This window comes from Mytilus edulis, chromosome 11 (genome assembly GCF_963676685.1).
Source record: "Mytilus edulis chromosome 11, xbMytEdul2.2, whole genome shotgun sequence".
In the NCBI taxonomy this organism is placed as follows: domain Eukaryota; kingdom Metazoa; phylum Mollusca; class Bivalvia; order Mytilida; family Mytilidae; genus Mytilus; species Mytilus edulis.
This window is the reverse complement of record NC_092354.1, coordinates 29,768,731-29,840,819: the sequence shown is the minus strand read 5'-3', so window position 1 is coordinate 29,840,819 and position 72,089 is coordinate 29,768,731. Positions and strand designations below refer to the sequence as shown.

The 72,089-nt window shown below is 35.6% G+C and overlaps 2 protein-coding genes across 2 annotated transcripts; both read left to right on the top strand.

Annotated features, from left to right (window-relative positions):
• The first annotated feature begins 36,527 nt into the window (after nt 1-36,527).
• On the top strand, nt 36,528-38,977 carry LOC139494159 (uncharacterized). The gene has a single exon (XM_071282333.1). The coding sequence runs from the start codon at nt 37,241-37,243 to the stop codon at nt 38,975-38,977; it is 1,737 nt and encodes a 578-aa protein (XP_071138434.1). The 5' UTR covers nt 36,528-37,240.
• Nucleotides 38,978-44,090: 5,113 nt separating this feature from the next.
• LOC139494158 (uncharacterized) lies at nt 44,091-50,033 on the top strand. Its single transcript, XM_071282332.1, has 3 exons — nt 44,091-45,095; nt 47,655-47,745; nt 49,888-50,033. Exons 1-3 carry the CDS (start codon nt 44,091-44,093, stop codon nt 50,031-50,033), a joined length of 1,242 nt encoding a protein of 413 aa, XP_071138433.1.
• Nucleotides 50,034-72,089: the final 22,056 nt, after the last annotated feature.

Here is a 72,089-nt window from a genome sequence, read left to right as displayed (position 1 = left end):
TTATTTGATCAACCTGTTGGTGACCTTCTGCTGTTGTTTTTTTATTTTGGTCGGGTTGTTGTCTCTTTGACACATTCCCCATTTCCATTCTCAATTTTATTATAATATGTTATGACAAATGTATCTGAAGTAAACTTGAACCAACTTAATTTCTTTTAACTATATTATATTTATTAGTAAATTCTACCCCTTTTTCATAATTCATTCTGATATAACATTATATCGACCATATTCTAAAGATAGTTGTATAGAATATATTTTAATCACTTTTTTTAAAATGGTCAGTTGACCCCATTAGGAGTTATTGCCCTTTATATTCAACTTTAAACAATTTTTCGTAAATCTCCATGATCTTTTACAAAAATCTTCTCCGAAACTACTAGGCCAAATTAATCCAAACTTGGCCACAATCATCATTGATGTATCTAGTTTAAAAATTGTGTTTTTTGACCTGGCAAACCAACCAAGATGGCTGCCACGTCTAAAAATAGAACATGGAGGTTAAATGCAGTTTTTTGTTATTACTCAAAAACCAAATCATTTAGAGCAAATCTGACATGGGGTAAACTTGCTTATCTGGTTAAAATCTATCTGCCCAGAAATTTTAAGATGAATGGGGCAACCTGTTGTTGGGTTGCTGCCCCTGAATTGGTAATTTTAAGGAAATTTTGCTGTTTTTGGATATTATCTTGAATATTGTTATGGACAGAGATGAACTGTAAACAGCAAAAATGTTCAGCAAAGTAAGATTTGCAGTCAACAGGACCAAAAATGATCAGTTGACCCCTTTAGGAGTTATTGCCCTTAATAGTCAATTTTTAACCATTTTTCGTAAATCTTAGTTAACTTTCACAAAAATCTTCTACTCTGAAACCATAGGGTCAAATTTTACCAAACATAGCCAGAATCATTATTAGGCTTTCTAGTTTAAAAATTGTCTTTTGTGACCGGGCAAACTAACCAAGATACCCGCTACGCCTAAAAATAGAAAATTGGGGTTAAATGCAGTTTTTTGTTATTACTCAAAAACCAAAGCATTTAGAGCAAATCTGACAGGGTAAAATTGTTTGTCTGGTCAAGATCTATCTGCCCTGAAATTTTTAGATGAATCGGACAACTCGTTATTAGGTTGCTGCCCCTAAATTGGTAATTTTAAGGAAATTTTGCTGTTTTGGGTTATTATCTTGAATATTATTATAGATAGAGATAAACTGTAAACAGCAATAATGTACAGCAATTTAAGACTAAAAAATAAGTCAAAATGACCAAAATGGTCAATTGACCCCCTAAGAAATTATTGCCCTTTAAAATCAATTTTTGACAATTTTCATAAAATTTGTAAATTTTTACTACACGGATAAGTTCATTATAGATAGGGATAATTGTAAGCAGCAAGAATGTTCAGTAAAGTAAGATGTGCAAACACATCACAATCACCTAAACACAATTTTGTCATGAACTGTCTGCTTCCTTTGTTTAATTTAAAGATACCAAGGTGAGCGACACAGGCTCTTTAGAGACTCTAGTTTTGTAAAACAGCTGCTGATAACCTGCTGTTGAAAGATGATGATCCACCATAAGATATAATATGAGGAAGGCGCTAACTTAAATGCCAGCTTTATACTAAGACAATGTCCTGTATATTGATTGGTTGCTGGTTGCTTAATGTCAAGTGGCAAATATTTCATGCATGTTCAGAATAAATGTCTTAGGCTACATTAACGTATTGTTTATGTCTAAAATAAAATTATAAGTTCAGATGGATAATGTTTAGGGAACGAACATTGAACTTGAAAAGGCATGAAGGGTTATGGTATTTTTCCTGAAAAAAATATTCTGATTCCCAAATTGACAATTGATGAATAAAAACATTTGTTCAAGCATCGGACAAAAAAATATTTTGAATCCAAATCTTCACCAAAAATGATTTTATTTTTCAGATATGCAAACTATTAACTTTTATATATCTAAAAACATAAAAACTTCCCAAACTGCTCATTTCAGTCTGTACACAGTATGTATTAAGGTGATGAAAAGGCTGTATTTGCCAAACTGTTATGATAAACCTTAAAACTAGTGTTAAATGTTGACTTAATATTTTTAATTGGTAGAATTGAAGGGCTTCTTTAAAAAAAATCTGACTCGAATATTTCTGAACATCTTCAGTTTCTGAGTTCTACATTAATTTCATGTACTAATTCAGAGTTGGTTTTATGTCATTTATTGTATATATTTTTTTTTGTTACATGTACATGATGTGGCTTAATTTTCAGGTTTTTATATGAAAGCAAAATAAAACTGAGAATGGAAATGGGAAATACAAGCATGTCAAAAATTTGCTTTCGAGTAATGCTTAAACAGGTCAGAGTTGTTTTCAAGAAGACACATTAGGTTTCCAGACAATAACTTGAGTATAAGTGAATTGATCTCTATGAGATTTACTAGGAGGTTCAATACACGAAAGGAAGAATATAATTAATTTTGGGGTTATGGCACAACATTATTGGGGGGGGTTTCCAAATTTTGTTCTTCTCGAAAAATTACCTTATTTGCATTGATTATACTCTTCTAGTATATATAGATGCAACAAATACTGATTTGGCAGGAAATGCACTCAAAATAAAGAGTTTTAAATATTGTATCTGTAATTTGTGTATTTTTCCTATGATATGTACTTGATAATGTGGATGTGATCATGAGTGAGTATCATGATAAAGAAAATATATTTGGTAAGTATATATTCACAATTGACATGCGCCAGTGTGCTGAAAAAGGATCTTCTATCCCTTTAATTCCTCTCACAGAAACACATTTTATTTGTGTCATTTGTACTATTGTTTGTCTTTTTCATTTATAGCCATGGCGTTGTCGGTTTATTTTCGATTGGGAAATAAGTAGAAAATCTAAAGAGAACACCAGAAGAGCTAATTGCCATCTCCTATCAGTTACAGGGCTGCATAGCCAAAATACCTAAAATTCCATATGAACATGGGATTTTTTTCAGTTACACAACGGATCATTTAAGAGATCTTGGGAAGTTGATCACATCTGAAACACAGCAAATACAGCACACAATTGAGCTTCATGAAAATAAAGAAAAACATGAAAGGCTCGAAATATGCCATCTTAAGCATGACAAATTTTCAATTAAAACAAAAAAATGAAGAACTTCAAAATTCAAATGATGAAATAAAAGAGGATAAGGAGTTGTCCAGTATGGATTTTAGTGTCACCGAATTAAAGGAAAATGAAGAAGAATAGCAACCAGATTAGTGTTTGAAAACATTTATAAATTGTTTAATTCAGCTGTTTTAAATCATATTTTATATTATAGACTGGCATGTATATCTGTTATATATATTTACATATATACAATCTTTGAGACGACATCATGAAACTAATGAAGTGCAAGTTTTGATTAATTGACATTGATTCTATACATATTCTCATTGGTTAATAAATTTTTCCCAATTTAAGTTACATATAACTTTGGCAAGGGGTGGGGTTATGGGGGTCAGTGAGAAAACTATATGAATTGAGTTTTTATATGGATTTCTATAGACTTGGCCCATCTCCCTATCACCTCACACCCTACTGTCTACTTTACACAAGTGTATGTATTTTTTAAAATCAGATGTGATTTAATAAAAACCTGTGTAAAGAAAACTAGTATGGTGTAGGCTTTGCTCACTATTGAAAGCTGCACAGTACCAGTCTCATGAATTTCTCTATATAAGGACAGGCGCAAAATTGCAGCGGGGTTAAACATGCTTATTAGATTACCCCCCCCCCCCCCCCCAAATACCTCTATCCAATGTAGAAAAGTAAACGCATAACAATACGCTCATTAAAATTCAGTTCAAGAGAAGTCAGAGTCCGATGTTAAAAGATGTATCAAAAGTAAATAAATAAAATGACAATAATACATAAATAACAACAGACTACTAACAGATGCCAGCTCCAGACCTCAATTAAACTAAATTAAAGATTGTATTTCCATCATATGAATATCAGGCACAATCCCTCCCGTAAGGGGTTTAGTATTAAACTATCATAAAAATATGAGAAGAACTTAACCCGTGTCATGTCAACATCTGTTTTTTTTTTAAATAAATGTGTTTAGTTCCGATGCAAACTCCCTACAAGTGAATCAATATTAAAGCTAAAATATGCAATCTCTAATTACCTGACAACAATATCGTAATTATATTTCTTTTTATGTTTACCTATTCACGGTTTCTTGTTAATGATATCAGTCTTCTCTACATATAAAATATGTATCTAGGACAGCAAATATTATCTCCCTTTTATGTTTACTTATTTATGGTTTCTTGTTAAGGTAACCAGTTTACGGTTTGTTTAAAATTATGAATCATTGAGTTTTTTTTTAATTATCTCGAGTTTTTGGTAGCCTTATTGTTTTCTACACTCAATGTAGATATACGAAAAAGCAAGCAATAGTTTGAGATCCATTTTCTCTTTCAGATAAAAGAATCGTCCCCTCTTAGCAGAAATGTACTGTGCATCTGTTGCTTATCTGGTAAAGGTTAACAATAGCTATTTTGATTGTTTAACATGTCGTTCTACTTCCTGTGTGCATGTGACAGAAGTCCATTTGATTGTTGACTCAGAAAGTAATGACCTAGATGAAGAATTAATAGACTGGAGGAGCAATCACACAGACGAAGAGAGGAATTGAAAGTAAACTCAAATGTTTTTCCTTTAAGAAAATACCTTTTGATTTCACTGAAGACAATTATTCAATTCTCAAACAAACGTTCGATGTTCGGTTTGGAAACTGGAGATGCAATCTGGCTATTCCAGAACAGTGTAAGATGTGCTGCACTTCTGGGTTTGATCCAATCTGCAAATCAGTTGATGTAATAACAGAGAATCGTATGACAAGTGAGGAGATCCGGAAACAATCTCCAGATGTTCCAAAAGGGTTAGATGATACAGACTGCAGAAAAGAACCTGTATTAATTATACAAAATTTCTCTATTTAGTACTAAATATACCATAAACATTTTTATAACGTCATAAGATATCTGATTTCATATATTTTGTAACACTTAATGTACCTTATCCATGCACTTAAGAAAGAAAAAGAAGTGTTTTCTTATTCTAAAGGGCATTTATAATGCATACCACTTATGATTTGTGGGGACTTAAACCAACTTAGATCTATAAAGAGAATGTGGTTTTATAACATTTATAGCAATAACCTGTTATCACAGAGATATGTCTCGCCTTTTTGTTATTTTGATTATGAAAATGTTGAAATCAAAATAGCAATACCTTAACATCTTACACAAGTTAATAGACCATGACTGAGGGGCAGAGCCAAATAATCTCCATGGCAATGAGATGTGGCAATGGTAATACATCTGCATACCAATTATCATTGACGTTCCAAAAGTGGATCTCCATAAACTGACCTAATCACAAACTAATACATGTAAAGTAAGAAAACCATTCAAAGTCAATAAGACCATGACTGAGGGGGCGGAGCCAAATAATCTCCATGGCAATGAGATGTGGCAATGGTAATACATCTGCATACCAATTATTATTGACATACCACTAGTGGTTCCCCATAAAACTGAGCTAATCACAAACTAATACATTGTTGACGCCATCGCCGGAAACAGCATACCTATGTCTCGCTTTTTGACTCCGTCAAGGCGAGACAAAAATGAGAAATTTACCGTTTGAACGATTGTTAAATGGCATAACTCTAGAACAGTAACAGTCACCAAAATTCGAACTTGATCTGTAGTGATAAGTATTTTCTTGAAGTTAATACAATTTGATTGAGGTGTGATCAGAACTATATCGTATAACAATTATTCTTCAATTACGCTACCCTTAAGGGTGACTGCGGAAACGAAATATGGTCTTAAACTTAAACCCATGCAGTTTAATTCTAGTATTCATAGTATATGTTAATGAAATAGAAATAACCAAAATAACGCTTGAAATGGACACGTTTGGGGTTAGTAAAGAAATGGACACGTTTGGGCGTTAATACAAATGACAAGCTTTGGTGCTGTTTTCAACTAGACACGTTTTGGTAAATCGGACACGTTTGGGGGGGGGGGGGGGGGGGAAGGACACGTTTCTGAGTGATACAAATATACTTTCATTCCGCTAAATATGTCATAAAGTATGTAGATTGGTATCGGTTGTTTTATTGTGAATCGTTGTAGAAAACATAACGAGATCTTCTGTTTAATTAAACGTTTTCATACAACCGTCAAAATTTATATAATTTCCGTATATTGTATGACATTTCAACTGTCAATTTTACCTTCCCTGTATGACAGCAGCTCGTAAAGAGATATTTATTTGAAATACAGATTTTAAATAGCTGTTTCTGTAGGATATTTTAAAGATAAATGAAATAGAATGAAATATAAAATATAGTAAAATTCAATGTTCATGAATGATTTAGGTTTAAGTTATCACTATCATTGTCAATAATACACGGTTTCGTTAGTTCACTTTGCTACACTTTGTTTGTTTATTAGAGGGTTGCTGATCGGATGGTGTTCCATTGTTAAAAGTAAAGTTAAAATTTCCACCATAAAAGGTTGCATTGGTAAAAAGACCACTCATTGCAGGATGCACGTTAGGAAAATCAAAATTCCCATGATAGATCGACTGATTACTGTTACTAATAATTTCTGCTGACTAAGACTGTGTAATTGCTTCTACAGGTTTATTTATAGTATGTCCTGAACTCGTGCATCTTTTTGTTTTTGTATAGACCCTTTCCTTGCACTGTAACCTGTGAGCATCTTGTTGTTATTAGGCAGTGCTTCAGATGCCATACTTTTTATTATTTTTGAAATTGATTCTGTACCGATCCTTGGACCTTTATCACACAGTAATTTTGACGCGCGTTTCGTCTACATAAGACTCATCAATGACGCTCAAATTAAATAATTTATAAAACCAAACAAGCACAAAGTTGAAGAGAATTTAGGATCCAAAAAGTGGTATCATATACGGCTAAAGGTCATCTTTAACGGTGATAAGAAAACCCTTAGTTTTTCGTAAATTCAAAGTTTTGTAAACAGGAAATTTATAAAAATAACCACATTATTGATATTCATGTCAACACAAAAGTATTGACTACTGGGCTGGTGATACCCTTTGGGACGAAACGTCCACCAACAGTGGCATCGACCCAGTGGTATTAATAGTTATCAGGTACCTGGATTATAATTTAGTACGACAGTCGCGCATTTCGTCTACATAAGACTCATCAATGACGCTGAAATCAAAATATTTATAAAGCCAAACAAGTACAAATTTTAAAAAATATACAAGTATTGCATACTATTATTTCCAAAAACTAAGAATCTCATCATTAAAATAGCTTCATCATTACATCTGTCACAGCTCATGTCATGGTCAAATTTCTGTTTGTTTAGTACAAAGTGCAAAGTTGATACAATGGTCTGGACATCTGATCTCTCTTTCAAGATGCAGCTTGCATTCAGTCTGTAGGTTAAGTTTACTAGACTGTCAACATTTCTTATCACTCCTTCAATATAGCAGGACATGTCACACACAATTATAGTGCCAGTTTAAATTGCACATTATAAGCTCATTTTGTACTCTAATCTCTGGTATCTGATTAACATATGATTGAAAATGCAAAACCAATAATAGGATGGTTTGACGAAACTGATCCGAAAGTTAAAAATTCATACCTACCAAATTGAGAAAAAGCTGAATGTCACTTGTTTGTTTTAATGCCTTTTTTTCATTCAACAACAAAATATCACATGGTGTTAACAGATTTCTTCACTGGTACAGCTATTTCAGTAAAGATCCCTGTATGTTAGTACCTTAAGACCAGGGTATCGTCAGGTAGTAAATTTTATAAGTTTGTTAGTTTATATATTATTTGTCATTTAAGTATTGTTAATCATCAAAGACATTAATCTTCTATAATTTTACAATAATAAATTTGAATATGAACTTTACAAATATGTATTGTTACTATCTGATAGATGTTATGAATGAAAACAGAATCACGGGTTATCTATGCGTGTTCCGAATTTGATTTGTGGTTTAGTGTATTTCTATGTTGTCCCTTGCAACAACTCTTTAAGTGGTCCGTAAGTGGCCTGTTGCAAGGCAATATACCCTTTATTTTCCAGTAGCAGTCCAAATTCCCCCGACCATCATCCTCTATTATATCAACCTACCTATTGTATTTATTGTTAATTTGTTCTCGTCATGAATATGCATGAAATATTTGCCACTGGACGTTAAGCAACCAACAATCAATCAATAGTACTGTAACAGTTGTTAAAAAAATCCCTGTTACTGGACATTAATATTGTGAATTGAAAGATGAAAATGACAGCGATAGTTGGGGACATTTATATTTAATTTTTAGGGCTAATGTTTGCTTAATGTTCCAATTGAAAACTCTTAGCTGATCTCTTAGAATTTAGCAGGATTAGATAGGTTTATGAAAGCAGGCAGATAACAAGAAGTCTTGAGGGCACTGGACTTACAGAATCAATAAAAGCTGATATTAAAGACAGTAAACGGTAAAGATAAAACATTACAGCATTACATGTCAGCATACTCATACAGATAACTGTGACCGTTGCAGTAATTTAGACAAGATCTTTTGTAAGCTTGAGGAAAACACAAATTGTTTTAATTGACAGAGATTTGAAAACATGATCTGACTCAGTCAACAACTTATATTAACAATTGGAGAAGTCACATTTTTAGGAATTTTAACCAAAACAGAGCCAAACTAGATACCATTTCAAATTTACAGAATAACCAGGTTTTACTGTTTTTGGATTGGGCAATGAAATTCATTCCTGTAATTGACAGAGAAAGCCAATGCGAATTGTTTGGCAAAAGAGGTTTGAATTTGCATGTCACTGCTGTATGCAAAAAAGGAGCTGGCACTGACGATATATCAGTACAGTGCTATGTTCACTTGTTTGATAGCTGTACACAAAATTGGTTTGCTGTGGCTTCAATATTAGAGCATGTTCTGAAGATAATGAATGGGATAGTTCTATTAACGAAGCATTTGTTAGATAGGATAATGACGGTTGTTACAAATGTTCACCTTTGTTTATAAGTATTCCAGGAATTAGTCTTAGAACATGATGCTGAGAAAAACATGGTAGAAATGAGAAAAGACATTTTAGAATCTCTGAAAGGGTACAATATACTTTACGATTAAAATAAAAGTTGAATACCTGTAAATAAAGGAGTATATTACGGATTACAAATGTGTCGAGGTTTATGATTGGATAACAACACAGATATGTCAGTATATATTCAGGAAACTGCCGGGGTATATACGATGTTTTGATCCCCAATTGGAACCTCATAAACGTCATCATAACACCGGTTACTATGTGACGTAGTCATAAGCTATCAGACTGTCAGAGGTTCATAGAGGGAAATTAATGACGTGCTTCAGTCAATAATACATTTTTGATACAAAATCACGCAATTAACACTTTTAATACTTTAATTTGGTGTTAAAAGTGTTATTATAAATTATTACATACACGATAAAATTATGTTCACAGCAAATTAGAAAATCCTTCACGTATGCCGAACATATCAGGTTGGGTTTTTCAATATATATATGTGTTGTCAACAAATACCTGAACTGGAAAATAACATAAAGTCAGGGGTAATCCGTAATATATGTGTAATTCAGGTCTCAGAAAGGATATATACTGTGACATTCCCGGCTTAGGGGATATAAACTCTAAGCCGGGAATGTCACAGTATATACCCTGTCTGAGACCTGAATAACATATAACATGTATGTGAAAGCAAATAAGCAGTTTAAAATACATAAGATAACTACTAACTTCAATATAGTCAATAATATAATGCATATATTCATGTTCATAAATATTTATATATCATTGACTTTAATAGTATAGAAAAGAAATATTTTTTTTAATTAACTAGACAAGCATCCTTGCAAGTATAACTTTTATTTCGACGGGTGCCGCATGTGGAGCAGGATATGCTTACCCTTCCGGAGCACCTGAGATCACCCCTAGTTTTTGGTGGGGTTCGTGTTGTTTATTCTTTAGTTTTCTATGTTGTGTCATGTGTACTATTGTTTTTCTGTTTGTCTTTTTCATTTTTAGCCATGGCGTTGTCAGTTTATTTTGGATTTATGAGTTTGACTGTCCCTTTGGTATCTTTCGTCCCTCTTTTGTAGAATGAAATACAATGATAAATCACAATCAATATTGATACATCAGTATATATGTATACACCTCTTATATATGTATTTATAAAAGATACAAAATCACTTTGTCAGATATTCATTTCATTATTTTATTTTTCCAGATGTCTACAGAGAGACAAATACTGACCCTAGCAATGGCCATGTCGGAGTTTGATTTTACATGTGGGGCACCACTTTTGCCACCAGACCATACCATGTCACGGAAGCTTGTAGTGCGATCATTTATAACATGTGCTCTACCAGTAGAGATTCCCTATTATGGAGCCCAGTTCGGACCAATTGATATATGTGCCTTCTGTGGGGGAGATGGTGCTGACCCCAAAACTGAAATGAAAAATAAATTCAAAACTGTGTTGCCAATTTGTATAAAATGTGAGGACAGTGGTCTTAAGGCCATTGTTGCTCGTCCATATGGAAAGAAATAAAATTATATCTAAACAAAGTTGGAAGCCCTAACGCCTTCAGCAGTGTAATAGTCCAGACCGTCCAAGGACTTCCTCACTGCAGCACATTCAGAAAGAATCTTGAAGATGGACCTATCTACTATAGAAAATAATTTCACTAAAATCAATTTCTTTGAAATAGTGGTAAATGATGTGGTAAATGATGTGATAAATGCACTGTGTTCCACTGACCTCTGATATGAAACTTTTTGTATGCAATGCAGGTTAATTTTTATTAAAATACATTGAGTGATATAAGGAACAAACCCTATTAGGTTTTTATTAAAAATAAATATTTTGCAACATTGTATTATTTAACAGTATTATTTAACAGTTTTTTTTTTTATAAACATGATAAAAGACATGGTTCTCGTTTATTGATTGGACCGTTGGTTTTCCAGTTTGAATGGTTGTAAGTTAGTAATATTTGGAGTCCGTTATGGCTTTCTGTTCGCTGTGAGTCAAGGCGCAGTGTTGAAGGCCGTACCTTGACCTGTAATGGATTACTTTAATGAATTGTTTTTTTGATGGAGAGTTGTCTCACAGGCTCTCATACCTCATCGTCCTATAACTATAGTACTATTGTTTTAAGTTTTGACACAATTTAGTTTGGCTTCTTTTGTAATTTTTCCGACGTAATCGGTATAGTTTCGGTTTGTGCCCTTTGAACTTAAGGACTTTAACTATGGCAAAAAATTCGCATGCTCGAAAATCCTTTCTGTGATTAGACAAAATGTTGTCATGGTAGGTGATTTGGTTGTGTTTAAAAAAACGTTTCGTTAATTATATCGTGATGGAAAGCAAGTGAAAAACTATAAACTATTGAACTAGATCTTACAAAGATTTATATTTTTATTTAAATAATTGATTCTCCAATAGCTCTTTGCATCCTAGACAGCTGTTTATTCGGGATAATTATAAAATTAAGAACGCACCTACACATATGAGATTTTCGCGGTTTTTTTGTGAATGTAAACAGAAAGATACGAGGAACGAGAATACTGAACACAAACACAAAAAAATGTTTAAATGATAAATCGAAATAATAGTTTTAAACATATACTCAACTGAATTTAAATACGATAGTTCGTGTTACCTTATGTGGTTACTTCATTCTCACTACAGTACAGGTTATACATGTTGATAAGTGTTGCTGGTGCCATGCATCGGATTACATTTGGTGTATCAACTGATCTTCCATCAGCTGGCTTTATTTGTTTTCTATCACCAAAAGGAATATTCTTTACAATCCAAGAAGTTATCCAACTTAACTGGATCTATTCTCTGTCTGCTTTTGTTGCCTTGTTCTGGTTTCAATGCACAACCTTTTACACATGCATGTAATTCAGCTGTATAATATCGGTATTCTGTCAAACCATCTATAAATTCACATGTGTTTTTAAAACTTAAGTTTTTGACAAATAACAGACAGGATCTGTCTTCTCACTTGCCAAGTATCTGTTACCATGTAAGATTTAACCATAGCTTGACATAAAATACATAATCGCAAATTGTATTTAGATGATTTTGAAATCCCCATAATTTATCAGGCAAAATACGCGTTTCCATCAACTAATGATGACATACTTACAGTTTCCGGAATAGATGAAGCAACAATTCGGTGACGGCCATTTTGAATTTTATCATCGGTATAAGGACATCATTCGTAAATATAGCTCAACATGCAGACTTCTCACACGTTCAGGTATTTCAAATCCAATTTTTTATTCAAATATCCTTTATAAAGCACAAAGGTGTCAGTATTCACCTCAGAAACGAACAAAACCTTTAAATAGACATAAGAAGGGGAATAGTTACGATACTGTTGTCAGGTCATTAAAATTGCATATTTTGGCGTTAATATTGATTCACTTATATGGTCTTTGCATCGGAACTAAACACATTTATTAAAAAAAACAGTTTTAACACGGGTTATTTTCTTCTCATATAGGTTCTGATGGTATGATACTAAACCCCTAACGAGAAGGATTGTGCCTGATGTACATATGATGAAATCATAATCTTTCAGTCAGTTTAATTGAAGTCTGGAGCTGGCATGTCACTTAACTGCTAGTAGTCTGTTGTTAATTTATCATTTTGTTTATTTTCTTTGGTTACATCTTCTGATATTAGACTCGGACATCTCTTGAACAGAATTTTAATGTGCGTATTGTTATGCGTTGACTTTTCTACATTGGCTAGCGGTATAGGGGGGGGGGGGGTTGAGATCTCAATAACATGTACAACCCCGCCGCAAGTTTGCGCCTGTCCCAAGTCAGGAGCCTCTGGCCTCTATTAGTCTTGTATTATTTTAATTTTAGTTTCTTGTATACAATTTGGAAATTAGTATGGCGTTCATTGTCACTGAACTAGTATATAATTGTTTAGGGGCCAGCTGAAGGACGCCTCCGGATGCGGGAATTTCTCGCTACATTGAAGACCTGTTGGGGACCTTCTGCTGTTGTTTTTTCTATTGTCAGGTTGTCGTCTCTTTGACACATTTCCCATTCCCATTTTCAATTCACTACTTTAACTACTTTTATTAAACAGAACAGTCGCATTAAAGGTATTAAACAGTGATTTAACAACAGTAAAATTGTTTAGTAAAGAATAAGATGCAGCACAAGGGGAATTAACTGGCATATAGCAGTATGTGCTACTAAAAAAGATGGCAACTTCATACTTGACACATATGTGCACATTTTAAATGCACAAACCCTTCACGACTCTCAACTGACTGCTGAATTCTTTTACCCTTTTAGTACATATTTGAATTTTAAAATTACTTAAAATTTAGATATAATCATTTGAATGACAACATGAGTATTACTATATAATCAGCCATAGAAATATTCAACAGAAGTAAACCACAAACAGATAGTGACTTTATTAAAAGCAAATTTGCTGAAAGTTCTGATGTTGACTTAACCCAAATAAATAAAGCCGCCTTGATTTCAAAATTACATCGGTATAAAGAAAAACTTAAAGGAAAACAAACAGAAGAATTTAAAAATGAGCGTTTTTCAATACCGGTGGCTACAACTTCTTCAACTGTATCAAAAGGAAAACTTTTAAAGATGAACTTTATTCATATTAAGAAACATGCACTTCTCTAGCTACGGAAATGTCTGAAATTCAAAAGATTGATTGATTGTTGGTTGCTTTACGCCGCATTAGCACAAAAAGGCTATATCGCGGCGAGAGCTAATTCGAATATTTTTATAATTTAAAGCATATTTTTAAAATAAGACAAAAAGTCCTTCAATATACTAAAATTCTTGACTAAAGCAAATTGAGTATATACAAATAAAAATCAAAAGTAAAATAACGTGATAAAAATTAAAATCGATTTAAATATAATAACATTTTATATTCTATGATAAATTCCAATTTCTTTTAAAAAAGTTAATTTTTAGTTTAACGCAGATGATAATATTGGAAGTTCATTAATCATTCCATTAAAATATCCTGAAAGTGTAAACGTTTAGCCCTCCATTAGGGACTGGGGAATGATAATATGGTCACGTCCGGTTAGAATGGGGACGTTAAATCAAAGTTTAATCTATAGCCAGAGGAACAGCCTGTAATTATTGGTAACTCTGGGAACATGTAATCAACAGCGCACGGCTATGCTGCAGAAACTCTACCAATTTCTAATTTTCTATACGTTTTCTTTAATAACATTTTTTTAATAGTTCACTGAATTATTTCAAACTATATCAGCTGTAAGCAACACAATTCTCGAACTATGTAACGTTCTTTTAACCACTGGCACTTATTGTACGTTTCACATGTTTTTGTAATGAGGTAGATTTTGTATTTAAATGGTGTTACCTTATCTTATATGTTTAACTTGTCTTTGCCTTGTATTATGCGTGGTAAAGCCATCAAAGACAACTGACAAGATTATAAATTTTCACACTTGATATGAACAACAAAATTATGAATTTTTGAGAAAAAATATTGCCGTTCACTCACACATCTCCAAAGTATTTTATTAAACTGCGTAAGTCTCAAAGCTGTATTAGAATATCATTTTCTTCAAAACCTATACCTAAATATGAAAGACTTTTAAAACAACCATGAATAAATTATTTTTTATTACAGCCAACCTGAAATACTCACGGCCAGTATTCGGACTCAGATTTTAAAGTGTAGTTAATTTGCAGGTTGTCTTAGTAAAAGGAATAGAAGAAGTGTTCCAGACAGCTGTAGCAGGAACAATTCTGCCTAAGATTCGGGGATGCGGACTAACTAACTAAAAACAAAGCCTCTGGTCATTGTTAATCTTAATTATAGTTCCTTGTGTACAAATTAAAGTATGGCGTTTATTATCACTGAACTGGTATATATATTTGTTTAAGAGCCAGCCAAAGGACGCCTCCGGGTGTTTACAACGGTTTAGTCGTAAAGGCATGATCTTTTTATTAGTTGTTAGTGGCTTTGAACAGCTGTCAGATAACTGAGAGTACTCTCAGATCTATTCATTTTGTATTTTACTATCGGGATGTATAAGTACCCGGCCACGTCCACTTGTATTGTCTATCTGGTGAGTTAAGTCTTTTTCAACTGATTTTTATAATTCGTTCTTATGTTGTTCTGTTATACCACTGTCCTAGGGTAGGGGAGGGTTCGGATCCCGCTTACATTTTTAACCCCGCCACATTATATATGTATGTGCCTGTCCCAAGTCGGGAGCCTGTAATTCAGTGGTTGTCGTTTTTTTATTTGTTTTTCGTTTATTTTTTTACATAAATAAGGCAGTTAGTTTTCTCGTTTGAATTGTTTTACATTGTCTTATCGGGACCTTCAATAGCTGACTATGCGTTATGGGCTTTGCTCATTGTTGAAGGCCGTACGGTAACCTATAGTTGTTAATGGTTGTGTCATTCTGGTCTTTTGTGGATAATTATCTGATTGGCGATCATACCACATCTTTTTATACATATAGCCGCCGGGTGCGTGAATTTATCGCTGCATTGGAGACCTGTTGGTGACCTTCTGCGCATGTCTGTTCCATGCATGGTCGGGTTGTTGTCTCTCTGACAATTCTCCATTTCCATTTTCAATTTCGTTTGTGATAAAATTTCTCTTTTTAACAATTCTGCGGGGATTGTTATTACCGGCGTTGTCTCTGTTATTACACAGATTGTATTTTGATAATTGTTAAAAGTCCATATACATGAAAGATGATAAAAATGTTATCTGAATGTCTGGATTGTATAGATATTGCAAAATATCAGCCCGTTAGACATATATTGACTGTGCGGATTTTTTCTTGTTCTGGTCCTCCACTTGTTTGGCGGTGTTTAACGTATGTTACTTCCGGTTTGTTGAATTTGTTGAATTTTCCAACACTTTGTTTCGAGTTGTATTCTCGCGCTGTGTTTAAAACCTGTCTAAGACATATATCATGTTCTTTAAAGCTTGATTCCCTTATAAGAATGTCGTGGATAATCGCTTCTGCTCCTCCTTCAAAGTTTCACACAATATTCTCGAATACTTTCGATGCTGATTTATTCCAGTAAATGCTAAATCCACTGGTGGTGTCCAGTTTACTAAAGACCTTAGCGTTCGGCATTTGCGAGATAACGTCTTCTACGGTTTTTAACGGATAATGTTCACGTATTATTGCCTTGTTTAGATCACGTGGATTTTAATAATATAATGAAGGTCACTATGTTTGTCGATGTTTTGTCTTAACTACAATATATATCTCCAGTTTCCGAACCGAACATCTAACATTTGTTTGAGAATTGAAGAAATGTCTTCAGTAAAATCAAAAGGTATTTTCTTGGAGGATAAATATTTGATTTTCACTTTCAATTCCTTTTCCTTGTCTGTGATTGCTCCTCCAGTCCAGTAATTATTCACCTAGGTAATTACTTTCTGAGTCAAAAATCAAATGGACTTCTGTCACATGCACACAGGAAGTAGAACAACATGTTAAACAATCAAAATAAACTTTTACAATCCCTATACCAGATGAGCCACAGATGCATAGTACATTTCTGCTAAGAGGGAACGATTCTTCTTTTATCTGAAAGAGAAAATGGTTCTTAAACTATTGTTTGCTTTTTCGTACATCTACATTGAGTGTAGCAATCAATAAGGCTACAAAAAACTCAAGATAATTAATATAACTCAATGATTCATAATTTTAAACAAACCGTTAACTGGTAACCTTAACAAGAAACCATAAATAAGTAAACATAAGGGAAATAATATTTGCTGTTCTAGATACATATTTTATATGTAGAGAAGACTGATAACATTAACAAGAAACTGAAAAGGTAAACATAAATGAAATATAATTACGATATTGTTGTCAGGTAATTAAAGATTGCATATTTTAGCTTTAATATTGATCCACTTATAGGGGGTTTGCATCGGAACTGATAGTTATCAAAAGCACCAGGATTATAATTTTATACGCCAGACGCGCGTTTCGTCTACATAAGACTCATCAGTGACGCTCAGATCAAAATAGTTAAAAAGTCAAATAAATACAAAGTTGAAGAGCAGTTAGGATCAAAAATTCCTAAAAGTTGTGCCAAATATGGCTAAGGTAATCTACTCCTGGGGTAAGAAAATCCTTAGTTTTTTCGAAAAATTCAAAGTTTTGTAAACAGAAACTTTATAAATATGACCACATAATTGATATTCATTTCAACACCGAAGTGCTGACTACTGGGCTGGTGATACCCTCGGGTACGAAACGTCCACCAGCAGTGACATCGAATCGACCAAGTGGTGTAAATAGTTAACAAAAGCACCACGATTATAATTGTATACGCCGGACGCGCGTTTCGTCTACACAAGACTCATCAGTGACGCTCAGATCAAAATAGTTAAAAAGCCAAATATATACAAAGTTGAAGAGCATTGAGGATCAAAAATTCCTAAAAGTTGTGCCAAATATGTCTATGGTAATCTACTCCTGGGGTAAGTAAATCAATTAATTTAAAAAAAAAACAGTTGTTGGCATGACACGGGTTATGTTCTTTACATATTTTGATGATAGTATAATACTATACCCCTTACGGCAGGGATTGTGCCTGATATTCATATGATGAGAATCAAAATGCAAGACAATTTCAGGTTTTTTTTTTTTTATATTAACACAGGATGCATACCAAGTTCAGCAAATACTGTTTAATTGACAAGAGGTATAGTTTTAGTCTCTGCTAACAACTTTGAATGACTTCTTGAAATAAATTATTCACTCAAGTTATTTATTTAAATGCTTTATCAATAACAGTTTTAAGGGTTAAAAGATGATCACTAGTTTGACTAATGTGATTGTTTCTAAGATATTTTTCTCAATATAATTTTATTTTAAACTTTCTTACAGCATTTTTTAAGAGATATAAATGATTGATTAGGAGAATCATTGAAATACCCAACCTGAAAAATGGGATTAATAATTAATGTGATTAAAGAGGAAAACAAGCTAACAAATATATATGTCAGATTTCAGAAGAGGAGTTCAAACACAGCTGTTATTCAGTGGTTGTCATTTGCTGATGTGTTACATTTTTAGTTTCATTCATTATTCTTTAATATTCTATTCACATAATGCATAACTCTGCATGAAGGTATTTACTGTGCTCATTGTTGAAGGCTGTACAGTGACTTACACATGTTAATGTCCGTCTCACTTCTTCTCTTGTGAAGAGTTGTCCTTTTGACAGTCATACCACATCTTTTTTATTAGTAATTCTGATTTGGTACTGCATGTTCTAAAGAGCCAATTTAAAAAAAAAAATTATGTTAATCTATTTGTTGATTAAAAATACAGTATGCTGTTAAGAGTTTTTAAGGTAAACTTCTGTTTTCCTGTTCAATTTTTCTTAATTATAGTTCCTTCCTTCATATTGCGATCCCCTCCTCTACAGTCATGTACTGTGTGAATTAGTGATTGCAATTTAACTATCTTTACACAATATGTTATCTCGGTTGTAGTTACATATTGCAATCTTTGATTACTATGATGAACAGGAATAACCTTCTGGATAAAAACAACCTGGTGACAATTTCCTTTCCACACCAACCTAAGAAACTTTGTAATTTTTCCAATTTTGGCCTGTGAAATAAAATTAAACATTATTTATTAAAATAACATCAATATAATCTGTCTGAATGGCACTGGTGGTATAGTCTCAAGATACGGCCAGGGTTTCTTTTTGTTTTTTGCTCATACCTAATGATAATGATTTCCACCAAAGAGTTGCATATATTCATTGTGTCATCATTAACTTTACCATGGCTATGCATGATTTGGGTACATTTTGCTAATCTGACAGCATATAACCTTGCATCAGTGCCTTTTATTTGTTTTTTCTCCTAACTGTGGGAATACAGAAATGCTCGTATTGTTTTTGTACTTTTTCTCCTTTAGTATGGTAAAGAAGTTCATGTATGATGTTAGTTACAACATTTGTTATGTCATGCAATGGCTCGCAGGCCAACACTTCATATTTAGGGATTTGAAGTTCCTCTGCAGTTAGTTCTTTTTCTTCACACATCAAAGCAGGTGGTCTTTAGATCTCTTCTAATGTGTCTTGAAGAACCTGTTGCAGTTCATTTTGGGGAAAAGACGGCTCAAGTGATTTTACTTTTTTTTGTCAACTTTTTCATCTGATCGGACATTCGTCGCCTTCACTTCTGAAAATCTTCCTCTAGATACAATGATTTGGCTTGTCCAGGCAGTTCATCTTTATCAGTTAGAATAAGTTGCAGTCGGCCAATTGCAGCGGGGTTTTTTTCCTCATAATTCCAGACAATCATTGTTTTCTCCTTTAGAAAATATTCGACACTCATCTTTGCTTTTAAAGCGATTATGCAATATTGGAATACAAATGGGTATTTTTGTATGTCCTATCAGGTCTCAAATAAGTAAACAATTTCTTGACCCAAACAGGAGGTCCCTTAACTTTTTTCATATTGATTACATTTCAATACATGATTTCAAAAAAATTATAATATGACGTTCTTCTTTAGCTTTGTAAACAACACTGTGATAAAATTCTTGATAAAATATACTTAGCGCAGACTCAGAGATATACATAATAATGGCTATAAAAGAGGGACGAAAGATACCAATGGGACAGTCAAACTCTAACAATATACTTCCTACGTAAATATACATGTATTGGAAAATATTTGCAAACCCTTAGCCGATTTTATTGTTTTAAAAAGTGCAATTAAAAAAAAAGACAAAATAACTTTTATTCTTATTCGTATGCATAATGCACAAGAGCTCGGAGAAATCAACTTAACAAAAATAAATAAAATTCCGCGAAAGTCTATTAATCTTTTTGGCGCATTTAAGTCATTTCAAAACATGACGTCGTCATACAAATGAAACCGCTAAGGTTGGACGTTTTTATAACTTGAACCATCGGAATTCGTAGGATATTGTATTAAAACTGATTTTTGAGGTAGGTTTTATTTTATTTTCTATTATATTGCATACTTCGAATATTTAATCATTTCTGCAAATCATCATGGCGGCTCCTTGGTTACAAAATATCAATTTTGGATTTGACGGAAGCTTCCGAGAAAAACATATGTAAATCAAAAATGGCAAATGTTGGGTTTGAGAATTTAAAAAATTAAAAAAGATTTTTTCTAGCAGTTATTCACGAAAAAACCTACGCAAGCTACATATTTTAAAAGATATTTGAGGTAACGGTTATCTAGCCTGAGGGAGTAAAAAATAACAGCCACACACACACCATACCAACTCTCGCTTCAGTGTTTTAATGGCCGTATTTGCCCTATTAGAAACGGAATAATTCATGGAAGCCATATATTGTTTTTATTTAAATGATAACCACCGATATCCACAGATCTACAACCATTTAAACTGGATAGTAGTTTTTCCAGCAGTTCTATGTATATCGGTGGTAATCATTTCAAATAAAATCAAAGGACACTAATATTGTTGATATATTAGTGTGTCCCCTATCTTCGATATTCGAAGTGTTGCCTTTTTCCATTTTTAAAAAATGAGATGTTTTTTTTACCATAATGACGGATATTTGTAAGTAACTAATTCCTTAAACTGGTATCGAAGTGTTTGCAAAATTGAGATAACCAATAACATTGAGAGATGGCTCATTTATTTTCCTACTTCATATAGTCTTTGGTGGACTATTTTGTATAATCATAACCCTCATATAACTGGCATAAAAAGTTAAATTCTTATTTTGATGCGACAAGACGGTGGTCCAATTTCAATCGCCGACACCCTGCGTGATAAAGTAGATTCACCCCTTGGTCGTACCACACGTAAACCTTACAATCAAATATAACGTTTTGGTAATTGAAGGAATACCTCACACATGTAAAGCACCGGATGTCTTTTCCGTCCTGCATAATCGACCATTTTATCGTTCCATACTTTCTGAAGGAAACTCTTATTTAATGAGTTGAAATTAACAGAAAATATTTTTTTTTATTAAAGATGTTAATGGTTCAATTTGACTTCTAATACAAATGTCAATACATATTAGACAAATTATCTTAATAAAATGACCGATTTAAGGTAACATCATGTACTATTATCCGAAATCTGCAACATCCTCAAACACTTCTTGTCATGTAAGCGTAATTTGGTAGCTATAGTCTGTTAATAACTACCGGTTTGATCTTATTGTCCTTAAATCTAATTCTAACAGACGACGAAAGTGTAAATTTCCCGTCCATTTTTATGCAGACGAATCATGCTCCTTTTGACTTCGTTTTTCTCGCCTTTCCTTATTGTATAATTATCACAAAGAAAGAAAACAATAAAGAGGTTCCGAAGTACGACTTTTAAAAGTCTTAATCGAAAAGGCGTTTTATGAAATGAAAGATTCGTATTACGCATTTGAAAAGCTGATACAATATCGGTAGATCAAATCGGAAATGAATAAAATAATATTTGACTTAGTTTGAACAATAAAATTTTATGAGTCGCAACTTTTGTATAGTTTGTGAAATGAACATAATCTTCAGAACCGTGCACAACCAGTAGAACTCTTCACAAAAGGCTTCTTCTTAAAGGGTCTAAGGTCAGTCTGTCTACGACAAAGAGAGCCATAATCAACGCAGGCTTCACGTGTACCAAACCAAGGTATTGCCAGATGATACGACACATCAAATGCTAGTAGAGAACAATGACCAGTTTAACAAAATGATGTTCAGTGATGAGTGTACTGTTCAGCTCCATCAGTATAATGTTTACATCTACAGACGATATGACCAAGTCACCATCACTTCCGAAACCAAAACATCCTCTTAAGGTTCATGTGTGGGCTGTTATCAGCAAAAGAGGCGCTACACATATTCTATGGTATATGAATGGACAGTTCTTTACAGACCACATCATGAGGGACACTTTTCTGCTGTACGTCAGACGGAAGTTTCCGGACCAACATTGCTTCCAAATGGACAACGACACAAAACACAGGTCCAAGGTTTTCAAAGATAAAATGACAGCCAACGGCATTAACTGTTGGGATGTGTGGCCATCGGGTATGTATATTCAAAAATGTTCGAATTACTATATATCCAATCGTTTTATTTTAAATGCTTAGTTTTTTTCTTATAATATGACACTATAAATATTTGCTTTAGCATAATATGCAGATAACTATAGGTTAATGAATCCAAGTTTCTGTCATGATTTTTCCAGATTATTACAAGCATTGATTGTAACATACAAAATCATCTCGTCTTCATCACTGTATAGATGTGTGCAAATGTATATGTTATTTTTTTAACAAATGTTTCTTTGTATACCCAGAACACTATGCATAAATCGGCTTTTTTTACCATACTTTTTTTTTAAATTTTCACAAGTATAAATTTAGAACAGCATTAACAATTGTCTTGTCTGTCTTACTCTATGCTTCAATACAAGCACATAACAGTAAAAATAATACATTATCAATAATAATATGTACATAAAATAGACTGAAAACGGTGAATGTGTCAAACAGACAACTACCCGACACCAAAGAGTTAAAAAAAAACCCAGCTGAAGTCCACCAATCATTCATCAATTCAGAGGCTCCTTACTTGGAACATACAGAAAAATGTTGCTGGTTAAACATGTTTCATGAGATTTCAACCATTCCCATTTATAGCAAATAATATGAACAAACACACAGCTATACAAAAAGTAAAACTTAAAAAAAGATCTGAGTTTGATGTCAGAATAGATAACAAAAATAACCTTATTTTGTTTTTTGCAATGGCTTCAATTTTGTCCCATTTTGCAGCTATCATTGTTAACAAAATCCCAGTTCCAAAATTAACCTTTTTTCATACTTTTAATAAAGATACATGAAAAGTGAACCAATCTGAATGAATTTAACTTAAAAAAAACTATAGAAAGTTTTATCGTATTTTTATGCTTTTTCATGTTTCAATGTACTTGCTATCAATTTTGTCAATTTGTTATTTTTCTCTGATTTAAAAACAAAATGCATCTTATATCAACTTCTTTGTTATAAATGATTAAAAAAATGCATATGTGTATCAAAGAAAATTGAAAAGAAAAACAATATATGGGATGTACATGATTCATTTTTTGTACTCCTCACCCGTTTTCTCAAAAAAAGTCTGACTTGATAGGTAATAGAAATTGGAAAAATGTATTATACTCAAAGACTACTAATTTAGTTACACAATTTTTTCACAGAGTTAGTTGGATTACGATATTTATAAAATTCATTGCTATTTTCCACTTGTATCAAGACGTTTTTGAAATATTTCTAGAACAAGATTTTAAAAAGACAAAAATGTCAAAAGAAAAAATTCTTTGTAATCCATAATTCAAAGAGGTGTCAAGTAATAAAAATTCTATCAGAAATGACATTATATTAAGTAATATGTGCAAAATTTCCTATTTTAGTCATACAATAAAAGAATAGGCTTGAAAGTGTTTATAATTTAATTCTAAACAGATTTAAGAAAAAAAAACCCAAACAATTCACTTAAACAATATTGAATGTAAATGAACAATTATAAGTTTCTTACAATTGTTAAAAATTGATAGTCTAAAAATAATGTAAAAAGTAAAATCACAAAAATACTGAACTCAGAGGAAAATCTATTAGGAAAGTCCATAATACATTGCAAAATCAAATAACAAAACGCATCAAAAACGAATGGACAAGAACTGTCATATTCCTGACTTGGTACAGGCATTTTCAAATGTAGAAAATGGTGGATTAAACCTGGTTCTATAGCGCTAACCCTCTCAAATCACTGTCATCTTCATTGAAGTCTACAACATTTATATCATCTTCATCATAATCATCAACAAAATCAACATTTATAAGAACATTTTCATCAAAGTCTGGTAAATCAAAATCATTTATCTCAACTACATCTTTATCCAATCAAACAATAGAAAAAAATGTTGTTTGCACACTTTCTTCTACAATAATATGTTCATCAAACGATTTGATAAATTGCAACAATTTTGCTTCAATGAATAATCCTTCCTTCACTAGGCACGCTTTTCGTCCTTCTGTAGAATTATTCATTGAAGTAATGAGCAATGAATGTTGATGTCTGTACCATTTTATTGTGGAAACCATTTCTTCTTAAACGAGGCACTTCTCCTCCTTTGCTCTGTCAATCATTGACTTCAACTGAAAAGCCTGTCTTTTCACAGCTGATAAATTATCACCTCGGTCTGTCACTTCAACTCCCCCAAGGGTGACTGGGGAATAGAAATATGGTCACTTGGTCTTTTCCCGACCGGCAGTAAAACGCTTGCCGAAGTGGGGCGTCCGTTTGGCTGTTTCTTCTAGTTGATCTGAAGGTTTGCAATTAAAGTTAGAGTCTGTGAGAAGGACTTCAAGCAGTGAAATTAGTTTTAGTATATGCATCATTTGTAGGTGGCTTCTTTTGAAGTTCGCGAATTTCCTCATCAGTTTTGACGCATTTTGTTGATTTCCCTATTCTGTGATCATTTAATCTCTGATTCAATATGTTCTTTTGGTCAGTTGTGAGGTCTCTAACGAAAACAGGAGTCCGTTAAGGATCACCCTCATACAGAACTGTGATTTTACGACCATTAAGCCCCTGAAAAAATGAATATAAGTTTTATAGAACATCTAGAGGGTTGAGAAATCTTTAGACAATCTTCATATCATTTGATTTTGTGAAGCATGCAAATTAACTTCATTGAAGGCCATGAAAGTGACATAATTTCTTGAAATCAACAAGTACAGTTCTGTAAGGTTAGGCAAATGTTATGAAATGGACCATTACTATCTTTTAAGTGGGAATATCAAACAACTTAAGTCTTGCTCGAAGTACTGAGTATTGATTACAAAATTGATACTAATTATTATTTATCTGTTAACATACATGTAATTTTTATCAGTAATTTTGTTTGGAATTAAAATTAATACAACAATATATATTTATAATTTATTGAAAACCTATGATATTTCAAATAATAGAACTTTCCTTTAAAATTCACTTTGTTATTTAATTATAAAACATATAATAAAGCAGTTTAACTGTTTTATATCATATTGATTTGTGTCAATTTATCATTTTATTACATCCACCAAGAAAAATAAATAAAGACTTCAGACTTAGTCCTCTGGCCATTTTTCTTCAGTTGGTGCGGTAAAATGATGGGCTGACATCTTTAACATGCGATTACTGTATGATATGCTTACTAAATTATAATCCTGGTACCTTTGATAACCATTCTACTATGTTTGCAGCTTCTGAAAAGACTGAATAAAGTACTCATGACCTTTTCAGATAAATCAAAAAGAAATGTAAGTCAGGAATTTTGCAGATCACTCATATGTACGTATTAGACAGGACATAGCCCGTGGAAAAGACGCGAATATCCATGGTGACAATCTAGACATCTATGTAACCACAAATGATATACGGATGACCAACAAAAACAAAGACTACAATTTCTTTGCCTCAGACTGGACTGCTGACAACACAATCTGGATGACAAAAGGCCACTTTTAAATGTTCCAGTTAAACATGATTTGTTTCTATTATCAAAGGAAGAAACCTTCAGATACATAAAGATAATTACTCAACTGTGAAATCATAAGTCTTTACATACAGGATGGGGGAGAAAGACTCCAAAGTTTAGTTGATTTAAGAAATATTGAAAACACCAGAACAACATGTGTTTCCATATGAAAATCAACGCTTGTGGCTGTAAACACATATAAACCGTTTTTTTATATATTTATTCCCCAGATTTTAAAGATTTCTGTACTTTCAACCATGTTAACAAATATTTGATTAACAAAAAAGATGCAATGTTTCATATCATTTTCAGAAATGATATTTGGATTGTTGTCAATAGAACCTTGTATAATATCAATAATAACATCATGGATGTGGATTGTTGTCAATAGAACCTTGTATAATATCAATAATAACATCATGGATGTGGATTGTTGTCAATAGAACCTTGTATAATATCAATACTAACATCATGGATGTGGATTGTTGTCAATAGAACCTTGTATAATATCAATAATAACATCATGGATGTGGATTGTTGTCAATAGAACCTTGTATCATATCAATAATAACATCATGGAGATACTGATTCCAGGCTACCAATACATACCTGGGAAGAAAAATTACTGCATCCGTGAAAGGATATAAAGTGATAAAATTGTAAAGTTTTAAGGTAGCACAATTCAAAGATTTTTTTCACTCTCAATCAGACAAATGTAGGAATTAATAATAACATACCATATAAATGCGAATCCAGAATTAAAATAAGAGTATTCATGTACAGAAGTTGTCGTTTGTTGATGTAATATTTACGTGTTTCTCGTTTTGTTTATATAGATAAGACTGTTGTTTTTTCCGTTTGAATGGTTTTACACTAGTAATTTTGGGGCCCTTTATAGCTTGTTGTTCGGTGTGAGCCAAGGCTCCGTGTTGAAGGCTGTACTTTAACCTATAATGGTTTACTTTTTAAATTGTTATTTGGATGCAGAGTTGTCTCATTGGCACTCACACCACATCTTCCTATATCTATTCACGGTGAAATGTCTAGCCTTCTTAACTAAACATTGATATTATGTTGAAAGTCCTTAATATAAAGACCCCAAGGGTGATTGGGATAAAGAAATATGGTCACTTGGTCTTCTACCGTTTTCTACTACGTGTTTATAATACCAATGAGGGTAACATATGTGTTTTAAAACTTTATCTGGCATGGAACTAGAGTCTCCCTTAGAAGACGCCAGTTTGTGGGGGAAACTATCTCGCATGATTTCAAAAAACACACGGCTATTGCCATGGGCATACACAACGTCGTGCTAGTAATCAAAAGTACCAGGATTCTAAGGTATGTTCACAATAGAACGTTTTCTCATTAAACTGTTGTGTTCCCCCACTTAATTTCGTGATGCGGAGTCGTCCACCCCCAGACGGTATATCTATACGACCAACTGTAATCGTACAACTGTCGTTAACAGATAGTTCTTCGTTACTTTGTAACACTTTGATTATTTCATCCATCACCACTGAGGAGTCCATTTTATTCAGTTCACGTAGAGAGACTACTATCGGATCTGTCAATCCGTTGTGCTCAATTATCACACGAGCGAGACTATTATCGTCTGAATCTTGACGGACCTTATTCAGAATATCATCGAACAAACAGTGAAGATCATCTGTGATTTCAGACAATTTCTTATTATGTAATTGACTGGTAAATTTAGCCTGAAAAGTCTTGTCAATGGCTCCAGTTTTAGCGTATGTACGCTCCTTTATTTGACTAAATGTGCACGCAGGTTCATTGTCAATACCAGCTCCATACTGAAATGAAGGACATGCTTCTGTCTGGGATGATAAACGCATTTTTTGGTTTGTAGAAGATTCGTTATTGGTGATTTTTTCATTTAAAGTTCTACGTCTCGTTTTCGAGAAATTTAACTTCTCTGGCGTAGGATCCATATAGATAACGCTTGAATGTGCACCATCAAATAAACTCAAATTGAATTATTCTATTATGTCATGTTCAAGTTTGTGCAATTCGTAGTTTACGTGTGTGCTAAACGCCTTGTGGCATATCGAACATGTAAGATGAAAGGAATTTGCTTCCCTTCTTAAATGCTCTAATCTCGAGATGACGTATGTATCGTCAATTAATCCATATGTGTTGGCAAACGTCAATAATTGATCAATTGAAGTAAAACAATTGATGATATCCACCAACACTGTTGTCGTCCATCTGAAACAGGGTAAAGGATATCAATCAAGGGTGGACATCTGAAATTGAATCATTATCCTCCAGTCTATATTCCTGATTTAAATAAACTCACAAGCTTTTTATTTTTCTATACTCATAGTTTGGAATAAATACTCTTTGGTATTTGTTGATGTGTTTGTGTGTTATGTAAAAGTGTAAATAGAGAACAACTTCAGTCATTATTATGTAACTGTTTTGATTATGATACCAAGATTTTCACCAAAGATGAAGAACAGCAATAAATAGTCTATTCTACTCTATGAGTATATTTACATTGGTACTGTGTATTGTATATCTACAGATCAGATATCCTGTGAACACCTTAGTATGATAAATTATTCCTATACAATCTGTCTGCGGTGTCATTTACTTTGAAAAACAAGTGGGATAAGAGAGGGGAAAAAAACAACCAAGAATCACATTTTGTATATCAAAATTCATTTATTACATAAAGAGAAAAAAAGAAAAAGAACAGTTGTTTATGACCGAAAAAACCCCAAGTATATTCACATATTCATAAAAAAGAGATATCATGCTTGTAAATAAAGACATTTCCATGTCTAAATACTTTATACTGTAGTATACTTTAATGCTATAATATCGGTAATTTGTGTAGAAATGATCCATTTTTAAACCTATTTTAAAATATTAAATAAGAATAGAAAAATATATGAAAAAACATTTTGAAATGTGTTTCTTTTATCTTATCATTCACTATTTTTAACCGATAGAACATGTTAATATACAACAACAACACATTCGATAGTGCATCGACAATAATATTTATAGAAAAAAAGCTTATTATTCAAAGTACACCAGGTACTGATTCATTCATAAATAAAACAAATGTATCTTCAAAAATCTGGTGAACTATGGGGAACAATTAAAATATACAAGTTCCACAAAAAACAGAAAAAAAACTGTTTAAATTATTAAATGGGATTAGAAAAAGCAATGAACAAAATTTGAAAAGTTATACCGCAAAACATGCAACAATGAATCGACAATAACATTCATAGAAAAAATTTACACTTATCATTCAAATGTACACTAGGTACTGTTTTATTTTAAGGAATGACCAATATTTTTTTCTGTCTATGAAGAAATAACATAAAAAATGTGGTGCACACTGAATAACGTGCTTAGCGGGTTATTTAGCAGTGTGCACCACATTTTTTATGTTATATCAAATAGACAGAAAAAATATTACAGTCATTTCTTACAATTTAATTCTAAATTCCATTTTAAACAGTAGACAACCATGAATAAACGTTGAAGACGTCACGACCACATGACTAAATTATGTCTATGGGCTCATTACAAAATAACGTCAGCCTATCAGAAGATGTGTTACATCCAAAATTAAATTATTCATATATAAAACCAATGAAAATAAAACCACACAAATGTATCTACAAAAATCTGGTTAACTATGGAAGAAAATTTAAAAGATGGTTTGAATAATGTTAAACGGGAAATGAAAAACATATAAAAAAAATTTGAAATGTGTTTTTATTATCTTTATCTTAACCATTCACAATTGATGACTGTGAGAACTTGTCATTTTACCACAAAACATTCAACTGTGCATCAACAATAATATTAAAAAAAAAATATACTTGTCATTAAAATGTACATCAAAGAAACAAAACAAGATTCACAAAAAATAAAACAAAGAAAAACATAGTTACACACAGAAAAATTTATTCAAGGTTACATTTATGTGATAAGATTTCAAATAATTACTACAGTAACTGTAAAACAAAGGTATTCTTAAATAAAGTCAATTGGGAAAAAAGTGGTTTAAACCAAGTGTACATAATAAAGATGTTGGGGTATTGTGTGTGTATTTTTTTAAATTTTCTCAATGTTATAGACAGTAACTCTGTTGAAAATGTTTCTCTTACTAAAATTCATACTACATCCTATCTAAATAAATGTAACCTTAAATAAATTGATATAAGTGACACACACTTGCATAAAATACATGTATACATACATTATACAAAAACTTCTGCAATATATAAATCATATCTGTGGTTATCATAACAGGTTTTTTTTTAAATAAAAAAAAGATATTGGACATTTAATTATCTATCTCATTAACATTTGAATAGCATTATAAATATCAGGATATTACTGCACTAGGATAATCTCACTTTTTCCCTGATCTTTTTGTCTGCAATTTTACCACTATGTATGAATGTGATAAATAATTACATATAATTATACAATGAAAGGATACAAGAAAATAAAAAAAAATTTTTTTCTTAAATTATAGGAATAATTTTTCTTCAAATTGTCAACAGGCAATTTCAAACTTAACGTATCATTGACATTCTTTGACTTATTTTTTTTTACACTTAACAAGGTACTTGTTATAATAACCACAGATATAATTTATATTCTAAATTTACAAAAAAATTTAAGGATGCACCACATTGGGCATGGATCCCCATTGGTAACCGGGAGGTCTTTCTGGTGCCATGCCTTGGGGGGTTCGGAGAAAGGTCCTTCCTCTTCCTAGTCTTTGTCTGTTCTTCCTTCTCCTCACCCCTCACTAGCATAACTGATATGATAGTGAGCACCACACCCACCACTGCACTGATGAGTTTTTTTCTGAAGAAAAAAATACTTATGATTATACACTACAGAGAGTTTAGTGTTTAAAAAATTAAACACACAACTTTCAATAAAATTTTCATTTTTTTTTTAATGAACTTTCTATACTAATGTTTTGCATAAAATATGTTTCTTCTCCCCACCCTTCGTTTAACACTTTGAATGGAGAGTTGTCTCATAGACATTCATACTACAAATAATTTTTATATGTAAAGTACCTATGTTTTCACAAACCATATATATATATATTATCCCATAAGGAAACTTTTCTAAAAATCTAATTTATCTCTCCATTTAAATGTTATCTCTACATGTTCAAACAGTGCAAAAAAATAGTATTTTCCTGATCACTATATATATATATGACTAGTTATACTAGTGAAATGAGAGTAGATGAACACTAAATTAGATCTTTAGTTTTCTCATTTGAATTGTGTTACATTGTTATTCCATGACCTGTTATAAATCACTATGTGGTATGGGTTTTACTCATTGAAGAAGGGTATATATGCTGACCTACAGTTCTTAATTTCTGTTTCATTTGGTCTCTTGTTGAGAAAATTGTCTGATAAGCAACCATACCACGTCTTTTTTCTTATTGTCTGTTGATGTTTTTTTTTAAATTCTTTTTACATTAATAACATACCAAGAATTGACTCCTCACAGTTTGCAGTGGTGGGTAGGTGCTCATTGTGGTGCTTATGGTTGTCTTCATGTACAACAGGATACCATTTCACTTCTGGTTCCTCCTTCTTATCTATTACATCATCAATCACTGTAACAAAATAAATAATAGGGAGACATTAATACATGTTTTCATGTACTCATGATACACTAGAACAACCGGATATTTAAAATGTAATCCGCGGTAACGTTTCAAAACATATGTAATCAAGTTCATTGATAAATATTACTTCTTTAATTATTTAGTTTACTTAACGGTTTTCCATTAAAAATAATTTTAAAATAATAGTTTTAAGAAAACAATCTTGATTAAAATAAGTTGAATGATCCTTGATTGCACCTCCGAGCTTTTCCGAAGTTTATCGAAGCGGAATGGGGATCATCTCAAGGTTTCATAAGGTATTAATGTAACATGTCATCAATCTTTCGAATTTTGTTTAAAATTTTGAAAACTTTTACACACGTCGGGCAGTTTTCTATCATAACTTGTATATTCTGACAATATGCTTATAATTAAGTGAAATTTGGAAAAAAATAATCACAAAATATACTGTATCCTAAGCCATCTATTAGAAATTAAAAATCGATTTCGAATAAAACCTTGAAACATTATTATTCTTTTCAACAGGTAGGGGTACAGTATGATTATATGAACAAGAAGGTGGCAGGGTGCAAAAAAAAAGGGGGGGGGGGGTAAAAATTGATAAAAAAATAAGATACAATACATATTTGAATAAAGATAAAGATTCATAATAAGTCTTACTCCTGATCTGGCATCCTGATGTGGTAATGTGATGGCCAGGGTTCACTATCAGCCTTGTAAAGGTTGACACACAGGTTATATGCGTGATTGGGGTTCTAATTCTGACACATTGCACTCCCTTTCCACATCTAAGAACTGTGATGGAGCTTCTCACACAGTGCATGGACCCTCTTGGACAATCCTCATCCTATCTAGTAGTGTTGATGAGAGATACAACGAGAAAAATGGTCGAGACAAAAATGGTAAGGCGCGCCATTTTCTGTGGTTTCTGTAAAATACTAGGTGGGGCCAGTTTACGCGAGCCACGGGTAATAACGAAAAACCACGAGATATGTTGTTTTTTTTAGCAATATATATTTAATAAGTATTTTTTATATATATGATATGATTTTTAAAATAAAATAAGAAAATAGGATTTGATTATAGAAAAAAAAAACATTCAAACTTTTTCCGACTACTTTTTTTTGCACTGAAAAAAAATGACCCTGAATGACCCAGGTCACGTACTATAATTAAAACGCCCCAATTAAGCATGTTTTAATGCATCTGTTTAAGATAGATTGTCACGACCCTTTTATGAGCCAAAAGATAGATTGAAAAAAAAATGCATGACCCATGAATTAAATTTAATTTAGGTTGATGTTCTTAATCTTTCATATCCCCAAGGGTGACTGGGGTATAGAAATATGGTCACTTGGTCTTTTCCCGACCGGCAGTAAAACGCTTGCCGAAGTGGGGCGTCCGTTTGGCTGTGCGGGATGTATCAAGTTCGCAGTCACGTCCGGTCAGAAGGGGGACGTTAAATCCGATGCCTCGTGTAAAGAGAGTGCCACGCTCTTTGCACGTTAAGAACCCTTGCAACAACTCTCTGAGGGGTCCGTAGGTGGCCTGCTGCAAGGCAAAATTTCTGTCCCTATCCAATATACCCTCTTTTTCCGGTGGCAGTCCAAATTTCTCCGACCATCATCCCAGGTGGCCTCTATTGTATCAACCTACCTATAGTATTTATTGTGAACTTGTTCTCGTCCTGAATATGCATGAAATATTTGCCACTGGACGTTAAGCAACCAACAATCAATCAATCAATCAATTAATCTGTCATAGATGTTTAATGACAAAGGACATGAATGACAGCCGGGTGATATAATGAGTGCATATTTAAAAAAAAATTGGAGTGACTATAAATACTGCTGAACAATTACAGTATTTCAAATTAAATAAAAACTCCCTGTTCAGAGAAAAGTTAGTTCTTTACATGATGACGACATTTATTTACAATCTTAAGAATTTCTTTTTTTTTTGCTGCTATAATTTAATTTAGTGCTGACAGGATAGTTTTAATTTATATTAATTACCTTCAGATGTGAAATAAATAACAACAACCAAAAACAGATTGTTTTTATTGATCTTGTTACGACTCCTTCGGTTTTATTATAAAAAAAAATATTTGTTACAATTTTCTTACTCTGTCTAATATCTGTGAATGAACAATTCGTGTTTCGATGTGTATGAATGTCTCACTGTTCGTAGTTCTGATAAATCTGACCGGTATGAATCTGTCTATTTCAGATAGAAGAAAAATGGCAGGAAATTTCAAAACATTTGATGAAGATTCCATTTCAAAGTGGAGCAAGTAAGTATCTACCTGAATTTTCCTTTGTTGAAATTATTTTGCACACATTCGTTTTACTCAACCTAAAGTCTCATTAATAATTAATTTAAAATTTTGAACGATTGAAACAATTTGTCTTTTCAATATCATAAAATATATTTCCATAAGTGATGAATGATTAATCTTTTATTCCTTAAAGTTCTCAAATGAATAGATTCCTCGAAGACATGCCAGGATTTGGTGAGGAAGAGAGAGGGGTGGAAGGTAGTCCAATTCATTTCGGGACAACTTTTCAACCCAAAGTTTCGTAAGTTTCTTTTCTTTTCTTGTAATTTTATATGTCAACATGAACATCATTTTACTTACTATTGGAGGTTTTTTTTGGGTTAACATCTCAAGTTTATTTTCGCCTGAATGAAAATGTTTCTTTTCAACATGCAACACATTATTTCTTCCTTCGTTTCTTTTTTTTTTCGTTTTCGGATGATAAATTTGTATTTATTATCGTAAAAAAACAACAAAAAAAAAGGATTGGCATACATTTTATCTTATGTTTCAACATGTATGTTTTCCAATCGTAGATATTCAAAACTTCTTTTTTTTAATTTTTACAGTACCGGGAAAGGGTTCTATGAACATAGGATGTTTGATGATGAATCTTCTTCTTCTTCTTCATCCCTGTAAGTTTTGATTTACATGATTTTTGTTTATATTGTTGATTCGGCTTGTTTAAATGATTATAATCCCTAGGTGTAAAATTCCTATAATGCTTAGATAATTAGTGTGTACGTAGCATGAACTTTCCTAATGAATACACTATTAAACTGGCGAATTTAGTTATGTGTTGTTGTTACTGTTCTTTTTATGGGATGAAACAGGAAATAGAAGATTAAGAAAGTAATAAGACATAAAAAAAAAACGTTTACAATTGGCCCTATGTAAAAACAAAAACAAGGTGTCTCAGATTAATATCTGTTGTAGAGTTGTTCTGACTCCGGCGTACTTAGATATATGTATAATATTTATTTATATATGTATTTCTTTTTTTATAGAAAAAATGGTAAAAACAAGAAAAGAGGGAGAGAAGAAGAAGAGGAAGATGAAGAAGAGAAAGAGAATAAGAAAAAGATGTAAGTTCTTTTTCTGAATGAATACTGAAAGATCAAAATGTTATATTAAAATACGATAAATGATCACTATTATTTGGATAAGAGAAATTATGGAAAACTAAAATGTTTATGATACAATACAGAATAAAATAAAACCTCTGTTTTTGACTGACAATCACGTTTTATCTTTCAACGTTGTATGTTATAGAATATAATAGAATAGACAAAAAAAAAACTAAACATCAAAAGTGCTTTATTATCATCAATGATGTAAAAATAAATTTAGAGTTATCTTTCTTTCTATATGTATTTTATTTCTTTTCAGGAAAAAGTGTGACGAATACGTGAAAAGTATAAGTCGCATGAGCTGGGGGAAATTTCCTCCCAGATTGATAATTTAAATAAGATTAAGCAGGAGATGGTGCAAAGTAATGGGAGAATAGTATAGCTGATTGAGGGAACCATCACACAGTTGAGAAAGGAAAAGCCAAGAAGAGTGTTGTTTTCTAATATTCTATAACCAATTAAAAGATATATAGACAACTTTGTTATTTTTTCTTTACACAAATAATATATTGCATAAATTTTATAGTGAATGGAGAGAAAAAATCTAGACAAATTAATATTACACTTACATTATCCTCTAGGGACTTTAAGATTCTTTGTATTTTTTAAGCAGAACCTTCAGCTATTTATACGGTTTTAGCATTTTAAAAATTGAGGATTAGAGGTGTTGAATCATTGAAAAGGAATGCGGTGCTTAGATGATTTATTACTTGCAGTGTCACAAGTGTTAATACGTCACCTCACGTTTTTTTGTGGTCTTAATGTGTGCTTTTCTATCTGTTTTCTGAAAACGTATTAAAGAGTGGTTAAATCGAGAGACCTACAGATGTTGTGTCAAGATGATTTATCACATGTCGTGCCATGATTTTAGGAGTGGTAGTTAAGAAGTTAAAACACATGTCACGTTTTTAAAGTCTTAATGTGTGCATTTGCATAACTAAAGCCTATTTAGGAGTTGTTTGTGCAGGTGTTGCGGTTTTATTATATGCTAGCTTATATTTAAGCATTCCATATTTTATGACCCCATGTAACCATCTCATTTGTTTATATACCCAAGACTGGATGTTCACTCCAAGTAAGCTCCCATGTTTTATGACCCCACAGTTGTGGGTGTTCAGTAACTATCCTATATTTTATTACCCCAAGTAAGTGTCCAGGTTTTATGACCCCACAGTTGTGGGTGTTCAGTTACTACCCCTTATTTTATGACCCCAAGTAAGTTTCCAGGTTTTATGACCCCACAGCTGTGGGGGTTCAGTAATCATATACTACTCACGGGCCAAAAATTGTAATATTTTCTCTTGAATTTCCCGTGCGACCAGGGATGTTCTTAGCACCTTTTCTTGCCACCACATTGGAAGGATTGTGCTCGAATCCCTGGCCAGTTTCATCTGCATTTCAAATGACATCACTATTGTGTAGTAAAATAAAATTAACGTTACCAATTTTCTTGCACCTGATGCGCATTTCGACAATACATGTCTCTTCTGTGATGCTCGTGGCCAAACTATTTGAAATCCAAAGCTTATATACCTCAGGGTCATTGGTGGTGCTCCACATTGGAGGCAGATCCGGAAGACGAGAGAGCCTCGTTTCGGATCTGCCGGCAGTCGATAACTAGAGCCAGAATAACCTACAAGTGCTGATCTAGCCGACCCAGATAATATCAGAGATAACCGTCGTAGTTGTACTTGCAAGTAACCACGGTAAGTTTAGAGAAACTTACATTGGCGCTGCGAGCATTCGTTTTCGAACAAATTCACTCGGGGAGTCGAATTCTACATCGAAATTGAAAATTTCAAGGGGCCAAAACAGCACCTCCATTTTATTTTTAGGGATCCCTGACAGGTCACCTATTTTCAGTTTTCGCTAACCATAGCTTTGCTAGGTTAGTTTTATTGGGAGGGAAAAGTTAAAGCACCGGGAAGGGAACCTTGTGTGGTTAAGTTTCAGTCACCGTTTGTTATTTTTGAGGGATTTTTTCATACTTGGCCGTTTGCGGAGCCCTTGTAGGAACAAGTGTGAACCCCTTACTCGTTCTGCAAAACCCTTGTAGGGAATTTTGTAAACCCCAATCCATTTCCGCCGCGTATTGCACTCAGTTGACCTACGCAGTTCAACTTCCATTTGCAACCCAAATTTGCAAATCTTCCAGTTGTCAAAACAGAAAGAAGAAATTGTAAGTGTCAATTTAAACAACCCACACACATACACTTGCCCTTTACATACATACCTCTGGGGTCAACTTATAAGCTTGATCCCCAGTTAAAAAGTTGTTGTTGTAAAACCATACAAAACAGTTTGATAGTATAAACACCCCTTTTCAGTAGATACCCTTGCCTAAGCCCTAATTTAATCCTAAATTGTTTATTGTTTATTTATTGTGTTTCCATTAAAGTGTAACCATGGCTAGAGTCCACATAAACTCTGCCACTTTTGAGGAATTGTTATCAATTCCAGGGGTAGGGGCAAAAATTGCGGCAAAAATTTGGGAATTGAGGGAGGATAAAGGAATTCTGGAGTTGGAGGACCTACGGGAGGTTCCTTATATGAGAATAACTGAGGCAGCTCTGGAATCTATGGATTTTAGTACCTCTCTGCCACCCAACAGGGGGTCTAATAAATTTTGCAAAGAGGAGATGGGGCATCAGGAGAAGGTGCAAAGGATCGATAGCCTCATACAGGCAAGGGGTAGGGGGCAAACTGAGTATCCCAGTCAATCAGGAGAAACACCCAGAGCCAGGGAGTCAGTGTCCACATCTCCATCCCAGCATCTCAACTTCCAAGATGGTGGGGAACTTAACCGGGGGTTCAGGGAAGACATGGGAACCCACCAGGACCAATGGAACAGGCCCATGGGTGCTTATGGGGGTCCAAGAGATTACAGGTATGAAGGGGAAACACCTCGGTCTAGATATAACAATGCCGGGGATACAGGAAGGGGAAGAGGGGGTTTTCAAAACCAGTATATTGATAATGAGGGTCCAAGGCTCAGAGATGCCCAGCCGGAGAGTGAGGCTCCGGCATCAAGGCACACCAGTAGCATGGGGTACCCCACAGGGTCAGGGGAACCGAGACGGGGATATGGGGACCAGAGAAGCTCTCGTCGGGATGCATATGACCACCAGGGGAACATGGGAGGGTCAGATAACCAAAGACAGAGGGGGTCTATGGGGGTTAGACCTCCCATCCTACAAAAGAGCTTAAAGTATGATGGGAAAACTAATTGGCAGGCTTTCTATGCCAAATTTTCCCGATTATGCCAGGTTAGTGGGTGGTCTTCAGGGGAGTGCAAGGATCAATTGTGCTGGTCCCTTGATGGGAAACCCAGTGAGTTTTATGCCTTGCTCGTGGAAAGAAGGCATGACTTGTCTTATGAAGACTTGGTGAGTAAGTTGGCCAAACGATTTGGGTTCAATGAGTTGCCAGAAACAGCCCAAGTCCAATTTAACATTGCCAGGCAGGGTGGGGATGAAACCTTAGAGGACTGGGCCGACAGGGTCCAATCACTCGCCACAAAAGCCTTCCGTCACCTTCCTGAAGATCACATGTACCAGCAAGCCATCATGAGATTGTGTCAGGGGGCCTCAGATAAGGAGGGGGGAATGTTGGCCTCCAATGCCAAACCAAAGAGTATTGAGGAGGCAGTGGATAAAATTCGTTGGCACCAACATAACCACCAAGCCATATATGGCCGTAGTGCCCGAAAAGAAGTAAAAAGTGTAAGTCTTGAGATCAGAGGCAGGGGTGGGGATCACTATACTGTATGTTCCACATCAGGACCAGTCTCCAATAATGCCCCTTCCAAAATTATCCCCAAAGAACATTCTCCTAAAGATGTCCAGGATTTGAAGGACCAATTTCATGCCTTCAAGGGGGAGGTAAGTGGGACTCTGGGCAATATCATGTCTGAAATACAAAAGCTATCTTTTGCTGTCCGCAATAATGCTAGGCCCCCATCCAGAAGCCCCTCTCCTCGTGCCGGTAATGGTGGTTGTTTCCATTGTGGGGAGGCAGGCCACTTTAAAAGGGAATGCCCAAAGTTTCAAAGGTCTAATTCTCCTCGACCTGGGGGAAAAAAGGTAACCTTCCAGGACAACAAGGGTCCGTTAAACTCCAACGGGTCGACTCAAGAGGTCTGAGTCTGGCCCCTAAACCACGGAGTATAAAGGACCTCGTGATAAGCCATAACCCACCTTACTTAACTAAGGAGGGTACTATCAGTCAAATAGAAATGATACCGGAGGAAATAATTTCCCCACTTGTGCAGGAATGCCTAGAGGAACCGTCCCATCCCGAGGAACTAGGGGTCATTAAATCACTACCTCCCGTCCCACCAGACCCCACGTCCACCAAGGAGAAAGACATAGCTCAAACAGCAAAACCAATAGAGGGGCCTAAGAGGGAACCCATCAGTCTCATAGTCCCGGACATGTCTGAATCGGGGTCACAAGACGAAGAGTCGGGGGAGGAAGGGGAACAAACACTGTGTGATAGCTCAACCAGTGATGGGGAGGGGGACTTGGTGACAGAGGGGAAAGAGAAATGATAACCATAAGTCAGTTAACGGGGGGTACTATGTATCGGGTGCCTGTGGTAGTCCAGGGTCACAGGGTCGCTGCTGTTGTAGACACAGCAGCTCAGGTTACCCTAATATCCGAGGAAATGTACAAAGGTTTAAAGGAGCCACCTCCTATTCTTAAGGAAGTGGTAATGAACACTGCAGGAAAGGGCCTACAAATGAATGGGTTTGTTGCTGGGCCTTTTTATATTAAGTTGGGGAACCAAGAATTCACATGGGACATATATGTAGCACCAATTGGAGATCAGATGCTTTTGGGAATAGACTTCTTAAGGAAGCAGGGCATATCGCTTGACTTGCATAGGAATCAATTGTCCATTCACGGGGAGGTCATCCAAATGTCATGGGGTCAGGCCAGTTCATTGCCCCAAACAACTGAGGTACGGGCGGGAAAGAATCATACAGTCCCAGCCAATTCAGTCCAAAGAGTCATGGGAGTGTTGGCCAAACCCATGGGTCGAGAATACATCATTGAGGCAAAGGCTGAGGGCTGTTTGCTCATACCCAGAACCTTACATGATGTAGGTCAAGATCCGGTGTTGTGTCTGATAAACCTCACCGATAGTCCCCTGGTGATCTCAAAAGGGGATCTACTAGCCCAAGCTCAGGAAGTCGACATGGGGGAACCCCCGGGCCCTAAAGTGTGCAAGATGGGGGTTGCTGGAGATGTTAAGGAAAAATTGTTGCCCCAACACTTACAAGAGATGTTCACTAGGTCCTGTGAGGATTTGTCTAAGGGGGAGGAGGAGACCTTGTGTTCCCTGTTACAGGAATTTCAGGATGTCTTTGCTAGCAGTGACTTAGACCTGGGCCATTTCACGGCCTTGGAACATGGCAATGACACCGGGAATCACCCCCCCCCCATTAAACAGCGAATGCGGCGCACACCCTTAGGTTTTGCCCAAGAAGAGGAGGCTCATTTGGAAAAAATGTTACAATCTGGGGTAATTCAGCCATCCGTATCGGAGTGGGCTTCTGCCCCAGTCCTCATAAGGAAAAGGGATGGTAGCGTTAGGTGGTGCGTGGACTATAGGAGGGTCAATGGGGCCTGTTCCCGCCAAATCTTTGCACTCCCCTTAGTAGAAGAGTGCCTAGACACCCTAGCAGGAAATGTGTGGTACTCCAAGTTGGATGCCAATTCGGCGTATTGGCAAGTCAAAATAAAAGAGGAGGACCGGCCAAAAACGGCTTTTATCACCAAATATGGGCTGTTTGAGTTTGCACGCATGGCTTTCGGGCTATGCAATGCCACATACGCCCGGGTCATAAGCCTTGTACTCCGGGGGTTAACATGGCGGGTAGTGTTGGCTTTTTTGGATGACATATTAGTCTTGGGAAGGGATTTTGGGGACCACTTGGCAAACCTGAGGGTGGTATTTGAAAGGTTTAGGACGTACGGGCTCAAACTAAAACCCAGGAAGTGCGATTTATTTAGGAAAAAGGTAGAATTTTTAGGGAGGGTGGTAGGTCCCGAAGGGATGGAAATTGGGCCGGGATATGTAAAAGATGTAAAAAACTGGCCAAAACCCCGGAACTCAAAGGAAGTAGAACGGTTTTTGGGATTCGCAAACTATCACAGGGCCTTTATAAAAGACTATACTAATATAGCCTTACCCCTTCAAGCCTTAACCGGAAAACGCCCCTATTTCTGGGGAAACGAGCAACAACAGTCTTTCGATAGACTCAGGGAAGCCATGGTGTCAGCCCCTGTTCTGTCATTACCCAATGCCACTGATCCTTTTATCTTAGACACGGATGCTTCCGACAAGGCTATTGGGGCAGAATTATTGCAGGTCCAGGGGGGACAGGAACGGGCCACGTCCTATGCTAGCTTTACCCTAACCCCAGAACAGCAGAAATATTGTACGACCCGAAAGGAGCTGTTAGCCATTGTCAGGTTCACCAGGCTATTCAGACATTACTTGCTGGGGCGGAGGTTTACGGTTCGAACAGATCATAGTAGCCTCACTTGGTTAACGAATTTCAAGGAACCCCAGGGACAATTAGCCCGGTGGCTGGAAGAAATCAATCAGTTTGATATGGAAATCAAACACCGGCCAGGGGCTAAACATCCTAATGCAGACGCTTTGTCTCGATTGCCTCAATACGGACCGTGTCCTGAGTTTCAAGTAGACAAGGTTCTAGCAAATTTGCCCTGTGGGGGATGTACCTACTGTGCCCGAGCTCAACAAAATTGGGGACAGTTCACAGAAAATGTTGATGATACCATACCCTTGGCAAAGAGACCCTATGGTAGTACACAACCCAAAGACACACGAGAACCAGTGGTGCAAATATCCCGGGTGTCTGTGTCAAAGAGGGGGGACGAATTAGCCATATGGTCAGAGGGGGAGGGTGACATCTGGGTGCAGGAAGTAGGAGGGAACCTAGGGGTTAACTTGGGATACAGTCAGGAAGAGTTAAAAGAAAACCAAAGTAAGGACCCAGACTTAAAATTGGTGGTTCAATGGAGGAAAACAAAAGGGGAACCCTCTGAGGAGGAAATCTTCCTTAGCGGTCCCGCCCCCAAGTACTACTGGTTAAATCGGGAATTATTTGTCCTCAGTGGGGATAATATACTGTACAGGAAGGGGGTGAAAGGAGAGGCAGATAGGGTGGTCATTCCCCAAGTATCAAGGAAGGAACTCATGGAGTTGTGTCACGATATTCCTGTAGCAGGCCACCAAGGGGGGGACCGAACCTACCAAAGGATCAAGCCAAGGTATTATTGGAGAGGGATGAAGAAAGAGATTGAACAGTATGTAGCAAGTTGTGCTTTGTGTAGCCAAAACAAAAAGGCTACTCGCCCAAACCGTCACCCTATGGTGAAACATCACGCCGGGGCACCAATGGAAAGGGTTCATCTAGATTTTGTGGGGCCCCTCCCAAAAACAGAACGAGGAAATGAACATATCCTCATGATGATCGATCAGTTTACCAAATGGGTAGAATGTGTCCCTCTCCCCGCCCAGGGCGCAGAACTAACCGCCCGTACGGCAGTGAATGAGTTCTTCTCCCGTTTCGGGAGTCCCTTTCAGGTATTCACTGATCAGGGGAGGAACTTTGAATCCCATCTGTTTAAAGCCATGTGTGACCTGCTTCAAATACACAAAAGTAGAACCACCCCATACCGCCCCTCCTCCAATGGTCAAGTAGAGCGTTGCAATCGAACGCTGATGGCCTCAGTGCGGTGCTTTGTGGGAAAAAATCTAAAGTCCTGGGATCTATTCCTTCCGCAATTAGCTGGTGCGTTCCGTGCTTCAGTCAGTAGAAGCACCGGGTTTACTCCTAATCATCTCATGTTGGGCAGAGAAGTCAATCAACCTGCTGAGTTGATGTTCAGGGGGCCACAGGGGGAGGAAATTCAGGATAGAGAAAAATATGTTTCAGACTTAGAGGAGGCCATCCAAGGGGCACACGAGCTGGCCAGGGCCAATCTAAAAACGGCACAAGAACGCCTCAAAAGGGATTACGATCTCAAGGTGGTAGTCAAAAGGTTTAAGGTGGGGGATCTAGTGTATCAATTGGACACGGCCACCATCAAGGGAAAATGTCGGAAACTGACACCATCTTGGAAGGGCCCTGGGGTGGTGGTGGAAAGTGTCACTCCATATCTTTACAGGGTCAAAATGAAAACAGCAATGGTGGTGGTGGCCCATCATGACCGGATTAAGTTGTGTAAAGATAGGGAGGTCCCAAATTGGTGTAAAAAACTACAAGCCCAAGTTTTAAGTAGAAATTGGAAGGAAATAGAGGAGTTGGAACCCAAGGGAAAAAGGGGTAAAAACATTTATTGCTCATGCCGGGGACCAGATGATGGGGGTCTCATGATTAGATGTGACGAGTGCAGGGAATGGTTCCATGGACGATGCGTGGACATCACTCCTGAGGAGGCGGACAGAATGGACGCCTATCAGTGTCCTGGATGTTCGGTCTCCACAGAGGTGCACGTGTCCAGGATCTCCCTGCACTCTAAGGTAAATCTATTTCAGATGAATAACCAGAACAGTATTGACAAAACAGGGGATGGAAGCCAGCCACCTTCTCCAGAGCAGGCCTCCGTCACAGAGGAACTGGTAGTGTGTGTGTCGGAGGAGGAGCTGAGGCAGCTGGACCCTGAGGTCCAGGGGAGCCCAGGGGCTGCCTTAGAGGTATGTGGGGGGTCCGAAGGGGGGTCTGAAGGGGGAGGTGAAGAAGACAAAGAAGAAGAGGAAGTCGAGGAGCAACAAGAAGAGCAGAGCTGCCAAGAAGAAGGCCACGGCAGCAACCTCACCTCTCCTGACAACCTCACCTCAGGGGGTGGCTCAGGGTCAGGAGGTGTGTCGGGGCCAGTCTGGCTCCCCAGCTTCCGGTGAGGTGGCAACACCTCACTATGGAGTTCAGGGTGAAGCAGTTGGTACTGGACTGTCTTGTCCAGTTTCTGGCTGTGAAACCCGGGGACCAGGCCTGGAAGGGCACATTCTCGCGTAGCACGTGGCAGAGGTGTTCCGTGACCCGGTAGTCTCCGACCCAGGGTTAGCCCGGGTGCGCCTCACATCGCTGAGCACACTCTTCAGGGCCCTGGGGGGGGGGGGGGGGGGGGGGCTGCTGTTGGGGACCCCATCCATTGGGTGATAAGCCAGCTGGAGACTGTGGGGCTGACTCCAGAGGACTTGACCGCTGAGTGGGGAGCCATGGCAGCAGTGTGCCAATTGGCGCAGTGGGAGGTTCCGCAAACCTTCACACTGTCGCCAATAAACTCACCTGCAGTCCTTATGCATTGGAGGGAGCAGGTGGAGTTGATGGCTCTACTACAGGGAAATCAGCGTCGGGCCTTTCTGGGGAAGGTTAACCTAAGCTCCAGTGAGCTGTCCCCGGCGAGCTCCTCTAGTGAGCAGGGGAGTCCACCAGCCAAGGCAGGAGTTTTTAGCAGGCTGGGGGCTCCGGTTTGCACACAGGGGACTCCCAGGCCCATGGGGCAGGTTGGGGCGTTCATTTCCACGGGGCCCTCTCACAGGTCCATTCCCTCCCTCATGTCCCTCCCCACCCGGCCTGTACCCTCCCTCATGTCTCTCCCACGTCCTGGTCCCAGCAGGTCACTTCCGAGTCTAGGGTCAAGAGGCTCATCCTCATCTGTGGGGGCACAGGGATCAAAGTACCCTGGGAGTCCCTCAGGGAGTAGGGGAGTGGAGTCCCAATTGTGCAGGGATCTTCCGGAGGCATTTGACAGTCATATGCATCTGGATAGGTCCCTGACCAAGATGGGGCTGCCTTCTCGGACATCTCTGGGTGATTTCCTAAGGGTGCGGTTGGACCCTGTCCCTGTGGATCCAGTCAAGCTGGCTGGAGGGGTTGCAGTTTTCTGTGACCCGAAGACTTGGCCCAGTTTGCCTTTGAGGCTGGAGCCAGGGTGGGTTGGAGCAGTGGGAATCCACCCAAAGAGTGCTGGGCAGTTTGAGGACGCCACTCAGCACCGGTTCCACCAACTGGTGTCTCACTCCAGTGTGTCCGCCCTTGGAGAGGTGGGAGTGGATTTTACTGTGGAGGAAAAACTACACGCCCGGCAGATATCGACCTTGCGATGGGCACTCCAGTCCTGCCGCTTTGACCAGCCTGTGGTCTTGCACATTCGGGGTGGCAGACTGGATAGGGTTCACGCCCGAGCCCATCGCGAGGTCTTAGAGGTTCTGAAGAGCGTGGTAGTTAATCCGCTACAGCTGATTCATCTCCACTGTTTCCAGGGGGGGGATTGCTCAGGTGCGGGAGTGGCAGGACTCATACCGCAATGCTTACTTCGGGTTTGGGATGGGTGTCAGGTCCTTTAACTCTGAGCAGAAGGAGGCCTTGAGGTCGGTGCCCCCATACAGGATTCTCTTGGAGAGTGATGCCCCTTACTTCCCCCCACCGAATGCACGGCATGGCCACCCTCATTACCTTTATGAGGTGGCAAAGGTGGTGGGGACAGTGAGGGCAGACTCACCGAGGGAAATTGTACGGGTGGCCCACCTCAATGGTAGCCGTCTGTACGGAGTTAACCCGTAGGTGGGCAACTCCCAATATATGTACATAGCAACAGAAAGGCCCGTTGGCCAGTTACAATTGTTAGATAAATTAGTTATAGCCAGTTGGCTTCCAGTAAATGAATTTACAGCCCGTTGGCTCCTAAATTAACCATAGTTATAGCCAGTTGGCTCTTAGTAATGAATTTGAGGGCCCGTTGGCCAAAAGGGAAGGATGTGTATATGCGTAATCCTGGGGTGTGTGTCATGGGGATCCCGAGGGTGAGGGGAATGGGGGGTGACCAACTGTAGTTCAGTCTCCATAGGGCATGGGTGGGGGCGGGTCTACTGTGTTTCTGATCCCGTTTTTAGTATATTCCCTACGATTTCCTTAGCATGATCTTTTGTTTTTACCCGGGGGTTACTCCTTTTGTACAAAGTTGGGGGGAGTGTAGTACCTCAGGGTCATTGGTGGTGCTCCACATTGGAGGCAGATCCGGAAGACGAGAGAGCCTCGTTTCGGATCTGCCGGCAGTCGATAACTAGAGCCAGAATAACCTACAAGTGCTGATCTAGCCGACCCAGAGAATATCAGAGATAACCGTCGTAGTTGTACTTGCAAGTAACCACGGTAAGTTTAGAGAAACTTACAAAGATGAAGAGCTAATATCCAAAAGGTCAAAGAAGTATAGCAAAGTCCGTGAAGGAATCAGAGCTTTAATAACACAAAAATCCGTATTTTCATGCCAGTACCAAAGAGTGAATAAAGTGAGACAACCAAGTTAATTAAATGTCATGTAAAGCTGTCTACAATACTTTGTGCAATTTTAAAATGAGCCAAATATAACGTATGGCAACTTATTGGATACAAACGTTACAAAGGTTTGAAAGGTACAATTTCACTTCTTAGTTTCCTATTTCATGGTTTGATATCCAGAAGAGGAAGAGCAGTAAGTTTATCCACATGTAGATACAAGAAGATATAGATTCACTGTAATTCAAATATGTAGGAGGATTTCTGTGTAGGAACAGTATTTTTTTTTCTTTACTTGAACGCAACTCTTTGTTATCGTTAGAGACAAGACTTACTTGTTATACGCATGTGGTTGAATTACTGAAAATGTTATTTGAAAGCGTTCTATGCTAAAGACATTTAACTTTGAAAAAAAATATAATGTGCATACCTTGTGACTGCCTGTAAAGATCGTGGTTAATTACGCATTAAAGAACCAATGCCTCTGTCATTGTAAAGTGCTATGATATTCTTCGACTTCAAAACGGAACAATGGGGTGACCAATATTGTGACGTACAACATGCAATGTCCATAGGAACAACCTATATTATCTGGTTTATAATTCATAAGCGATTCATATATTTTTAATTGAATTCCATCAGGCTGACATACTAACTATACCAAATGAAGCTTTCCTACCCAGCAAAGAAGACTTCTCTCAACTTAACCAGAAATACAACATTTTAATTCAAAGGGTTCTTGTTGAGAACATAATACAGTTGAAAGAATGCAAGGAATTTGTAATTTATCATATACCACATCAATTTTCAAAAGAATCCAGAAAAAAATGTTCTGTGGTAAGTTCCAAGTGTAAAGTTCTTTAAACCAATTTTAATTCGAACAGATGTTCAGTTTATCAGCATTAGAAAACTGTGCTACTACTTAGTATTTTCTATATTTTACGGGGAAAATTTAATTCCTTGTTTGACATATACTATTTTTTTTCTTTTACTTCCAATTTTGCCCGCTATACCCGTTTTCATTGGTCGAAATGCAAAAGGTTCGCCGCACAGAGTTAATGAAATATCGTTTTAAAACAAAAGCGTTAACAAGATTAATATAGATAAACTATTCATATTTACCTGAACTAAATTTAGTTTATACGCCAAAGTCTCTTGTACGTTCATGTATTTCACATTCATTTTTTTTATGGAAATATTCTTTATCAAGCACAAAAATGTCGGTATTTACCTAAGAAACTAAAACAAACCTTCAATAGACTTATCAAGAAGGGATATAATTACGATACTGTTGTCAGGTCATTGAAGATTGCTTAGTTTGGCGTTAATATTCATTCACTTATAGTGAAATAGATTGATTGGCTTTTATTACGATTCAAATGATATGTATCTGAAGGTCTCTTTAAAATAAATTTTAATTTAGGTTCTTAACTTCAGTGATTCACATTTGAAAACTTATATGTAAGTTAGAGAGTACATGTATAATATGATGATTATATCTTCAGGAAATAGCCATCACGTCATGTAATCATGTTATATGCAACAGTGTAACTGTAAGAATGCATGATTTCAGTGCAACAAACTTCGGTCATGTTGGTAAAAAATGAAATGACAATGTATGTCAAAAATATGTGTATTATACAACCTTCTGATCACGGTGTTCTGCGAAGAACGCCACTGTTGCTTGCAGATAGCAAAGGCTCTCGTCTTGAGAGGGAAATCTAACCAACAAACATAATACATCAACGCATTCAATTTCGCTGTAAATCTGGTGCAAAAACACATGAATGCACAAACTGGTTAAGACACCATATTGAACAAGAAATCCAAACCCATGGTGACATTAACATATACATTTGGGCTGCTACTTGTGATCTTACCACACAAAATCGTGTAATATTGCATATATTGCAGTATGTTCTTCACAGAAATATAACTGTACAACACTTTTTCTCAGTAAAACAAACCTCATATTAAATGGTTGTCTACCCCTTATGTATAAACATATAACAGAGGTTAGTTCAGGCATAACACTAACTTCAGTAACCTGGCATTATATTCTACAAAAAAGGATGGCGACAACGTGTCTGATTTGTCAATAGGGTATAACTTTTTAAGTTGGCAGATGCAGAAGCTATTGCATATTCAGACAGTTGGTATGCTGGTCAAGTGCAGGAAATAAAAGATGATAGTTTAGCGAAAGTCAAATGTCATGCTTTTGGAACTGTAAGAAGATTTCTTCCCTCTCTAAATATAGTCATTGAAGATTTGGTGTAAACTCATGCCTTTTTGACTGAAATCCCTTAAAATTCAAACAAAATTCAACACATTTTGAAATGTGCAACTACTATTACCATCGTGTATTGACATGATTGGCTTGTGTATAGACATTTCTTATTTACCCAGGCATAGAAACCATGTCATTCTTTCAAATTATGATATTTCCTAGAACTTTCAGTAAAGCAAACATTCTAGTCTGTAATGTTGATGAACAAAATTTTAAGTCCGTCTGCTAAGAACTTTTTGTGACAGATCAGTGATGTTGTTTTTTAATCAAGTTACATTGATATCAGATTGATGGTTCAGTGACTTCTGATTATACATCAATCTAATAATTGTTTATGTTTTTTTCTGCTTTATTAAGTTTGATAGGATTAAATCCCAGAAATGTTGAAATGTCAGAAACTATGCTTAAATTAAATTAAAAAAAAAACCCTTGCAACAAATTTTTGAGGGTCCGCAGGTGGCCTGTTGCTAGGAAAAATTTCTGTCCCTATCCAGATACACTTACTTTGGCAAGGCCAGTACGAGGAATCTAGTGATTTGCATACTCTGCAGTACAGTGGACGCCAGCATCGATACAGAAAATTCGCTTTAAAGATAATAATTACAAGAGGTTCAACTAGATTATTTTTCAGCTCTCTGTACTATCCACCTAGAATTTCTCATGAAGTATAACAACAATAAGACCGTCCACCAGTAGTGGCATCGACCCAGTGGTGTAAATAGTTATCAAGGTACCAGGATTTTAATTTAGTACGCCAGACGCGCGTGTCGTCTACATAAGACTCGCATTAAAGTCGCCAATAAGTATAAATGGTGAGGGTAACTGATCAGTGAGGTGTTTGAGTTTTGCTTTATCTATAATTGAATTGGGTGGAATATATATCGAACATAATGTAATTGTTTTGTCTAATGATAAACGAATTGCAACTGCTTGTAGATCCGTTGTGAGTTGGACTGTGCTATGAATGACGCTGTCCTTCACAAAAATGGATGATCCGCCAGCAGCACGTTCATCTACCTTAGAAAATGTGCTATACATGTTGTATCCTTTTAAAGATACATTGTCACTTTCTTTTAGATGAGATTCTTGAAGACAAAATGCAATAGGTAAAAAAGACTGAACTAGAAGTGTTAACTCGAGAAGATTTATTTTAAGACCTCAGCAATTCCATTGGATAATATTAGTCATTATTTAATAAAAGAAGGGCTAATGCTGTCGAGTTTGCCAGCATTCTTATTTCGTTCACCCTGAGATCGTGATCTTTCGGGTGGCGAAACACTTTCGATTTCCATTTCAGTTTCATCGACAAGTGTAGAAAATCTGTTGTGCGTGGAGAGTCGTCGATCTCCAGGACCACACACAGCTGGTTTTACTCCGCCTCGACCTCGAATCAGAAGACTTCTGAAAGGATGTATTTACTGGCTTCTTTTGGACATCCTTCTTTTCTGGAGAACGAAGAGGAGATGGGGCTCTGTTAGACTTTGTACTGGACGAAGAAGATAACTTCTTGGATGCAGATGAAGAAAGACTATTTGAGGTGGAAGAATCATCTATGTCACTGGGAAGATCCCAGACAGATTCACCGCTCCAATTGTGAATTTCCACTGTTTCTTTTTTTATTTAATTTCTTTTTCTCATTTTTTTTTGGTGACGATAGTGAGCTCTGTAGGGAAGATTGAGTTGACTGAGTACTGGTTTTGGAAGATTTTCATGGAATTAATATTTTATCGGTAGGTTCTGTTTCAACAGGCAGCATTTTTAAATTATCCGCATCAATTGGCCAAGTCATGCGAATTTGTGTATTCTCGTGACTTAATGAGCGGACAACTTTGCTGGCGTACGATGGTCTGTTTGAAACAAGGAGATCATTCGAAACAGATTCTATATGTTTCTTTGTTTGAATTTAAATATTTTTTTCTTAAAGGTAAACAGGGCATTCATCACAGTTTACACATTTAGAAGATTCAGAGTTACAGTTTGTTCCCTCGTGTACTTCGTCAGAACACTTGAAGCATCTCTGCTTACCACGACATTGTTTGCTTCCATGACCAAACTTGGTTAGGGATAAACATGTCAACTCCGATTCCGAAGCAGCCTAAAGTAATAGATGGAGGAGGAGTTGGAGTTCTAAAGGTCAAAAGGTATATATTTAAATTATATTTCCATTCTTTTTAATTTGAAATCTAATAACATCAGTTACACCTTGGCTTGAAAGTTCCTCACCGATTTCTTCCACGGTGAGGTCACCAAAGTATTGACCTCTGTCTCGAATGATCACCTTACAGATGTTCAAACTGTTATGAGGAGAGGCAGAAACAGGAAAGTTTGATATTGTAGACATTGTAAGTAAATTTGTTGATTGACTTTTGTTGGAACATTCAACCAACAAATTGCCATTTTTGAAACTTTTTTAACAGTACCAGCAACGCTTTGAATTTGTTTGTGAATTACAAAGGGCGATATTTTTGAAATTGGTTTTTCTTCTGTTCCTTTTATTACAATAAATCTGGGCCAACTGTCATCTCCCCGACAGGGCTCTGAATCATCACATTTTTTATGTATTAAAGCTGATTTAGAGGGTTTGTTTTGTTGTGCCATATAAGAGGAGAGTGATTCACCATTCTTGTCATCCACCCACCTCGGAGTGCCTACAAGGGCGATGCTGTGTTTCCGTGGCGAACCGGGATCAAGTGCTAATGCTGAAAACGAGCTCCAAATATAATGTAGCTGGTCCTCAAAATCAGCACCCAAGATCCACTGCGGAAAGCACCAGATGTTCCAAGAATAGTATACTCAAGCAGAGCGTATCCATCAAGCGAAAAGAAAAGCGTACCACTTGATTGACCCATGAGCCATCGCCTTCTTCAGTTATCCGTAAAAAAAATAGCTTAATGTAAATTATTGTGCATAATATGAAAATTGTTACAAGAAAGCTTTTTGTTGAGGATTAACTGAAGGGCTCGACATGACCAGCCGATTGATCGAACCGGGTCCATCCGACCTCCCGTTTAGATGATTTCGAAGCCAAAGCAGCTTATTGAACTATAGTCTCGTCCGTCCGGGTATTTTCTGACCGTAAGGAGTCTGGCTATAGTCCTCATCCACAAGGATCTCGTCAACCACCGACACGGTTATCAACCCACGGCAAACGGGTTGGAGAGCCTATTTTATTCAAAACATCGGGCATCTCACGATGTTTGGATCAGTTTTAGTCTGGTCTCTACCCTTCGACCTGTCCAGCATGGGTAACCCTTCCAGGAGACAAAGCTCCAGCTCGCATAGCTCTTGGGTTCAGTGAGACACGCTAGCCCTCCGACCACGGCAATGATAGCGAACCACCGAAGGGAGAAATCAAATAAACAAGAAACAGTAAAATAGACAGTTGGGTCGATGAATTTATCTTGGATCTTCCAAGTGACATAGATGATTCTTCCACCTCAAATGGTCTTCTTTCATCTGTATCTATGAAGTTTTCTTCTTCGTCCACTACAAAGTCTATTAGAGCCCCATCTAATAATAGTCCATAAAGGCAACAGTAGTATACCGCTGTTCAAACTCATTAATCCATGGTAAAAAGAAAAATCGGGGTAACAAACTAAAACCGAAGGAAACGCATTAAATATAAGAGGAGAACATCGACACAACACTTAAATGTAACACACAAAAACGGACCAAGCACCAGAAAAATTCCCACAAGCATAACACAGATAACATCAAAACTAAATACATAAATTTGGGATAGACAAGTACCGTGACAAATCTTATCGGAATGTCAGTTTACACTAAGAAAATAAACGACGCAACGCTAAAATGTATTACACAGAAACGAACAGTAATATAAAAATGGCCATATCCCTGACTTGGCACAGGACATGTTTTACAGGAAAAAATGGTGGGTTGGATCTGGTTTTGTGGCATGCCAAACCTCGCACTTTGATGGCAATGTAAAATATAACATTGAAATGACAACATAATATTACAAGACGCATTAGACAAATAAACACATGATAAATAGATAACAAAAAGAATCAGGTTTAAAATTAAGTACCTCAAAAAACGCGCCTTGTCAACACAAAACTCACCATTGACGCCCAAATATTAAAGATCGAATGTGAAAAAGAGTACACAGTTGTACAGCACTGAAGACCAAAAGTTGAAAGGGTTGTGTCAAATACGGGTACTTATAAAGTGAGAAACGGAATCGAAACGAAACGAAATACAACGAAACAAAACAAAATGGAAAATCAAGAAACGAAATGAATCTGACCCTTATGTTATGCAATTGTGTGGTGCTGTTGATGTAGTCATCATTTTTAAAACCACGTTATAACAGTATCTATACTATTAAACATTGTTTCAACGTTAAGTGCCTGCTGGGCTTGCAGCATGTGAAGATTATTTAGATTTGTTATTTACGGGTACTTATAAAGTGAGAAACGGAATCGAAACGAAACGAAACGAAATATAACGAAACGAAACGAAATGAAAAAATGAAGAAACGAAACGAAACGAAATGGAAAATGAAGAAACGAAATACAACGAAATAGGCCTATATATAATATATCTTTTACATTGTTATAGGAAGTTAGGATTTTGATTTTAAAAAGGTGGTGTAATTAATTGGTCTTTTTTATTCCAAGTTCCGAGGTTTCATGTCCAAGTTAAGGGGGCTACCATTTGATTTTTTTTTGGGGGGGGGGGGGGGGAGGGCTATGATGAAATAAAAAAAAAACCTGCAGGACAGGGATTTGAGTATAAAAAAGGCAAGACAGGATTGTTTAGTAAAAAAGAAGGCAGGATGAGCAACTGGGCAAAAAAAACGGGATAAATTTATATAAAAAAGGCAGGACCAAATATAGTGAAAAATAAAAAGGTAGGACAGAGATTACAACTAAATAAAATGCAGGACAAAAAAAATCATCCTAGCCCATAAAAATCAAATGGTATCTCCCTAAGTTTGAATTGGCGAAGTTGTATTTGACAAGACATTAAAAATGTGAAATGCTAACGGCTGACGAGTAGCCATAACGAAACCTAAATTGAACTGAAAAAGAGATCTGAGGTGAACGTTCTGTGTTACTCCCTTTTTTACCAAACATGAATTTGAATGGAGATTTAAATTTGGAATGTTTTTCTCCTGGGTTGGAGACCCCTTCAATCTTTTGAAAATTACTGGATCCGCTGCTGACGTCGATGAGAAAGAAAATCAACATACCTAGATGGTCAGAAAGAGTCCACCATGTTTTAAGTGATTAACAAATATCTACATCGTGTTGCAAGCTGATTATCTCAATATTGAAACATCTTACTGACAGCAATTCGGACTTGTGTGTAGATTAAACCAATATCTTTGGTTAAGTTGCTTTCAAACTGAACCATGAAATCATTACTTTTGAGTGTAGTTACTTTTGAAAGTAGTTTAGTCCGACATATAGACAACGTTCTGTTCATCAGACTAGATTACTCTAAAGGGCGGGTGGATTCGTTTGAATTGTTTTACATTTATTATTTCGGGCCTTTTATAGCTGACTATGCGGTACGGTCTTTGTTCATTGTTGAAGGCCGTACGGTGACCTATATTTGTTAATAACTGTGTCATTGGGTCTCTTGTTGTCTTATTGGCAATCTCACCACATCTTTTTTGTATGTACAAAATCATTCCTTTCCCTGAAATCTAGTAGAACAATTGCTTAAAGTATCTCTGAAACAAACTCAGTGACATGACAAAAATTGGACTTTGACCAATGAACCATGAAAATCAGGTCAAGGTCAGATGACATTTTTTAAACGGCAATTTTCATCTTATTAGCATCATATAAACCAAATTATTGATAAATTACACCCCTTATAATGAACTATAGAAATGGGGTCCAAGTCAGATGATACCTGTTATTTGAATACAGCAAATATAGTGCACCTAATGCTTAAAATATAGGCGATATGGATTTGACCACGAAAACCTAACACTGACGTGCATGCAGATTTTACAAGATACTTAATTGTGTATATTTTGTATGCATGCACCTGTCATGGATTATTTAGGAGCCTGTTGTTCATGTGGTTGTTGTAGTTCATATGTGTTTTCTGTTTCTCGTTTTGTATATATTGTATTGTGTCGCGGATCATACATATTCTGAAGTGTTATCGCGTCTTTTTCATAGAGTTAATATTTTATAGCGTCTTTTTATTTTATAATGTTTAACTTCTGTCTAAGGTTAGGTTGAAAGTTGCAAGCCTGTTAAACTGTTTAAACCAGATGCATATTCAATACTACTGTCAGTAACCTGTTGTTCAGTGGTTGGTGTGGTTCATAGGGGTTTCTCGTTTTCTATATTTTGATTTACTTGTTTAAAGTTTGTTTTCAATGGCAATTTTGGGGTCTTATATGTAGCTTTCTGTTTAGTGTTAGCAAAGAATCTGTGTTCAAGTCGATGTTCATTGAACTGTTAACTTAAAATGCATTGACACATTCCCCATTTCCATTCTCAATTTTATTTTTTACAGAGTTTGTCTTTAGTGCCGTGTGGAGGCAGTAGAGTGCCTTCCCGTGCTCCAGGTTTATGCTCTTATAATATACTAGAGTATGGAGTGTGTGTCCGAGCGAGAACTGCTGTAGTTCATTACTTTAGGAATGTTTATCAAAAAGTAGTATTTCGCTATTCAGCCCCATTCTACTAATTGGTCAGCCATCAGTCCTACCCTGATATACACTATCTTTTTCGGGTAATTAATACTGATAGCGTTTGACATTTTCAGCTAACAAATTTATCACTTTTACTTAACTTAATTATTGTATGCTGGTTCATATTCTGGACGCCAATCTTTGTTCCTTTATTATGTAATTCACTAACAAAACAATTATGAAGCTAAGAAACGGAAAAATACTAAATACTAAACTTGTTCAAAGGGTATCTACACGTCTCAATCTTCAAAATCGGTTATCTAAAAATACTAAAAGTCGTGGTTACCCTTCTAACGATAAGTGTCATGCCAAAAAATGACTTACATGTCCCCGTCTTTCCACCAACAATGCGGTATGGTCCACGTTTAATGGTCGCACATTTTCTTTAAATTTTGAAACTGATATTACTTGAAAAACAAACAGTATTATTTATTTACTCACATGAAACAAACCGGGATGTGGTATTCAGTACGTAGGAGAAACTGGAAGATATTTATCAAAACGCACTCAAAAACATCTGTATCGTTTTAAGACCTAATAAATTCAAAAGTATCATTTACCAACACCTTAAGAAGCACAACCATCCTTTTAAATATTTAGCAGTTCAACCTTTAGAAGTAGTAAATAAGCAGCCTGGTGAATCGCATTCAAAGTTTGTACGATCACGGAAAATAATTGAATTAAATTGTATTAAAAAATTACAGACAGTTTATCCTCTCGGTCTAAATGATAATATCATGGGAATTGGTAATATATCTAGAACCAATTCCGTTAACATTTTGGATATTGTTTCCAAAACTGGTCGTAAAAACCGTTCTCACGGTTGTAGAACAAATCGCAATCAAAGAAAATTTCGGGCCAATCGTACCAATATTTCGGACCTAATTTCTATTTGAAAAAACAACGGCAGACATTATCTGTTAACAAAACTCTGTTCGTTACCGGTTAATAAGTTAAATAAAATTTTGGAGGATTGCAACACAATTTCATATAGCAGTCCTAAGTATGAAATTGTTCAAATTATTATGGCATATTGTTATTCTAAATTATTTCCCAAAATTGATCGCCCTGAAGATCATAAATTTTTTTTTATTAAAATTAAGTATGTCAATAAAGGCTTTGATTTTGTAAATATTGCCGGTATATTTAACGACCATTCTGTTAAAGAACAAATTCCTGGATATTTTGACAATACTGAACTACCTCTTATTTGTTATATTTACAAGAAATCTACCCGGAAATTTGTGTTTAATTATAGTCAATTGTGTAAAGATGTTAATATCAGTGAAAATACACCTACTTCATGTAATTGCAGTAATTCCGAATATATTTATGGACCCATTTCCCATGTTATAACAGGAGATCTTAACATCGTTCAAGACCGAGAGCTAAAATCATTTCTCAGTAAAGGACCTAAATATCGTCCCCCGTCAATTATTAATTGGAATGAGTGTCGTAATATCATCCACGACTCACTCCATACTTACTGTATGAAATGGATAAAACGGGAAAAAGCTGACAAAAAATCTTTGGACTCTTTTTTTAATTCAGTAATGAAGATAGTTGATATACGTATTCAACATTTTAAAGAACATTTTACTATTAACAATAACCACAATAAACCTATTTATCGTATCAAACATAAACTAAAAGAACTAGCCAAGGAATTTGTTTTTGTCCCGGCCGATAAAGCTGCTAATAATATTATTATTGTTTGACGTAAATTTTACATTGAGGTTCTGAAAAAGGAAATCACCAATTCACCAACATTCCAACTGACTCCATTTTCAGAAAACGAAATCTGTAACAAACATAAACTTTTAGCCACCGCTTTACAAGCAGAGCCAAATACAATGAAAGTCCCAACTATGTATTGGCTTCCGAAGCTACACAAAACCCCTTACAAATATAGATTTATTTCGTCTCCAAGCCATTGTTCAACTACTAAATTGTCTATTATTCTTACCAGCACACTTGGTACAATTAAAAACCTTATAATAAAATTGTTCAAATAAGGCCTTCGCAAATAGTGGAATAAATTACTTTTGAAGTGTCAAGAACTCGTTGGAAGTACTTGATAAATTGCATGCGTATATTGGTGATTTTGAATCTGTTCAAAGTTTTGATTTTTCTACCCTGTATACCACATTGCCTCACATTCTCATTAAGAAAAAAATCACACATCTAATTAAATGGGCATTCAAAAAATCAGAATGTGAATATATATGTTCAAACTCTTTTAGGTCATTTTTTAGTAGCAATAAACAAAAAAACTATGTTAATTGGACATGCTTTGATACTATATATGCCCTGGAATTTTTACTAGATAACATTTGTGTTCGCTTTGGGGATTCCGTATATCGTCAGATTATCGGAATTCCAATGGGGACTAACTGTGCACCACTTATTGCGGACCTCTTTTTGTATTGTTACGAGTTACAATTTATGACAAAAATAAGCAAAGACCCATCAAAACAACATCTGATAAACAAATTTAATAATACTTTTAGATATTTGGATGATATTTTGGCTATCAATAATGACGACTTCAGTATGTATATTAATGAAATTTATCCTGGTGAACTTACTTTAAATAAAGCTAATACTAACAATGACCACTGCCCTTTCCTCGATCTTGATATCTATATCACTAACGGAAAGCAGAATACTAAAATTTATGATAAAAGGGATGATTTTTCATTTCCTATCGTTAATTATCCGTTTTTAGATGGTGACGTTCCCTTGTCACCATCTTACGGTGTTTATATATCTCAACTTGTACGATTCGCTCGTGTATGTAACAATATTTTAGATTTTAACTAGAGAAATTTATGTATTACTGAAAAATTATTACACCAGGGTTTTCGATATCACAAACTAGTCAAAACATTTACTTAATTTTATCATCGGTATAAAGACATCATTCGTAAATATAGCTCAACATGCAGACTTTTTATACGTTCAGGTATTTCACATCCAATTTTTTATGGAAATATTCTTTATAAAGCACAAAGGTGTCAGTATTCACCTCATAAACTTACAAAACCTTTGAATAGACTTATTAAGAAGGGATATAATTACGATACTGTTGTCAAGTCATTAAAGATTGCATATTTTGGCGTTAATATTGATAAGGTCTTTGCGTCGGAACTAAACACATTTATTCTAAAAACAGTTGTTGGCATGACACGGGTTATGTTCTTCTCATATATGTTATGATGGTATGATACTAAACCCCTTACGGGAAGGATTGTGCCTGATGTTCATATGATGAAATCATAATCTTTCAGTCAGTTTAATTGAAGTCTGGAGCTGGCATGTCAGTTAACTGCTAGTAGTCTGTTGTTATTTATGTATTAATTTTCTTTGGTTACATCTTCTGACATCAGACTCGGACTTCTATTGAACTGCATTTTAATGTGCGTATTGTTATGCATTTACTTTTCTACACTGGTTAGAGGTATAGGGGGAGGGTTGAGATCTCACAAACATGTTTAACCCCGCCGCATTTTTGCGCCTGTCCCAAGTCAGGAGCCTCTGGCCTTTGTTAGTCTTGTATTATTTTAATTTTAGTTTCTTGTGTACAATTTGGAAATTAGCATGGCGTTCATTATCACTGAACTAGTATATATTTGTTTAGGGGCCAACTGAAGGACGCCTCCGGGTGCGGGAATTTCTCGCTACATTGAAGACCTGTTGGTGACCTGCTGCTGTTGTGTTTTTTTTTTATTTTGGTCGGGTTGTTGTCTCTTTGACACATTCCCCATTTCCATTCTCAATTTTATTGCGACTTGGATGGAGAGTTGTCTCATTGGCACTCAAACCACATCTTAATTATAGCGTTGGTTTCCTGTTTAAATAGTTTTACATTGATCATTTTTGACCCTTTATATCATGTTCGGTGATTGTTCATGAGTTCGTATTGAAAGGCCGTACTCTGACCTATAATTGCTAAGTTAAACTACACTGTGGCTTGGATAAGAGTTGTCTCATTCGCACTCATACAACATTTTCTGTTTAAAATCAAAATCCTAACCTCCTATAACAATGTAAAAGATATATTTTATATAGGCCTATTTCGTTTATTTCGTTGTATTTCGTTTCTTCATTTTCCATTTCGTTTCGTTTCTTCATTTTTTCATTTCGTTTCGTTTCGTTGTATTTCGTTGCGTTTCGTTGTATTTCGTTTCGTTTCGTTTCGATTCCGTTTCTCACTTTATAAGTACCCGAATCAATGGGGGGGGGGGGGGGGGCTATGTTTTTATTCTACTTTTTTTTGTCGCCTTCGGCGAAGAACAATCTATTTTTTTTAGCGACAAACCGAAAACATTTTTTTCTTTCAATTTTAGCATTACATATAGTGGCAAAACGTTATAAAGAAATGATAGAGGAATTAATTGTGGTCTCAGGCGCACTTGACGGAAGAAACGTATGTCATTGACCCATAAGTGTCAATTATTTTTTCTACGTCACACAGGTATTGGAAAATATATTTGTCGTTTATAGTGTGAAAAAAATGATACAACCACTATGTTCTGTCAATTATCTTTCGATTAGTTAATCCGCCCCAAGTGCACTTGAAAAGAGCTAAAGTCCCAGAACATAACTCATATGTTGGGTCAATCCTCCATTCATAGCACAACTAGTTAGGCAAATTTAAGTTGCATTTCATTACTCATTTAAAACGGAATAAGTTGCATGTTTTTACCAATTTGGTATTCACTGACCAGTACTTTTGTCCTCCTCAATATAATACAAATGTTCATCTTCAACTATGAAATTTTTCTGTGTTATTTTCCGAATTCTTCTTTTTTATGCATCATTTGTTTCTTTTGGGTACTTTTTTTCTAGAATGTAATTAAATATTTTCCTATACTCCACAGGGTCCATATTGGATGTTTTCACTTTTTATTATTGTATTATCTGTATAATGCTTGTTTTATAATGTACATTAATAATAACTTTAAACTCACTAATGACAATGCTCAGTTTTAAAGATAAGCTGTATAACCAGTGGAACAAATTTCACAGACTAGGAACTTATTTCACCAGGTAAGGAACACATTTCATAGAATAGGAACTTATTCCACAATGTAAGGAACCCAGAACTTATTTCACCAGGTAAACTGTGGAACTTATTTCATAGAGATGGAACAAATTATTCAGAAATTGTCTATTAAAAAAGTTCTCCCAGAACATATTTCATGTGAAATTAGTTCCACTGGAACTTTTATCACAGGAACAAATTTTGGCTCACATACCCTTCAGAGAGAGAAAAATACTTCTTCCGAATGTGGGTACTTATTAAAATGTCAATTTTAGATTAATGAATAACAATAAATTAGAACTTATACCGATATTTTACTTTGCATCAATTCTCAATTCATCTTTTTACTTGTTTGGTATTTTATATGAGCGTTACTGACGAGTCTTATGTACACGAAACGCACGTCTGGCGATCTAAATTATAATTCTGGTACCTTTGATATCCTTTTCTCCAAATGGAACTTTGTGTGACTGGTTGAAAAACCAACGGAACTTTTCAACCAGTCACACAAAGTTCCGTTGGAACTTTTGGGCTAGTTCGTAAGTAATGGTTTAGACTTATTTGCCAAAGAGGTTCTTTGTAACTAGTTGATAAGTTCCTTTTGACTTTTGTTATCAGTATATTGGTTCCCCTTTAAAAGGACCAATTATAATATTTTGTGCTTAATACATAAAATATGGGACAAAGGGTAGGCATCTTTTCGGGTGAAATGGTTAAGGACTCTATAATCTATACAGAATCTCCAAGTCTGGTCCCTTTTCCTACAGCGTTCGACTGGGGAACTCCAGGGACTATTAATGTGCCCTATTATGCTCTTTCATGTCATATTTTAACATTTTGTCAATTTCTTGACTAATTATGTCTTTCCAGACAAGAGCAACTCTCCTAGAGGGAATTCGGATGGCCCTGGCTTCACCAGTATCTGAAGTTTGCTTAACAATGTCCGTGCGACTCAAGTTTCCTTCCCAAGAAAATTTCAAACGATCTGAATATTCAATTATACAAGATCTGTAATGAAAGAAATTGGTTTAAAGTTATACAATGTAGTCAATACTTGGCATCTTCAATACTGGCTAATTCTTCAAACACTTTAACGATCATCTTTTTCGAAGAAAACGGCGAAACATACAAATATCTTTAATAGCTTCATTACAGAAAGTACATTTATCTGATTGTTTTACCTTAATTTTAAATAAAAATTCATTTGTGCCTATGATTCTGTGCACCATTCTGTACTGGAACCAATGAAGTTTAGAGCTTTTTGTGATGTCGAAAGACATATTATGCACTTTTTTCCAATCAATTTTTTTTTTTTTATCTTAAAGACCATTTATCTTCACACGTAGGCCTAGTATTACTTTTTTCTAAGAAAATATTATACATATCTTTTGATCCTTTAACTGAAAAAAAAATGTTCTAATATTATTTGGTAGAACTGGTCCATGAACTTTATAAAGATTTTCTATAGAGATATTATGTTTAAGTGAATTTTGATATGATTTTATTGCTGATATAACTCCATTATAAACTAGAAAGTTAGATTTAATTTCATAAATTTTTTTCCATTGTTCAAACGACATTAATTTACCCTCATTATCTACCAGATCATTAATTAACAAAATACCGTTATCAGCCCAGTCTGCATAGAACACAGATCTGCTGCCTATCTTAATATTTTCATTATTCCAAAGTGAAACTGTTAAAAATTCTTCTTCATTTTTTGGTTTAAGTTTATTTTGCATTTCTGTCCATGTTTTAAAAACATCTTTCCAAAAGGGGTTTTTACATTTGTTTGGTGGGCCTAGAAATACTAGATCTTCAATATTAATATTTTCTGTGCTTTCTATTAGTTTTTTGAGTTTTGTATTGTTTTTTAGCAACCGTCGGACCCACGTTAATTTTAACCCTTTTATATATTCTTCAATATCTAACATTTTCAGCCCCCCAAATTTATGTTCCAGACATAATATTTTTCTTTTTATCTTGTCAGGATGTTTTCCCAAATAAATGAATATAGTGTACGAATAAGTTGTTTAAGAGTAGTATTACATGGTGTTGGTAATGTTAGAAATAGATGATTTAATTTTGAAATAATTAGTGTCTTGATAATTGTTATCTTTCCCAATGGAGTAAGTGTTTGTCTAGACCAAATATTGATTATATTTCCAATTTCTTTTATTTTAGGATAATAGTTCAAAGATTCCATTTCTTGCAAATTGACAGAAAAGTTTATTCCTAATAGGGTAAACCTACTGGAACCCCATTCCAATCCCCACTTTACACACATGGTATCTTGACTATATTTTTTCTTTCCTATCCATACCACCTTAGTTTTGTCTAAGTTCATACGGAGACCAGACATTTCACCATATTTATGTAACAAGCGGAGAGATGCGTCAAGGGACTCTGATGTACCGTCAAGAATAATTGACGTGTCATCAGCATATTGAGAGATCAAATATTCAGTGTCATCTATTTTAATTCCCTTTATTTCTTTATTTTTTCTAATTAATATTCCAAGTATTTCTGCACATAAAAGAAATATATAAGGAGATAAAGGATCCCCTTGTCGACAACCCCTTTGAATTTCAAAGAATTCAGATAAAATACAATTTTGACAAACTGCAGAACTTATATTTATGTAAAAGGTTCTCACCCATTGTTTTATAGAGGGGCCGAAATTGAAAAAATCTAAAACTTCTTCAATGAAACTCCATGATACAGAATCAAAAGCTTTTTTCAAAATTTATGAGAAGGAGCAGTCCTGGTAAATCATTTAGTTCTGTATGAAATAATATATCGTAAATAAGACGAGTATTCTCCCCTATAAATCTACCCGGAATAAAACCAGTCTGATCACTGTTAATAATTTGGGGTAGAACTAATTTTATACGCTCAGCTATGCAGCTTGATGCTAATTTATATGTGGTATTAAGTAAACGTATTGGTCGCCAATTTTTCATGAACTGTCTAGGTTTATCTCCCTTTGGTATACAGGTTATAATACCTTGTCTTTGAGTAATTGATAATTCCCCCTTTTCGTAACCATTATTTATAGACCGAAATACAAATTTTCCTATATCTATCCAAAAAAACTTTCAGTTGTGAAACCATCTGAACCAGGGCTTTTTTCATTTTTCATTTTTCGCAAAGCTGTTGTTAATTCATCATAAGTAGTTTCACCCTCCAAAGATTCTCTGATGGTATTATTTATTTTTTTAATATCAGTGTCAGGGATTTCATTTTTTAGGTTGACCTTATTCAAACTTTCTGTTTTAGTATAAAGCCTTTTGTAATAATTGTTTGCTTCTTTTAATATTTTATCTTGCTCACTGATAGTGACACCTTTTTCATTAACTAATTTTGGAATAGTTTTATTTATAAAATGTTTTGTTTCTAAATTTAGAAAAAAGTTTGAAGGTTTTTCTCCTTCTTCTATCCATTGCATTTTGGATCTGATGAAAGAACCCCTCATCTTTTCTTGTCTTAATACTTTAAGCTCATTTTTTTTTTTAATTTCAAAAAATATTTCTTCTGACAATATTTGTTCTTTTAGTTTTTTAATATCTTCTGATAGTATTCTTTCTTATTTATCTTTTTGTTTCTTCCTCAATCCCCAAGGGTGACTGGGGTATAGAAATATGGTCACTTGGTCTTCTCCCGACCGGCAGTAAAACGCTTGCTGAAGTGGGGCGTCCGTTTGGCTGTGCGGGATGTATCAAGTTCGCAGTCACGTCCGTCAGAAGGGGACGTTAAATCCGATGCCTCGTGTAAAGAGAGTGCCACGCTCTTTGCACGTTAAGAACCCTTGCAACAACTCTTTGAGGGGTCCGTAGGTGGCCTGTTGCAAGGCAAAATTGCTGTCCCTATCCAATATACCCTCATTTTCCAGTGGCAGTCCAAATTTCCCCGACCATCATCCTAGATGGCCTCTATTACAACAACCTACCTATTGTATTTATTGTGAACTTGTTCTCGTCCTGAATATGCATGAAATATTTGCCACTGGACGTTAAGCAACCAACAATCGAATCAATCTTCCTTTAAGAAGCATATGCAATTGATTTTCCTCTAATTTCTGTTAATATGTTAATAAAGTTTCTAAAAAGAGTTGATCGGTTATAGTAAATTGAATTTCTAAGTCATTTATCTTTTCTAATGTTTCTCTGTTGTATACTAGTGATGCATATTGTTCTTTTACTTTATTTATAGTCTCTTTAGCAGCAGCTGAATATTCAATGTCATGTAAAAGTGAATTGTTAAATTTCCATAGACCTTTACCAATTATAAAGTTATTCATCTTTAAATGTAACATTATTGGGGAGTGATCCGATCTATAACTGTTAAGAATGTGTATATGTACATGTTGATTAAGGCTTTGCGATAATAAAAAGAAATCCAATCTTGCTTGTTTAATGTTCTGGAACTTTTTCACTTTTTGCCCCTCTTGTCCCATCATCAAGCTTTATTTCGAATTCTTCCGATATTTTATCTGGTTTTCTTAAGATCTCCTTATTTTCAGCTCTTGTTTTTACACCTTTCTTCGACATATCTGCTGTTTTCTGAAGACTCAGTCATGACAGTTCTAACTGCTCCCGTGGGTATGATGATGGCATCATGTTGTGCACATTCTGCAACTTCCGGTACTTCGGCTGTTTCTTGGTTTGAGGTATCTACCTCTTCTTCAGTTGTTTCTGTCAGTTTTAAAGGCAAACCTTTTACTTTTGTCACACCTTGATCCTTTTGATGTACATGTTCTTAAATTAGAAATATAAATATTTAAATAAGTATTTAAAAAACTTGTTATCATAATGATATGTCTTGCCATTTGTAATTCTAAGTATGCAAATAGTTATCAAAGGTACCAGGATTATAATTTAGTACGCCAGACGCGCGTTTCGTCTTCATAAGACTCATCAGTGACGCTCATATCAAAATATTAATAAAGCCAAATTAGTACAAAGTTGAAGAGCATTGAGGATCTAAAATTCCAAAAAGTTGTGCCAAACACGGCTATGTTAATCTATGCCTTGGATAAGAAAATCCTTCGTTTTTTGATAAAATCCCCTTCCCTTTCATGAATTTGACCTACCGAATTAGACTATTTACCGGATTTGTAATCACATAAGCAACACGACGGGTGCCGCATGTGGAGCAGGATCTGCTTACCCTTCCGGAGCACCTGAGATAACCCCTAGTTTTTGGTGGGGTTTGTGTTTATTTTTTTCGTTTTCTATGTTGTGTCATGTGTACTATTGTTTTTCTGTTTGTCTTTTTCATTTTTAGCCATGGCGTTGTCAGTTTGTTTTAAATTTATGAGTTTGACTGTCCCTTTGGTATCTTTCGTCCCTCTTTTTGATAAATTAAAAGTTTAAAGTACATGAATGCCCCATATTGACAATGAAAATATTGTAAACAGTGGAGTGTTTGATGAACTGGCATTTCACATTTTGTTGCTCCTGTTCAACTTTGAGACTTCTTCTAAAGGACATTTACCACCCTCACAGTCAAGTATAACATGCACTAACCAAAGAACTCTTGATACAGTTGTAACATCAATCAGCTTCAGTGGTCTGATGTTGAAAAGTTGATTGGGATGGCACCAGTTTTGCTTTCTTTAACAAAACCATCTGGTAGTTATTTCTTTTTCCCATGATGTGCGCTAGGTGTTTATTCCACAAGGTAGTGATATGCGTCAAGTGTGGTTAAAATTCATTAATTTGTCAACTACCGCTGGCTTGCATACTTGACGTTCGAAAAGAAAGCCGAGTGTGTAAGTCTTTCCTGCCAGTACATAGCTTCTACACTATCAAGACTCCCGCGATAGTGCACGTAAACTGGGGTCTTAGTACCTCAGGCTAAACAGGAGATCTAAACAGGAGATCTCGGAGCAGCAAGGGCCCTTGAGATGCATTGTGTAGACCCATCGGTGTGTGGACATACCCTAGCACTCATCAACCTTGTTCAGCTATAGGTAAATAGGCGGTTAGATGAGAGTCGTAGCCCAGTAAGGCAACTCATCTAGGAGATGGTAAACTTCGAAAACAAACCTGGATAGAATGGATTCAAAAGCTCACGACAGCAGCCCTTCTAGAGGATGGAAACCTGGACTACAAATGAACTCGCCCTCTAGGTTGGAGTGTTTGACATGGGGTTATAGCCGGTTGCAGTTGCAGGATTATTTATATGTAAACATTAACAATGTACCCACCAACTGTAACTCTCCCTACTACACTCGGAGAGTGCAAGTCTTCTATTAAATGTTCCCAGTCCAGTAAAACAAATCCTGGCAAATAGATTTAGCTTATAAACCAAAAAAAAGCATCTTAATGTATATGCATGTCATCCTCGTTTTTTACATCAGCAAAACAAACATATTTACCACCATGCCAGGTTTGAATGGTCTTCACAGTAATGTATAAATCTTTGCTGCCCTTTACCAAGCTAGTTTTGCGCGATTAACATGCATCAGCTCTTGCCTTTCCCGCTCTCTTATTGCTAGTATCAATTCTTCCCTCTGGCCTACAATGAACCCTGGCATAGGGTTTGGATCTGGATGATGTTTGAGATGGTCCCGTTGTCATGTCTGAAATTAATTTTAATTTATATCACAATTCCTTTACATAGTAATAGCTCCACTGGACAGAGGAAATTAGAGAAATAAGAATGGCTTGGAAATCCCGTGTGTATTTAAATAAAGTATTTATTACTATTATTATTTGTATTATATGTGATATTTAATGCAGATAATGTATAATTTATTTATGTTAATCATATTCGAGACGGGTTCGATTTACCAAGGAGTGTTCCTTTTATTACATTTTATAACGGTAGTGCTCCTAAATAGGAGCAAAATACACAAAACAATCAAAGGGACATAATAGGCAAACAGGACGATACTTTGAAAATTGCACCTGAGGCAACTTGAAACAAGTATGTACAAAAGAAAAAAAGTAAGTATTCATTGAACTTTAAAACTTCATTTTTAGCTCACCTGGCCTAAACGGCCAAGTGAGTTTTTCCCATCACTTGGCGTCCGGCGTCCGTCGTCGTCGTTAACTTTTACAAAAATCTTCTCCTCTGAAACTACTGGGCCAAATTAAACCAAACTTGGCCACAATCATCATTGGGGTATCTAGTTTAAAAAATGTGTCCGGTGACCCGGCCAACCATTCAAGATGGCCGCCATGGCTAAAAATAGAACATAGGGGTAAAATGCAGTTTTTGGCTTATAACTCAAAAACCAAAGCATTTAGAGCAAATCTGACAAGGGGTAGAATTGTTAAACAGGTGAAGATCTATCTGCCCTGAAATTTTCAGATGAATCGGATAACCCGTTGTTGGGTTGCTGCCCCTGAATTAGTAATTTTAAGGAAATTTTGCTGTTTTTGGTTATTATCTTGAATATTATTATAGATAGAGATAAACAGTAAACAGCAATAATGTTCAGCAAAGTAAGATTTACAAATAAGTCAACATGACTGAAATGGTCAGTTGACCCCTTTAGGAGTTATTGCCCTTTATAGTCAATTTTTAACCATTTTTCGTAAATCTTAGTAATATTTTACAAAAATCTTCTCCTCTGAAACTACTGGGCCAAATTAATCCAAACTTGGCCACACTCATCTTTTGGGTAAGTAGTTTGAAAAATGTGTCCGGTGACCCGGTCGTCAAACCAAGATGGCTGCCATGGCTAAAAATAGAACATGGGGTAAAATGCAGTTTTTGGCTTATAACTCAAAACCCAAAGCATTTAGAGCAAATCTGACATGGGGTAAAATTGTTTATCAGTTCAAGATCTATCTGCCCTGAAATTTTTAGATGAATCAGACAACCCGTTGTTGGGTTGCTGACCCTGAATTGTTAGTTTTAAGGAAATTTTGCTGTTTTTGGTCATTATCTTGAATATTATTATTGATAGAGATAAACTGTAAACAACAATAATGTTCAGCAAAGTAAAATTTACAAATAAGTCAACATGACCGAAATCGTCAATTGACCCCCCTTAGGAGTTATAGTTCTTTATAGTCAATTTTTAACAATTTTCATAAAATTTGTAAATTTTTACTAACATTTTCCACTGAAACTAATGGGCCAAGTTCATTATAGATAGAGATAATTTTAAGCATCAAGAATGTTCAGTAAAGTAAGATGTACAAACACATTACCATCACCAAAACACAATTTTGTCATGAATCCATCTGCTTCCTTTAATATTCACATAGACCAAGGTGAGCGACACAGACTCTTTAGAGCCTCTAGTTTAATGATGCGGCAATTTTTTACTGTCGACACTTTTCTTCAGAAAGAAACATACTCACTTTGTGTAGTTTGATTGCACTTTGTGAACTTCCGATCTCAAAATAACGCTTCTTTGACATCGTTGTAATCACCGATTTCCTTTCCGTGGATTTACCAATCCGTTCTAATTGCAATGGTGATGGACCTTTGTGAAGTTCTTCGTCAATATTATTTTAAAACTACCATCAGACCTTAGCACACACATTAATTTTACCAACCCAGGATGTGTTCATTTGTCACATCCAACATAGTCAGAACATTTTCAACAAATGCGTTTGCAGGAGAGTCACTTATAATAGATAAAATTAAAATGTAAAAGTTTATATATCGGTAAAAAAATCCATTTGTTAAAAGTTCGTCTTATCTCTCCAATAAGTGCTCTTTATATGTACACTTGTGGTTATTTTCGGTTTTGGATTACTTCAAAACAATCCAATAATAAATTGTTCCCCCTTTCGGTCTTATTAAAAACAGAGTGAAAGTTACGACAAATTTACATTACGACCATTCTCAATATTTTTGTTTTTTTTATTACGACCATCATGCTGGAATCTTTAAATGACTATTTTTTGAAAATTGGAATGTTTTATTGCATCAAATTTGGTTTCAATATCCCTGAATAGTATATATTAGACAAGCGGTTTGACTTAATCAACCTTTTGCTGAACGATAATCGGAAAAGAAAACATATTTCTAGAGTTATCTCTCATCTCCGAATGGTCGTTACTTTTAGTTACGACCATCCGTTTACCACCAGTGCTATTGTGAGAAAAATTTCGATGAAGATTACATAGAAAAGTCGTACTATAATTATATATATTAACGATATTCCCTTCCTTGCATTTCCTATCATGATTAGTAGAGGGTTGCTACTCATAAGGAAGCTATTAAATCAAAAGTTCAAAATGGTGAAGTTGAATCATTCCTTTGTGAATTTCACGGACGCCATCACGAGTTGGTTGACCGTTATGGAATAACCGTTTCAGAAATTATACCATTTACAATCCCTTCCCTTTTATGAATGTGACCTACCGAATTATACTATTTACCGGATTTTTTTATCGCATAACCAACACGACGGGTGCCACATTTGTTTATTGATAATTCATCTACAATTTACAAGAGCACTTTGTTTAAGATGTAAATTTGAACTGTCAACTAATGTATTGATCAAGTAACTATTTTTTTTTATAGTTTTATCAAATTTAACATTAAATCTTAAAAACAATCTTCACTGAATCTACTGAAACAAAATTTCCCCAAGTATGAACCAGCCAGACATCAACCAGCACATGTGATAGTTGATTTTCATCAACCAGAAGTTTCGAAATAGTGCTTATTAGCATATTCTGATATCTTGGAAGAAACCTCTCATCAAGCAACCGAGTATCCTTTCCGTTTTCAACAAGTTAATTTTTATCTACTTGTGCTAACAATATTGGGCTAGTGAAATCCTCGGGGACGAAACGTCCACCAGCAGTGGCATCGACTCAGTGGTTTAAATAGTTATCAATGTACCAGGATTATAATTCAGTACGCCAGACGCACGTTTTGTCTACATAAGACTCACCAGTGACGCTCAGATCAAAATATTTATAAAACCAAACAAGTACAAAGTTGAAGACCATTACGGATCTAAAATTCCAAAAGGTTGTGCCAAAAACGGCTATGTTAATCTATGCCTTGGATAAGAAAATCCTTCGTTTTTTGTAAACAGGAAATTTATTAAAATACCACACTAATGATATTCATGTGAACACTTTGCTTGGCTGGTGATACCCTCGGGGACGAAACGTCCACCAGCAGTGGCATCGACCCAGTGGTGGGAATAGTTATCAAAGGTACCAGGATTATGTCATTGCATTTTGTTTATGCCTGTTGTATAGCACCTGTCTGTTGTACAGCACCTGTCAGTGGTACAGCACCTGCCAGTTGTTCGGCACCTACCATTGGTATATCACCCGTCAGTGGCATAGCTCCTGCCTGTGGTACAGCTCCTGATAAACACATATATTCCTATACCGTGAACTATCAATCCCACAAAATGGACTTTGAATTTTCACATTGCACTAGTAAACTTGAAGGCCTTTGACTAAGACTTTGAAATGTTCGTAACTTCAAATTATTTCTTTCACTTTATATATGAAACTAGAACACACCCGTGATATCACGGGTCCGTGACTGAATTAAAGTATATAACTATGCGCAAGCCTTATTTTAGTATTAGTATTGTCATCTGATAAAGTCATGCCGATTATAAGATACACAGTTTTTCTCTGCTTTCAAGTCTTTCTATTTGAACCCGTCGAACTGAAACAATAATATTAATTATTTGGAAAACAAAAGGTCATGGAATGGAGTATTTTTTAATCAACAGCATTGTCCTATATAAGTTATAAATAAAGTTGAATTCTTTGCTTCGCTGTTTTACGTCATGCCCACTACAAATTGAAAACTGTACCTATACGCCTTATTTTTAGTCCAGATTTTTAGTATTCGTATTGTTATCTTAGAAAGTCTTACTGATTAAAATACTACAATAGGTAACAATATGACAATTTAGTATTGTCAACCCTGTGGTTATGACCCGTGTATATAGCATATTAATCATGAATACAACGTTTGGTGGTGCGCCTGTCAGATGCGGAACGTACAGATAAGGTAATAGGTAACAGGTGAATATACTATTGGTATCGGTAGCGGACTCGACCCGGAACTTCTTAATTATTGGCAATATTAATTACGTGGAAAACAAAAGGGCCTGGAGTGGTGTAATTTTTAATCTACACCTTTGTACTATATTAGTTATATATAAAGTTGAATTCTGTGATTCGTCGTTTTTACGTGATGACGGCTAACAAATTGGACCTCGTAATTTTAGTATTATAGATATCTTGGATACAAGGATTTAATTTGACTTATAGTTGTTCGGTTTTGTTTTTGTTTTTTGTTTTTTATAGTTATGTTAAACCTATATATCTCTCCACACATGCGTGTAATTCTATTCTTTAAATATTTTATTATTATAAAGGAGAAGAACGTTGATTTTATAATTCCAAAGAAAATGTGCTAACAAATTTAGACATTTTAAATCTGACAGGCCTTCATGGGGAAAATATTAAAGACCTATGTTAAATTGTCAATCTAAATGATTGTAGTATACGCGGTGCAACGTAGAGGTTAATTAATGTGAGTACAATGTCAGCAATTTCCTTTGCCGTTGATGTTTTTTTGTGGCACATCCAAACGCAAACCGGGAATAACAGCCTAGAATGTTGCAGACGTAATCAAGTCCTTTGTATAAATAAGGCATGTTTTGCAAGTCTGTCCGTCATCGACTATTTCGGTAAGTGGCTGGAATTGGTCTTCTGGTCCTTGATGTGTTAGGAAGTTCAACAGCTGCATTACAGGTAATCTCATTTTAAAATAGGATTCTTATACTGTCTTCATGCACGGAAAACATCATGTCTTAGTGTCTATAGTCTCTATAGTATCATTTTTCCTGTGATCTGTTCCGTGATGACGTGTCTTAATAATCTGTATAAGCTCTAATTTGGTTACGCTTATACAATTTTAAGTCCAACATTTAGGCTTTCATTTTTTCTGTAAACCTGTTTTCTTTC

Excerpts from the sequence above, each read along its gene's own strand:
- LOC139494158 (XM_071282332.1), top strand. The coding sequence starts at position 44,091 with ATGGCAGCAGTGTGCCAATTGGCGCAGTGGGAGGTTCCGCAAACCTTC. Across the intron at positions 45,096-47,654 it reads TAGAGGTTCTGAAGAGCGTG|GAAATAGCCATCACGTCATG; the intron begins GTAGTTAATCCG and ends TTATATCTTCAG. Across the intron at positions 47,746-49,887 it reads AACAAACTTCGGTCATGTTG|AACGAAGAGGAGATGGGGCT; the intron begins GTAAAAAATGAA and ends TCTTTTCTGGAG.
- LOC139494159 (XM_071282333.1), top strand. The coding sequence starts at position 37,241 with ATGGCTAGAGTCCACATAAACTCTGCCACTTTTGAGGAATTGTTATCA.